The 71,713-nt window shown below is 44.8% G+C and overlaps 2 protein-coding genes across 7 annotated transcripts; one reads left to right on the forward strand and one right to left on the reverse strand.

Moving 5' to 3' along the window:
• Nucleotides 1–2,182: 2,182 nt before the first annotated feature.
• ZXDC (ZXD family zinc finger C) lies at nt 2,183–24,832 on the forward strand. Its single transcript, XM_037903672.2, is given in 12 exon segments — nt 2,183–2,512; nt 2,514–2,570; nt 2,573–3,335; nt 4,963–5,115; nt 6,329–6,407; nt 6,620–6,750; nt 8,011–8,181; nt 9,370–10,055; nt 10,823–10,907; nt 12,682–12,854; nt 20,984–21,085; nt 22,666–24,832. Coding segments are annotated over 12 exon segments (2,802 nt in total). The 5' UTR covers nt 2,183–2,197; the 3' UTR covers nt 22,753–24,832.
• On the reverse strand, nt 24,204–51,773 carry CFAP100 (cilia and flagella associated protein 100). 6 transcript variants are annotated; one of them, XM_043550853.1, is made up of 17 exons: nt 51,632–51,761; nt 49,690–49,789; nt 49,428–49,577; nt 47,011–47,097; nt 46,264–46,361; nt 44,947–45,139; nt 43,717–43,784; nt 42,817–42,980; nt 41,458–41,538; nt 36,831–37,012; nt 36,555–36,747; nt 35,112–35,184; nt 31,099–31,250; nt 29,906–30,041; nt 28,206–28,408; nt 26,705–26,798; nt 24,826–25,583 (listed from the first exon to the last, which is right to left on the reverse strand). In XM_043550853.1, the coding sequence occupies exons 3-17, from the start codon at nt 49,492–49,494 to the stop codon at nt 25,470–25,472; spliced, it is 1,905 nt and encodes a 634-aa protein (XP_043406788.1). In that variant the 5' UTR covers nt 49,495–49,577; nt 49,690–49,789; nt 51,632–51,761; the 3' UTR covers nt 24,826–25,469. The 6 variants fall into 6 exon arrangements, with proteins under 6 accessions (XP_007060022.2, XP_043406788.1, XP_043406786.1 ...); XM_043550851.1 differs by having other exon boundaries at nt 51,594–51,736; XM_043550852.1 differs by having other exon boundaries at nt 51,615–51,724.
• Between the last annotated feature and the right edge of the window lie 19,940 nt (nt 51,774–71,713).

Below are 71,713 nucleotides of genomic sequence, written 5' to 3' on the forward strand. Positions count from 1 at the left end.
GACTTGTGGCACCTTAGAGACTAACCAATTTATTTGAGCATGAGCTTTCGTGAGCTACAGCTCACTTCATCGGATGCATACTGTGGAAATTGCAGAAGACATTATATATACAGACACCATGAAACAATACCTCCTCCCACCCCACTCTGAGGTATTGTTTCATGGTGTCTGTGTATATAATGTCTTCTGCAATTTCCACAGTATGCATCCGATGAAGTGAGCTGTAGCTCACGAAAGCTCATGCTCAAATAAATTGGTTAGTCTCTAAGGTGCCACAAGTCCTCCTTTTCTTTTTGCGAATACAGACTAACACGGCTGTTACTCTGAAACCTAACTAAACTCACTTATTCAACTGACTTCGGCATCTCTCAGTGGGAGAATTTGCTTTCCTTTAGGAATCTATTTGTTTCTCCTCCTTCCTCAACCTCCTTTCTGTTTCTTTCCCTCTTTCTTGTCTTTCCTCATTCCTTTGTTCTGCTTTTCCCACCACCCATGGGGTTCATACTGACCCAGTTCCCCATGAACTGATCAGCAATGAAAGTTTATGATATGTCCATCATCAAAATTAGGCTTTTTAGAGTGACATCCTTATGCTTTGAACCAAGGACTGGTGCGGTCACATCTCTCAGTCCTGGTCTACACACAGTTTTTGTACTGATTTAACTATTTTGATTAGGGTCTGCGTAATAAATTACTAAATAGTTAAAGCTGTACAACCCCGAGTGGAGACATAGTTATACTATATAGAGAGATGCCTTATACTGGTTGATAGCTTATTCCCATAAGCATAAGGAGCATAAAGTAATACCAGAATAATCACCTTTGATATACATATGTTTTCAAATGGATATATAGTTAAAAGCAATACAAAAATTGAGTTAAGTATTGTTTCTGGCTGTTTACAAAGTTAGGCAGACAACACAGCATTAATTACACGGGGTTCACATTTGGATTGGCAGGATCACTTCACAACCATGAGAGCTAGAAGAAACATATTTTTCAGAATTGCTCACACTCATGATTTTATTGTGAGCCTTGTGATATTTTCTGTGTTTTAACCTTGTGAACTACAGGTTTCTCGTGAATTTTTGCACTTGTTCCAAAGGGTTGCCATCTTCCATCAGTTTCAACAGGACAGAAGCAACAGGCAAGATAGCCAATGTTTTCCTACAGATTTTGCATGAGGAAGTGTGGCTACCCCCAATAAAGATGGCTATTGTTTTCAATGGAACGAAAGTTAAGATACTGTACGAAATTGTGAAAAGGAGCGGGAGGGAGCCTGGGAGGGGAAGATGGAAATATGGGGATTCAGAACAGAGAGAAGAGGATGTGCAGGGGATGGAGGGGGCTCCAGGAGGTTATCAGAGGGGGAACTGGGGAATATGAAGAAATAGCAGGGTCAGAGGGGTTCTGCGGGGCAGGAGGAAGACTGAGGTGTGTGCTGGGGAATGTGGAGGAAAGGTGGCAATTAAAGGGGGGATTGGGGAGCTTGGGGTGCGGGAGGAGACAGGAGACTGTGGGTGCAGAAGGGGAGCTGAGAGGAGCAAGGGAGAAGGAGTGGGAATTGGAGGGGGCAGGCAGGGCCAATCAGAGCGGGGGCCAGGAGGGTCATTTGGCCTGGGCCTCAAGCTCAAAGGGGGCCTCAGATTTAGACACTGGTTAATTTTTTGGCATTTGAGAAGTTTCACAACTTGTTTTTATGCGCATCCCTATCAGACCAAAATGTGACACACTCTCTCAGCTTAGAGCTGCCAATGTAAGCAAGTAAGAGATGTGATTTGGTAAAAGACATAATAGGAAGGGGAGTGCTGGGGGGGGGGGGGGGGGGGGGGGGGAGGGTACATGCCAGGCAGAGTTTAAATCTCACAGACCAACCCATGCAAGTTATTTCTAGATCCCCAGGAGCTGTAAACCAAGCTCAGGATTTGGGATTGGTGACGGGGCGCGGGTGGCAATAGGGACTCTGCGCTCTATACCTGCTTTGGTTCTCCCCCGGCCCGCGCTCCGCTCCAGCCCCAGCGCTCCAGGGAGCCCCTTCCTCCCTTCCGTAACACCACCGTGATCCAGGTGCCGGGTTTTCCCCCACGCCCCGCCCGGCTCCGCTCTGGAGTTTCTGTTCCGGGTTTCCCCCGCCTCCCGCCCGGCCCGGCCCCGCCCCGCGGCTCCGGTTTCAGCCGCTGCTACAGGGACCCCCAAGATGGAAACGCAGGGGCTGCCCGCGGTGGAGGCGGCCCAGGCCCGGCCCGACACCCAACATGGCGGCGGTGCCGCGGCACCGAGCGCCCCGCCCGCCGGCCGCCTGCCCCAGCGGGAGCCGGAGCCGCCGCCGCCCGAGTGGGACCCGGCCGCCGCCGCCGCCTCGGGCCTGTACATGAGCTTCCCGGTGATGCTGCTGGAGGAGAAGCAGGAGCCGGGCCCCAGCGCCGCCGCCCCCGGACCCCCCCCGGCGCCCGGCCCCGACAGCGACGGGCTCCTGCTCGTCTTCAACCTGGTGCGGGGCGCGGCGGAGCCGGGGGCCGGGCCGGGCGGCGGGGAGAGCGGCCGCACCGAGCCTCCCCGCGGGGAGCAGGAGGAGGCTCCCGGGCCGGCCCCGCCGCCGCCGCCGCCGCTGCTGCCCCCGCCGCCGGGCCCCGGCGCGTCTGCTGCGCCGCTCCGGCGGGGAGCGGAGGCGGCGGAGGGCGCGGGCCCCGGCGCCTTCTCCGGCACCATCACCATCAACAACCAGAGCCTGCTGGTGCGGATCGAGAACGGGGTCCTGACCCTGGGGCCGGGCGCCGCCGAGCCGGGGCCGCCTGCTCCCGCCGGGGCCGCGCCGGAGCCGGCCGCTCCCCACGTCCCATCGCCGCGGCCCAGCCGGGCCGAGCTCCCCGGCTCTGAGGGGGAGGTCGCGGCCCCGGCCTCGGGGGGCTCCCGGGCGCTGCTGGTCTATCACTGCCCCGAGCCCCGCTGCACCGAGACCTTCTCCCGCAAGCAGCAGGTGCGGCTGCACCGGCAGGCGGCTCATGGGGGGCCCGGGGCGGGCGGCGGCGGGCGGGCGGCGCGGCCCTTCGGCTGCCCGGTGCCCGGCTGCGCCTGGTCCTTCGCCACCGCCTACAAGCTGCGGCGCCACCTGCACTCGCACGACAAGCTGCGGCCCTTCGCCTGCGCCGCGCCCGGCTGCACCAAGCGCTTCACCACGGTCTACAACCTGCGGGCGCACGGGCGGGCGCACGAGCAGGAGGCGGCGCACAAGTGCGAGGCCTGCGGGCAGCGCTTCCCCAGCGCCGCCCGCCTCGGCGCGCACCAGCGGCGGAGCCACCTGGAGCCCGACCGGCCCTACCGCTGCGAGTTCCCCGGTAATCGCCTTCTCCGGCTGGCCTCGGGGCCTCGCCCTTCCTCTCGGGCCTTACTGGGGATGGGGGTGCGCTTCCTGCCTAGGCACTGGCACAGCCCCAGGCCCCGAGAGACCTACACCCGGCCGGCGACCCTCCCGGGTGAAACTGGTCTGTGTACGCCCCAGCCCCACCTATGATCCTGGCACTTGTGAGAGCTATGCCAGGGGCCTGCCTGAGAGAAATGGGGCGGGGACTGAATTACAGCATTGGTGGGACCACTGGGGGTCACCTGCCTCTTTGGAACAGGGAGGAGAGCTGGTTTGTGTGGGGAGACTTCATAGAGCAGCTGCCTGGCTGGCGGCAGGGGTGTCACAGTTCTGACCCAAGAGGCAGACATCCCTTTTAGACACACCTAGAATTGTTCATGAATCAGTCCTGTTGGGCAGCTCCCTGATTAAACATCAAGCAATGCTGATCTTGTTCAGACCCATTAAGGGGTGTATCCTATGCAATATTCTACATAACTTAAAATAATATATGAATGTGTCTCATCCATTGGTGATTGAGGGAGATTCTGTTTCTAGCCCTGTCATGAACAAATCAATATCTTCACAGCCTGCCAAGCAATCTTTTCAAATAATCTATATCATGGATATTTTTGATTAAATGTAGGTGAGGTACTTACTTGAGCACTACCATACTGCAGTGTTTCTTTGGGATCAGCTGGTATATTTATATGCAAGGATGGCTAACTTGGAGTCCCTTCTTTAGACTGTCTTGTAGGTTTGATACCATGCTTATCCTGCCTGATGGTCGTCTCTAGCTTGCGTAATGACAGGTTTCAGAGTAACAGCCGTGTTAGTCTGTATTCACATCCGATGAAGTGAGCTGTAGCTCACGAAAGCTTATGCTCAAATAAATTGGTTAGTCTCTAAGGTGCCACAAGTACTCCTTTTCTTCTAGCTTGCTTGTGCTGCCACCTTTGTTTTACCCTGATGTCTGGGATGGACAGTTGGAATCTTTTGACCTCCATCTTCTGTCCCTTGTCGGAGAGAGAGATCTCAGAGTTTTCTGATTGAATAACAGCAGAAAGGAAAAGGATATCACTCAACATATCCACATTAGACTTGCATAGTGCATTGATCAATGTACAACAATAGTAGAACAATTTTTTAATCTGTGAGCGCTTTCCTCCCTGTTGTCTTCTAATCTGTTGATGTGCATGAGTCCACCAGGTTTTCTAAATGACTACATCTTTTTTGAGCAGTGTATCTTAAATTATACTGGTTCTGCTTTTCTCTGTGCCCAAAACATACCGTGTCTAGGTGGATATTGAATTCCAGCCCATAGTTGCAAACCCTGAAGTATGGTTTAGAGCAGGGGTTCTCAAACTGGGGGTTGTGAGTGAGCCCTCAGGGGGTCGCAATCCATCAGCATCCACACCTAAGCCCCACTTCGCCTCCAGCATTTACAATAGTGTTAAATGTAAAAAAAGTGCCCTTAATTTATAAGGGGGGCGGTCACGCTCAGAGGCTTGCTGTGTGAAAGGGAGTCACCAATCGAAAAGTTTGAGAACCACTGGTATAGAGTTTTTTTTCCTATTTTGTGTGTCACACTGAGCTAAGATGTTGTTCCCCTCTTTCCATAGGTTGTGAGAGAACCTTTATCACAGTGAGTGCATTATTTTCTCATAATCGAGCCCACTTCAGAGAGCAAGAACAGTTCTCCTGCTCTTTCCCTGGTTGTAGCAAGCAATATGATAAAGCCTGCCGACTGAAAATCCACATGAGAAGTCACACAGGTATTCATCAGGATAGTTCATAAATTGGGACGGCTGAATGCATAAAGAAATAGTGGGTCAAATGCAGACTCAAGCTTTAGCCATTTATAAAAGCAGTCTTTACAAACCTAACGCCAATAAGAATTTTTTAAAAATGTCAATAGAAACACCCCTGAAATGTTTGTGACCAAGAGTTGGAAGAGTGAGAACCTGAAAATGACTCTAAACAACTGTCCGTGACTTATAAGTGACAGTCAGCTTCATCTTGTCAAGTTAAAAAAGAAACTTAAGTTAAAAGTAGTTCTATACCTTTCCCTCTGTGTTCTGCCATTTTTTGTGGCTTTACAATCACAATTCCTTGTCTCTTAACAGTCTTTTTCTCCGTTGTTACTGTGTGAAAGATTATGGAAACAGGAGGAAATTGACTATAGACCACGTGCTATCACTTGCATAGAGCAAACTGCAAGAGTAGAGAAATATTTTACTAATTTTAAGTGTTTACAACAATAGTTGGTAAAAACCTCTTCAAGGAGAAGTGGATTTTATTGACTTTTTAAGTGGACTGCGTTTTAGTTTGGACAACAAAACATAACTGAGAGAAATGGGTGAAAAACAAACCCACACAAACTGCTACATAAACAGTGAGAAGCAAATTGGGTTTTAAAAAATCTGGTTGTCCAAATTAATATAGGGCCGTCTCCTGCAGTTGGATCTATGTAGGTGGATCCATGCACCCACATGGAGTGCCTTCGGGTTCCATGGGAGCTTAGGGGTCTGCCCATGCAGATCCAATTGCAGGACATGGCCAGTAGATAAGGAAACTTGTTTGATAACTGTAAAATGATATTTTAGTTTCTTTAACTTTTTAAAGTAACTGAGGATATGTCAACATGGGGGAAAAAAGACATTGCAGTGAGTCTCAGAGCCTAAGTCAACTGACTTGGGCTTGCGCTACAGAGCTAAAAATAGCCACGTGGACATTCCTGCTTGGCAGTGAAACCCGAGGAGGGTTTCCGAGCCCAGGCTCCAGGCAGAGCGGGAACGTCTGCACTGCTATTTTTAGCCCCTACAGTATGAGCCTGAGTCCGGGGACCCAGGCTTGGAGACTCATTGTTGCGGGGGGGAGGGGAGGATTGGGTTGCAGTGTAGATATCCCTTAAACTTCTCTGAGACTTCACAATATCAGCATGTATTTTTGTTACTATATGATTAAATGTGACTTTTTTTTTTTTAGGTGAAAGGCCTTTTATCTGTGATTCTGAAGGTTGTGGCTGGTCTTTCACCAGCATGTCCAAGCTACTAAGACATAAAAGGTAAACAAACAAAAAGTAGTTATGCTTAAAAACAAAACCACACCAAAACCCAACACATGGCTTACTTGTCAGATCTTCGCATTGGCTAAACATGTTTTAGTGCAGATAATTGTTTTAAGAGTGAATTTTAAAATCAGAGTGGTTGTAATTGATGCTAGAAATGAGAACGTAGTGAACTTAAGTTTGGGAATAGTAATCTCCCTTTTTTGTAGGAAACATGAAGATGACAGGAGGTTTACATGTCCAATAGAAGGCTGTGGGAAATCCTTCACAAGAGCAGAACACTTGAAAGGCCACAGTATAACTCACCTAGGCACAAAACCATTTGAATGTCCAGTGGAAGGTACGGTTTGTTTGTGGTCCTATGTGCTGTTACTAGAGCACATGAGGCTTTGGTAGGTGCAGGGTCCTGCCCAGTTAAGGCTCAGTGAAGGAGTGGAACCTTGGGTATTTCAAGTCATATTATACTTTTTTTTAAACCTCTTTGTAGCTTATTTTTTAAAGAACATCTAATTGAATAAATCACATTGTCCCAGACGTGAAGGAGGCAGGGGAAATGGCTAGCAGATCATTGTCACTTGATTTTTCTTATCAGTTAGTGACTAAAGGAAATCGACTTTAGATTTAAGACTGTGATACTGTCCAGACACTATATTTATCTTTTCAGCTAACTAATTGTACCCTAGGGATAAACTGCTTGTGAAAAATTATTTTGATGTGTGGCTGCAGGAGGGAAGAATCACAAGCAAAGTTAAAATGAAGATGTCTGCTCAGCATCTGATTGCTGTTCAGATAATCTAATAGGCTGGCTGGCCATATTTAACATGGATAGAAAGTCATGCAGAAGAGTTATAATGGCCTTTTTCTATAACTCTGTAGTACATTTGCCCTCCAGTACTTCTGGTCACCTTGGGTTGCCTCTTCCAGCAAAAAGGTCTCTGCAGAACTACAAATATCCATTAAGGGATAATTAAGTGGCTAAAGGTATGTGGGGAGCTTACAGATAAGACCCATGGTTTTAAAATGAATACAAGCAAAAGATTTGTGGATCCATCTGCTGCAGGAAATCATTGAGGCACAATTTCTAGTGGGATTTTTAAAAGGGTTTAGATTATAAGTGTGCTATAAATAGACCCAAGACCATGTACCCAACTTCCTGGCTGAACAAGGAACGTTGATACTTACACTTCATGGCATAAAACAAGGTGGTTTTTGCCCTGTGGTTGTCAGGAAGCATTTCCTCCTCATGGTTTCACCGGTGGCCATTATCAAATGCTTCTATTTAAGGTGCCTTTGTGGCACTTTTCACTAAATCATTTGGGTTTTTTGCTGCTCTTGGAAGCAGGATGCTGCACTAGATGCATCAGCGGTCTGCTCTGGTATGGCATTTCTTTTGCTCCTTTGAAACTCTGTGCTTCTTTGCTTTGTGCTGCTTTCTTCAACTTCCTGTATTTATGTATGGCACCAGTGCTCAAGTACTGCAAGTTAACTAACTAGAACATTTTATTTATGTGACTTTGAGCTGTTTACTAGAGAATGCTAAATACTAATTTTAAGTTAAAACTAAGAAAGATTCTGTAATATGCTGCGTGTCATGTTGCAGGTTGTTGTGCAAAATTCTCTGCACGCAGCAGTTTGTATATTCACTCCAAGAAACATCTTCAAGATGTGGATTCATCGAAGACCCGTTGCCCAGTGTCCAGTTGTAATAAATTGTTCACTTCCAAGCATAGTATGAAGACTCATATGGTCAAACAGCACAACTTCAGTCCAGGTATAATATTTTAGCCTCAAAATATGGCTGGGGCAAAGGGAAGCCTAAACACTATGTATATCAGGCAAAAACTGTGGGTAAAATCCTGGCCTCATTGAAGTCGACAGCAAGGCTCTGACTTCCGTGGGGCCAGGATTTTTTCTCTCTATGTACATAATATAAAATCTATAGTGGGAGCTGCGACTAGGGTTTGGCTGGTGGTTTTCAGAAGTCAGTAACATCTTGAATTAATTAGATCTTTCTCTTGAAGGTTTTTCAAAATATTCTTTCTAGAACCTGATGAGGACTTAAAACCAAAATACTCTTAAGTCCTAATTTGTAGCATGGACCGTTTTGAGGGTATTATGGAGAGTATAAGTGTATGTAGAAATTCCTGTGCTGAAAGCAGCTATGTTGTCCAGCAGTATGAACAAATAATGTTACTGTATAATTGTTTGCTGGATATGAGATTTTTCATCACAGTGGAACATTAGTAAACGTTGTTAAAGTAATTTTGTCTTTCAGTGATGTGGCAAACTTAAAAATTCATCCTACTTTTATCTAGACAACTAACTGACACGCACGAAGACAGAGCTCAAAGTCCCACCTTGGTAGCATAGTGAATAGGAAAGAGAGTGAAAATTTTTTCAATGTTCTAAATATATATACACAGATGAGACACTTCTGTACAATATTTTTGGATTTTTGATAAGGCTGGGAGGAGGATACATTACAAAGGAAACTAATACTTGATTAAAACAATTTTTCTTCTGATTGGGAAATCTTAACATTTACCATAAAGGTGAATTTGTTTTCCTTTGTAATTCTGGTTTAGAAAAGAGGGGTTTATTTAGGAAATATTTTTAGCCTATAATTTTCAGGATACTCTGTCTTCAGACATTTGCATGCAGTGTGTTTTCTTCCCTATTAAATTCTCATGTGTCTGGTACAAGTGTGTTGCTTCTAAACACCACAGTTTCTGAGGTCAGTAATGTTGCTTCATTTATTTGTAGTGCATGTAAACTTAAGAGTGCATCTTACCTGTTCTGGAAAAAGTATCAGTATGTTCTATTAGTAATTAGGGCTTCTGTGTATTCCCACTTTTGAGTGTTGCACCCCTTCAGCCACAGGTAGTGGCACACAACCTCCTTTTGTTTATCATTCGTCTGTTGCATTTTCAACAAGTTTAATACATGTATTGTATTTCAGATCTCTTAACCCAGCTTGAAGCAACCAGTTCCCTCACACCTAGTAGTGAACTCACCAGTCCAGGACAAAGTGACCTCAGCAACATAGACCTTGTGTCCCTTTTCTCCAATGTGTCTGGTAACAATTCTGGGATTGCAACAGATATGGCTTTAGTAAACTCTGGAATTGTCACCATAGACGTTGCTTCAGTAGGTTCTACTCTTGGTGGAAACCTTTCTATCAGTAGCAATTCCCTAGGTCAAACAGTTGACCCTTTGATATTGGTGACAAGTAGTGATATTCCACATAGCCTGGACAGTTCTCTCTTGATGGGAACCACTGCTACAGTTTTACAGCAAAGTACTTCAAATCTGGATGATGTACAGACTGTAAATGCAGAAGCCTTAGGTTCGCTAGCATCTTTATCAGTGAAGAATTCCAGTCAAGACCTGCATGGTTTGACATCCAGCAATAATCTAACGATAGACACTACCACTTTGACCCCTTCCAGCAGCCTTGGTGGAAGCAATGGACCTGAGTTACTGACACCAACTAAAGCTGAACGAAACTTGCTTCCTAGCTCGGATGTTGTTGGTCAACAGGAAGGCAGTAAAGTGGTGACACAGTTTGTGTTCTCCAACCCTCCAGGAAGCTACAGTGCTCAGAAAGAAATGGATCTTAGCACAGTGACTTGCAGCTCATTTTTGGTATGCAGTAACTATATTCAATTGTCCCCAGATGACTGAAGCATCTTAACTTTGAGGATACTCCAGTGCTGCTTGCAACTTATGAGCAGACCTTTCATACTGATTTACCCAATTACATGGGGTTTTTTCATGAAGGATGTAGAACTCTGTATTGACTAAATATGTTGTTAGACATGGATTCAACATGGTGAAAATTTCTTTTAAAAGGCCTGAATTGTGAGGGTGGGGGAGGGAGGACCGTGCTCAAAGTTTAAAAAAATAAAAAAAAATTCAAAATTAACCCCCCAAGGGTGAAGTGGGACTAACAAGAAAGCATAAGGAGGGGACTATACGGTATGTCCTGTTTGTATTAGTTTCAGGGAAGGGTTTGGGCATGGAAAGTAACTGAAATTGTTAGTCTCAGTCTTCGTTCCCATAACTCTATCTTTAATACTGCTTCCGGAAAACCATTCCCTTCCCCTTTCCAGTACTGTGTAAAGATAAATATATGTTTTCCGTATAAAATGTTTCCTTTTATCACAGCATGACCTTCCTGAAAATGCAGATAAATGTGGAAGTGTATTTAACCTTAGATGACAGATACGTGCAGGGACCCATCAGAATTTTGATTGCTACTGTTTGAGAAACTTACTAATTTTAAATCCTAACCAAAGATGAATATACAGGATAACATAAAAGATTATGAGCAACCAGCAATTTGTTAGTCGGCTTCGTTAGCTTAATTGGTTGTTTCAAACATGTATAAAACATATCTCTTGTTTGATTAGGAGAGTGGTGGATCTGCAAGGACAGACTACAGAGCCATTCAGCTAGCCAAGAAAAGAAAACAGAAAGGGAATGGGAGCAGCACAGGTGAGGAGGCATTTTCCTTGCGGAATCTAGTAACATGCAATGAAATGGGAGCATATCTCTTTCAAATAGATAAACTTATTTTAATCAGCAACAAAGTCAGAGTGAGGTGTGCTTTTTTTTGAGGATAGTTAAGATGGTCTTCTTGCATGGAGTTTCAAATTCACTGAGAGTTTAAAAAACCCACACTTTAGTTTTCCCTTTCTGTTAAAGGGACCCTGGTAGGTTAAAGTTATATTTAAACTCCCCCTTCCCTCGCCCTCAATATCATTTACTTAATCTACTCGTAGGATTATCCTTAATGTATTAAAACCAAAATAATTTAAAAAATCTAATTTGCTATTTGTGCTTTTTGTCCACTCTTGGCATTTCATTTTACTCAGCATGGACAATGAATGAAAACAGATTAGTCAGTTTCACTTCTAGGTCCCGCACTAGCACAGTGCTGCAGTGTTAATTTGCAAGCGCTGTAGGGGAATTTGACTTTTTTTTTTTTTTTCTTTTTTAATTGAAACCTTTCTGTTAACCTTGAGTCTGATGTAGCAGATTTTTATAAAACACAAAGATTGGGCCATAGTTTACATAACTAGCCCATTTGTTTTTCTCCCCTTAAACTACAGTGGAACTCATAGCTGTCTGTTGATGTGCACTAAACTTTGCTTTGTTAGGTCAAATGTGTTCCATGGCTTGCTAAACTTGCCTAGAAAAAATAAAGAAACAAGAGACAGCTATTTGAGTTGCAGCTGCCCCCAAGGGGAGAGGAACATTGCACTAAACAATTTTTTTCCTTACGTTTCTTGTTGCCTCCTATCTCCGAAAATCAAGGTGACAGTTGTTTTTAGTTATGTCTTGAGATAAGCAAAGGATTACACTTCCAAATTAAACATTATCATATCTCTTGCTTTATAGCACTATGCATGTATGCACTTCTTTTTAAAAATTCTTTCTTGTCTAGGAAATAGAGGACTATCCTTCTTTTTGTCTGTTTATGAAGTGATCTGTAATTGTGGCAGCTTGTCCAAAATGCATGCTTGGTGATATCCTAGATTGAAAGGACACTTGATTGAATTTACCCCTGTTCTATAAAACAGAGCTAGAAAATTCCCAGTTTCCTTCTTAAACAAGATTCCTTGTATCATGTCTAATGTGTCACATACCAGTAACTTAGTGACAGCCATTTACTTTCAGAGCCAATTAATCCGCTCTTCTTTTTGCTGGTATAGAGTAATAAAAACTTCTATATAGTATTTCAAACGAGTCTTGCATTTTAAAATGCATGAACAGAATTTAAATTGACACTCAAAAGTTGAAAGTCCTAGTTTAAAAATATTTACCTGTAACATTTGAAGTAAAAAACAAAAAAACACTTGATAATTGAAAAGATCTAATGTGTATTATCAAATTATGCTTTTTAATTTTCTTTTGGCATCTTATTCAACATGAACAATGAAGATATTAGTGTTGCTTTTAATCATCGTATTTTCTTGTTCTCCTGGGTAATATATGATGTCTATATTGAGAAATATGGAGGGAAATATTTAAATCCAATTTAAATTTAAACAGAAAAAAATGAAAATATAGACTACATAAAAGTTTATAATCTCTACCTGCGGCCCTATCTACTTTAATGGCCTTAGCTGGTTAATAGTAAAAGGAGACAAAGTAACTAGAGGCAAGGGAGAAAAGATGTTTTCAGATTAAATTTGACAAATCCAAAGGAGAAACTTACCAAAGAATCAAACATTCCAACATAATTAATAAAATAACTTTATTTCAGCAGCATCAAATTCTGGCCAGAGGAAAAGCAAAGGTGGTAAAGTGAGTCCTACCAGCTTCTCATCTACCGGTCATGGCAATCGATTGTGTGGCAACATTATTTTGCCAAATGGAGGCCTAACAATAAGGGATCCAGCCACTGGCGCACAGTATGTGCAAATTCAGCTACTTCAAGTAAGAATACATGAATAAAACATACGATCTACCCAGTTCTCTAATGATTTGCCAGTTCACGTAGAAGAATCTGACTGTCCTTTCAAATCCGATATAGTCTTCTCCTATATTAATATTGTGATTGTTGCATGATACCAAGGTACTTGGTGAGTAATGTATTGCGGATCTGTTTTTAAGGCTGTTTCCCAAAAGGAGCATTTTTCTCTCCTCAGGGTGAGAGTCCCTTCACACACTTATCGCCAATAATAGAAATGTTTTTCCAAGCATCTTAAAAATAATTACAAAAGTAACTGGAGTGAAGAAGGCTGGTTCAAATGGTTTCCTTAGAGAGCCACTTTATGGGGGGACCTTATACCCCACCCTTAGCTGATAATGAAAAATGAATGCTATAGTATAAACTAAAACCCTTCTGTAAATATTCCCCTTATTCATGCACATGTCGGGGGGGTGGGGAGGAGGTTTAGACACTGCTAAGGTGATGGGGAGACTGAGAGTTGTGAAGGGGCATGGTGGAAGCCTTGGGGGCAGCACTGAAAAGCCACAGGAGTAGCTGCACTGGAGAGGGGCCTTGAGGAAACACTGTTCAGGAATGAGAACAGCCCCAGGAGTGCGAGCTAGAAAGGAAAGATCCTGCCCTGTCCTATATGCCGTAATAACACACACAAATTACATTATTCTTCGAGTGCTTGCTCATATTGACGGCAGTGAACGTATGACCCTGCCGACCCGGCGCCTCCTCAGTTCCTTCTTACTGCCATGGACGGTCGTTGGAACTGCAGTGGCTTGCTATTGCAAGTGCTCCTCGTTTCTTCTAGTAGTTTAGTTCGGTAGCATTAATAGTTGTTAGTTTATAGTAGTTAGTGTAGGAGTGGGGGTTCTCCCCAGCCCAACTTTCCTGTTCCGCTTGGGGCATGCCTCAATCCCAGGGTTTTAAACCCTGCAGATCCTGCCATAAGCCCCCACAACTCTTAAGTGTCTGTGGGAGGTGCACCAAACTGACGGGGTGCAAGAACTTTCAGGGGTTTTGTCCCAGGATGAAAAAGGAGTGAGACTTTCGCCTGAAACAGCTGCTGATGGGGGCAACCCTTCGTCCCCAGCCAGCTTTGTCACAACAGGATCCGGAGCCGAGCTCCTCCATGCGGTGCACTCTGGGCTCCGTATGGGAAGCGGTGCCAAGGAAGGACGCTAGGCATAGAGACCCGAGGCCGGCAGAAGGTGGTGCGGCACTGCTCCCATTCCCCAGTACCACAGAAGTGGTACTGCAGGCAGGACAGGGGTTGATTTCTGGCGCTGAGGACAGCCACCTTGGAAAGCGCCACTGGTGTGCGTCCTGGGTAGGAGCACCCGGCACCAACAGCCCAGGAGATGACACCATTGACTTCAGCCCCGCAAGGGGGGCAATCGAGTCTGGTGCTTGTGGACTCTGGGCCAGGTGGTGGAGGACATTGAGTTGCCGGGCACCTTCGAGGCCGCAAGGGACTTAAGTGCCATGATGGCGCCACAGTCCTTGGCTGGTCGGGAGAAGCCTCTGGTACTGCAACGCGTGGCATCGTCTCAAGGCAAGCCCACGATGTTGATGCAATCAGCTGCATCTCCGCGGCACCGCTCTGACTTGCAGCACCGGTCCCCAGAGTGGCACCCTTGTCCTCGCACCACTTGACCTCTCGCCGGCACTCCACCTCGTGGCACCACTCTCCAGATTCCTGGGACCAGTCACAGGTACAGCTCTGATCAGCACCACCCTGGCCTTCATATTCCAGGTCTTTGTCTTCTGAGGTGGAGTCCAGGCATACCAGACACAAATCGGACTGTAGGCATCGGGATGTGGGTGCAGGGCCATAGCAAATGCAGTGACAAGTGCCTGCACAGTGGCCATTCTGGACCCTGTGGGCATACCACCGGGCCCAGGGCACACTCCCCTAGGGGTTCTGAGGTGACACTGGTGCAGACCACCCCGCCACTCCCGGAGCCTGCTCCCACCACCAGCACGGACCCTGGGGCGGTCAGTGTGGAAGGAGAGGCTGTGCAGGGTGTCCCCACAGCCCCAGAGTCCCATGGGGGCCCTGTACCCTCACTGGCGTCATCGTCATTGTTCCCATATGAAGTGGTTGCAGGGACCTCTGGCTAAGGACCGCCCCCTGTAGACATTCGGTCCCACTAGGACCTGCCACATAGGGTAGCGTGCAACGTGGGCCTGCAGGCTAAGGAGGTGGTGGAGACGGAGGACCGGAGGGTGGATATCCTGGCCCTGGAAGGTCCATCGAGGGTGGCTCTGCCCCTTATCAAAACTATACAGGCCAACACAAAGACCCTGTGGCAGACCCTTGCCTCCATTCCTCCGACTGCAAAGGGAGTCAAGAGGAGGTATATTGTCCCTGCTAAGGGATATGAATATCTTGACATACACCCGCAGCCCTGCTCATTGGTGGTGGCCGCAGTAAACAAGCGTGAGAAACTGGCAGCAGGGTCCTACCCCTAAATCCAAGGACTAAGTGGCTGGACCTGTTCGGCCAAAAGGTCTACTCGACTGGGGGACTCCAACTCAGGATTGCCAACCAACAGGCAATCCTAAGCAGATACAACTTCAATTCCTGGAAGTCCATGTTAAAGTTCAAAGAACTAGTGCTGCGGAGTCCAGGGAGGAGTTTGGGACAATTGTTGAAGAGGGCAAGGTAGTGGCACGGACTTCTTTACATGCTTCACTGGCGCTGCATACTCAGCGATGCGTACCTTGTCCTCCAGGATTGCCATGAAGGCGAAGCACCCGAGGTGCAACATACCCTGCAGGACCTGTCATTTGATGGGGCAGGCCTGTTTGCAGAGCAAACTGACTCCAGGCTGCATAGCCTTAAAGATTCCAGGGCTACGCTGAAATCGCTGGGGGTGCATACCCTGACCACCCAGAGAAAGCACTTTAAGCCGCAGCCTGTACAGCATCCCTGTCCTCCATGTCCTAGGGAGGACGTCTCTAGGAAGCATGGCAGGAACGGCGGGCATAAGCCTTCCCAGCCCCCATCCAACCAGGGCCAGCCATGTGCTTCTTCAGGCTCTAAGCAGGCCTTTTGAAAGTGCGCCTGGGGGCAACATACCAGCTAACAGACCAGGTCCGCAGCCCTGTTTCCTGCCCCTTCTATCCCACTTCTACCATGCTTGGTCACAAATAACATCAGATCACTGGGTCCTTCACACGGTAGAAGTGAGATATTCTGCCTGCCCCCACCCCCTTCCCCGTCCCTCTTCAGGGACCCTTCTCACAAGCATCTCCTCAGTCAGGAGGTCCAAACTCTCCTCACCACAGGGGCAGTGGAGGAGGTTCTTCGGAGCTATGGGGCAAGGCATTCTACTCCCGTTATTTCCTAACCCCCAAAGCAAAGGGGGTCTCAGACCCATCCTTGATCTGCAAGGCCTCAGTTGCTTCATGAAAAAGCTGAAGTTTCGCATGGTCTCCCTGAACACAATTAGCCCTTCTCTGAATCTGGGAGGCTGGTATGCTGCCCTTGACCTCAAGGATGTGTACTTCCACATATTGATACGACCCGCCCACAGACGCTTCCTCAGGTTTGTGGTCTGTCACAAACATTACCAATTTACAGCCCTCCCATTTGACCTGTCCACAGCCCCCCGAGTGTTCACCAACTGCATGTCAGTCATGGCCACCTTCCTCCGTTGGAGGCAGCTACAAGTGTATCCTTACCTTGACGACTGGCTGCTCTGGGGGACGCTCCAGGGACCAGGTGGATGCACAGGTCCGTTTCGTGAGATCCACCTTCGACAGGATGGGGCGTCTCCTCTAAGAGAGCAAGTCAACCCTGGTCAACTCAAGTCAACTCAAAGGATAGAGTTTATCATGGAGTGCAGGCCTTGAACTGGGCCAGGGCGTTCCCGCCGGAGGCTTGCTTCTAAGCAATGACTGACATCATACAAAGCCTCAGACAGTACCCCACCACCACAACAAGGGGCTGCCTGAAGTTACTTGGTCACATGGCGTCTTGCACATGCATGGTACAGCATGCCAGGATGTGACCCAGACCTCTGCGGGCTTGGCTCGCATCAGCCGAATGCCTGGGGCACGACAGTCTGGATTCTGGTCACTGTCCCGGTGCAGGACCTCGAGTCCCTACGCTGGTGTCTCAACCCGCAGACAGTGTGTGAGGGAGTCCCCTTCCACAAACCTCAACCCTCTCCGTCCCTGGTAACGGACGTGTCAGCACTGGGTTGGGGCACGCACCTGGGAAACCTTTAGACGCACGGCCTATGGTCCCAAGACGAACTCTCCACATCAACCTCAAGGAGCTGAGAGCGGTCCAATGAGCATGCCAAACCTTCCAAGCTCATCTACAGGGACAGTGTGTGGGAGTCATGACAGACAACAAAACTGAGATGTTTTACATAAACAAACAGAGTGGAGCCCATTCCTCTCCACTGTGTCAGGAAGCCCTCCCAACTATGGGAGTTCTGCATAGCCCACTCCATTCACCTGGAAGCAACTTACCTCCCAGGTTCCCAGAATGAGCTGGAGGAGTACCTCAGCATATCTTTCTACAACCATGAGTGGTCTGTCCGGCCAGACGTGATGCACAGTATTTTCGGGAGCTCCTCACCTCTGGAAATCGACCTCCTTGCCACATGAAGCAACAGAAAGTGCCTGCAATTCTGCTCTTTCCAGAACCACAGCCCAGGCTCTCTGACACATTTCTCCTCCCCTGGACGGAACACTTTGCTCTGAGTTTCCTCCGTTCCCACTCATGCACAAGGTCCTGCTCAAAGTCCGCAGAGACAAGGCAGCGGTCATACTGGTGGCACCAGTGTAGCCTTGTCAACGCTCGTACAGCTGGAGCTGTCAGTGGATGCCCTGATTGCATTGCCCCTGGTCCTGGACGTGGTTACCCAGGACCATGGTCACCTTTACCACCCTGACCTCCAGTCCCTTCACCTCATGGCTTAGAAGCTTCATGGCTAAACCCCATGGAACTCGTGCTCCAAGCAGGTTAGGGAGGTCTTGCTTGGTAGCAGGAAACCTTCCACCGGGGCCATCTACCTGGCCAAGTAGAAAAGGGTTGTAATCTCATTTGTTCAGAGCCGCACACCCCCACTGCAGGTGCCCAAACTGCTTATTCTGGAATACCTACTGCACTTGAAACAGCAGAGTCTGGCAGCAGCATCCATCAAGGTGCACCTGGCAGCTATCTCTGAATTCCATCTGGGAGCGGCTGGGCGCTCCATCTTTGCCAACCCCTTGGTTGGCTGTTTCCTCAATGTCCTGGAGTGATTGTACCTGCAGGTTAGACAGCAGATCCTGGCGTGGGATCTCAACCTGGTCCTTTCCAAGCTGATGGATCCCCTGCTTGAACTGCTGGCGACTTGTTCGCTCCTATACCTGTCATGGAAGGTTGCTTTCCTAGTCACCATTATTCGGCGAGGAGGGTTTCAGAGCTGAAGGCCCTCGCCTCCAACCCTCTCTACAGTTTTCTTCAGGACATGGTACAGCTTAGGCCTCACCTGGCCTTTTTTCCAAAGGTTGTGTCCCAATTTTACTCCAACCAGGACACTTTTCTACCTGTCTTTTACCCTAAGCCTCATGCGAGTAGCCAGGAACGGAAACTTCACACACTGGACGTTCAACGGGCGCTAGCCTTTTACATCGAGTGCACGAAGCTGTTTCATAAGTCGCACCAGCTGTTCGTGGCAGTGGCAGATCGGATGAAAGGGCTCCCGGTCTCATCTCAGAGGATTTTGTTGTGTATCCCATTCTGCATCTGGATGTGCTATGAGCTAGCTAAAGTCCCTGCTCTGGTGCTAATGGCGCATTCCACAAGGGCGCAGGCCTGGGTCCCTATACATGAAATCTGCAGGGCAGCAATGTGGTCCTTTGTTCACACCTTTGTTTCTCATTACACCATCACCCAGCATGCCAGAGATAATGCAGCATTCGGCAGAGCGGTGCTTCACTCAGCAATTCCATAACTCGGACCCCACCACCGAGGTAAGGGTTGGAAATCACCTAATTTGGAATCGATATGAGCAGGCACCCGAAGAAAAAAAGGTTACTTACCTTCTCGTAACTTGTTCTTCGAGATGTGTTGCTCATATCCATTCCAAACCCACCCACCTTTTCCTCAGTTGGAGTAGCTGGCAAGAAGGAACTGAGGAGGTGCCAGGTCGGCAGGGTCATCTATTCACCACCATGGAGGCGCCACTCAAGGGGGCTCCGCAGCTGACCTGACGAGTGCTGCTAGGGGAAAAACTTTCCAGCGACTGTGCATGCACCTAATTGGAGTGGATATGAGCAACACATCTCGAAGAACAACAGTTACGAGAAGGTAAGTAACCATTTTTGATAAGAATATTAAGGCTGCCTGTGAGAAAACTAATAATTCTGTCTTCGGAGCAGGGTTTGATTGATGTGCTGTAAGTGAGGCATTGGGCCATGCACTGAACCATGAGGAGAAAACAATATTGAATAGCTGCTCGCTAAGTGAGCACTGTCTTTTCTATTCACTGAATGAGGCTGGGGTTCTGTGGGGGAAAAATACTATTTGCTCATGGCACTGGGGGGTGGGGGTGGAGGAGGAGGTGTTTCAAAATAAGTTGCACAGGGGAACCTTAATCCTGGCAGTTTGTAATTTTTGAATGTCTGACTTTGCAGCCTTAATGTTCTTTTCATGTAACTTTTATGTGCAACTTCCCGGAGCTTTTTTTAAAAAAGCAGACTGAAAAACCAGATTCCATCATGTCATCCTAGTGACGCTGGTCATCAGCAGCACTGTTGGTACCTTTAGATCCATGCCACAGACCTCTACCACTTAAAATAACAGACTGATAGCAGTAGTAGATTGTAATCATCTTCATGGATCAGCACTGGGTGGGATGAGACACGTTGCCTGAGGGCTTCACAGATGTTTGCTAGCAGCAGACTAATGGTGAGACTTGGAAGTCTTGGATTCCATTCAAGGCTCTGGAGGGGAGTGTTCTCTAGTGAGCACAGAGCCTTCTGCTAGGTTCTCCCAAGCTTGACCTCTTCTTGCCTCTTCCTCTCTAAACTGTCTCTGTCCCAGTCCCATTCTTCTCACCTTAGGTGGCTTAGGTGGTTTTCTCCTCCATGCTGCTAGTGCATCAGCAGGGAGGACATGGAAAGCAGAGAAGAGACATGAATTCAGGCTACAGAAGCTAGAACTACAGTTGCAGGGAAGACCCCGTTCAGCACTTTGCAGGGCTGGAGCGTGCTTACTGTGGATGGAGTCCTCGCAGAATGAAAATGTGAATCTCTACTGAGCATTTGTGAATTGAGAGTCTTAAAAGGTCAAATTTAGACAGATTTTCATAGGAACAGCAAAAGTCACATGCCACATGCACAAGGCCCCTGCCTTACCTAACTTCAGGGACCTGCTCCTAAGCTCAGGGGGCACTGGAGCTCTTCAGAGCAAAGGTTGCCAACATTTTTTAACATGGGCAAAGCAAAGTATTTTTCCCTGGTCTCATTTTTGGAAACAGCCGAACCCTTTGGCTTTATTTTCTCCATCCGTCGTGCCGCCCGCCCGCCCCCCCCCCAAATATTCAGTATGGAAAATTTCTGCCCAAATGGTTAAAGTTTGGCAGTTATAAGCAGTTGAAAAGACAGGGTCTTCTAACAGGAAATGTCAGGCAAGCTTCCACCCTACATGCTGCTATCTCACTGGGGAGCAGTAAGCTGTTGGCCAGACCTGGAGGTGTTTGGTTTCCAGAGGCCGTTCAGCTCACCTACCCTTAGTATGGGGTGAGCCACGTGCAGAGCTTTTCCTCTTTTTCCCCCCCATCATGTGGGTTGCCCCAGGACCACCACTTTGGTAGCACAATGGCCTTGAAGTGAACACATAGCTTTTGTAGTAAAGTTCTTGAGAATCTGCAGTTCCCACATGTGACTGAGTACTAGGGGGGATTGGTTCACCTTCCATGAAACCACTGGAAACATTTCTTAGGCCTCATCAGCCTTCAAAGCTGGAGTCCCTTAGGACACTACCCTTTGTAAGGTCTTAGCCAGTAAGGCACTCTTCACCTTTCCTGATTTTTTTTGTAGTGGTGAGAGTGAAGCTTGCTATGTGATAGGAGATACTTGAAAATCTTATGTTTGCATTATGTTTTTCCCTTCACAGGATGATCCCCCAGGAGAGGGAGACTTGCCCTTTCAGCTCAGCTCTCAATCTTCCTCATCACATTCTCAACTTACAGTGGACTTACCTGTTCATATCCTTCAGGTACAGCACCTTAGAACTCTGATTTCGGTTGTCAAGTTAGATACAATGAAAACAATTTTGCACCGACGCTTTCACTGTCCTGCACTACAGAAGTACTCTACTTTCAGACCAAAGTCTAATTTCACAGACTCTAGCTCTGTGACCACAAGAAGTTTGCTATTTTTTTTCCCCAAGTGCCCCCATTTTTTGTTTTGCCCCAAAGGGTAACATCAAGAAATATGTTCCGTGACTGTTATGATAGGGGCCAAGAAGACAGGGGAAGACTGGGAGCCAGACTTTCAAAAGCGCTCTGCACTTACGGTTGTGGGGCTGGATTTTCAAAAAACCTCTGCTCAGATTTAGGCACCCTAAATATGATGTGACCAGATCTTCAAAAGTACTCTGTACCCAGCCGCTTCTGTTGGTAATAGCGGGGCTGTTGCTTGCCAACTGCTCCTGAAAACATGACCACTTAGTAGGTGCCTGAGTGGAAGCTCTGCTGGATGCTGAGTGTCAAATCCCCAAACAAGTACAGATTGAGCCCAAGTGATAGTTCCCAAAAGGAAAGTGAAGACATTTGTAGATCCTACTCTTCCATAGTGACTGGGATTCAAATCACTCCAGCAGCAACAGGGAGTGATATTTTTAAACAGACACAATCTAATGGCAACTACCAGAAACATAAAACCCCTTTAACAACTTGGGCTACTACCAGAGAAGTACCTTTAGTGGCAGCTGGGACATGGAAAATATCCCTGCATTAGTAAAAGTGTGCAAGAAAACCACTGAAGGGAAGGGAACTCTCTTCTACACTGCGCTCTGAAAATCACCTTTGGATAGCAGTGTGGGTCTAAATTCATTCATTTTTTGGAATATTTCTTACCACTGTACTGCAGTGAATTTCCACCAAATGCCACTTGCATCCCAAAAGCATCATGTGCAAAGACAGCTGAAAACTGTCTTGCTACCTATTCAAGACACTCCTAATATCTACTCTTCTAACAAGCTGTTTGTCTGTGAACATGGACAGCTCCATAACAGAGAACCAAGTGCTAACATCTTCGTGGAGAGAAATAGATCACTTTTTTTATGACTGCTATGGAGCTTTCCATTTGTCAAGTTAATTTCAACATAGTATTTGAGCCAAATATTAATGCCTTTTCCCGTAGGAAAAAAAAGTGGTTTATATACCTTCTTCCCAGAAGTATTCATGTCTTGAACAACCCTATAATAAATTGGCGGGTTCAGAAGGGGAGTTGGATTATTTCAAATTCTGAAGGGTTAACCTGAAGGGAAACAATATTTTTTAAATGGTCAATTATTTTGTTTCTTTTGTTAGCAATAGTCAGGATCCATCCCTACCCCATCAGCATTTTAATGAAATGCTGTTGGCAATCCAGCTAGATCAGTGTGCAACCCAAGAGTGGGACAACTTTAAATTTACTGTAAACAGTGCATTTGGTTTCTTTGCATAATCTTGAATTAAGTTTGAAGATAAAGAAATATTACAAAAAAGGGAATGTGTGTTACAAGCAATGAAAACATAATGGGGTGAAAGCTTTGTCTGAATTCCAAACTCTTTGTTTACTTTGTTTTGACAGGAACCACACAACTCCACAGAAGACGATGCAGGTTCTGATAACTCTCAGTTCACTGGAAGCACAATAAACTTACAGGACCTGGAATGATCGTTAGGAATATTAATTCGAAAACAGAATGGTGCAATCCTATCTTGACAAAGCAAATATAGCTGTATTCCAGTTTCTCAAAGAAAATATGAAAAGTAGGAGTACGTGACTATGATCACACACTTAGTGTCAGTTACATGAAAAAAGAATTAAAAAAGAAAAGAATCAGCAAATCCTACTTAACATGCCTGTGTAAGAGATTCTTTCTGTCTTGTGGTCAAAGATGCTGGGGGCAGACTTGCTGAAATCCCATTGTAGAAAAGTGCCATAGCTATTAAACTTCTAACCAGGGTAATAGTTTTCCTGTTTTCACAAGAAAGCAAATATTTCACAGCTAATGAACAAATACAAACTTAAAATCTTTCATGTGACTTTTAAACTTTTCCTCCATTAGGAAAGGTCTCCTACGTGCCATGGGTGATAAGGAATTAAAAAAAAAAAAATCCTGAAATATTTTTTTCCCAAACTTGTTTCAGCCATCTTATATGTTGACAGCAAGTTGCGATAAAATTATTTTACAAGGCAATGTAGGGAAGTAGTGTCCAGAAAGCAGGGAGAAGAAATGAATTAAGTCTCTTGGATAGCAAACTATAGATTAAATATTAACTGTGAATGAGTTTTGATCCCTATGTTGAGCTTCCCCCTCTCATTCATCCTGAATAATATTTAGCTGAATTCTTCCAGCAAGAATTGAAAAAAGAAAGCTTTGTTAGAGAACTATACTCTCCATTAGCAATTAGCTAATGTTCCAACAGCATTTGACAAGTTAGATCTGTCTTAACATTTCCTATTTTGGTGGAATGTTTGACAGCCACTTAATTCACAGCACCTTTATGTCTTTATAATACAAAAAGTGTTACCAGGTTACTCATAACTAGCCACTATCTTTTAGTCTAGATTTTAATGAACATCATTCTATCTAGTGACCATAGTGTCCAGCTGGCCTACTGATTATGCAGTTGTCAGAGTTTTTAGAGGGAGAGGAAAAGTATTGTTAACTAGGAAGAATTGCCTCATTTGAAAAATTGCAGTTTCTAGAAGAATAGGTGTATGTACTGTACTTAACTGAATTGCATAAGCCTGAATAAGCATAGGGTTGTGTAAATTCTCAGTGGAAAAAACAAAACACCTTTTGGTTATTAAATTTTAAGGTAGTAACTTAAATGTTTATGCTGATGTATTGAATGCCTATAAAATTATGTATAGGACTTTGATAAAGGGGTGTGTGTTTTTTTATTCTCAATGAGTTGTGTGTATGCACGTATGTGTATATATTTTTTACAGAATAAGATGTCATGCAGAAGAACATTGCGATCTTCCTAATATTGCACATATTTATTTATTTAGTTATACTGTTGTTGAATTCACCTGAGGTTGTTTAGAAATGTTTTTACTTCCTGTGCCTTTTGAACTATGTATATGTCCGGATAAATACTTTTTTGTTTCTGAGACTTGAAAGAACTATACAGGCTATTTTCACTTCAAACTCTGATTTGCAGGCAGTATTTTATCCTCTGGTTGAACTAATGTTGTTTTTCTGTCTGTGGTGGCTAAACAATTTGAGCATTGGATATTCCTATGCTCGTGCCCAAGGGATCTCTAGCCTGCCTTAAGTGAGGTCTCCAAGCCAGAGTGAGTCAGTGAGGAGATTTCACCCACTTGTTGTGGGGACTGCTGTTTTGTTTGATCATGGAGTTCAATGTGGAAAGGTTAAAGGGGCTTATGAGTCATCTGCAGGAGCACAGCACTGTTGAACAGACTACTGGGTCTTGCTTTAGAGCAGTCTCTAATGCTGTCCCTGGAAGCTGTCACCCTGAATGCCAAACTCCTCTGATCCTCATGGAACCATACCAGTTGTTCTTAAGAAAATGGCAAAGAAACATAATTTCTTTTTATGCGACTTAAAACTCCATCTGTTTCTACTTCTGAAAATGTACCTCACTTGGCTTTGTATATGAATGTAAATTGCTAACTGCTTGGGGCCGAGACTCAGGTTAATCGGCTCGAAGTCCATTGCTGGCAATGGACATCTGAAGAACTGCTGGTGCAAAAGGATTAATAAAGCTTTTTTTTATGGTCACTTTGGCATTGGGTTTGTTCTTGATGTGAGTAATCTTTTTGTTGTTGCAAAGGTATATGCTATTGGCTTTAAAACTAATGCTGAACAGCTTTTCATCTGCAGTGCTTGTGCTTTCATCTTGAATCTTGTATGTTCAATAGTCAGGGTGGAGCCTGTACTGAAACTCCAACTCCTAGAAGGGTGTTTCCTTTTGCGTAGGCTTGGGGTTTGTGACAAACATCTGTTTGGAACCTAGCTTTATCTTGCTGTAACTAAAGAGGTCATCCACCTGTGTAATGAACGTGATTTCCTAAGATTCCAGGGATATTACGACTGACTTCAATTCTATGAAGAACCTTGTTGCTGACAACTGGCCTAGAGGCAAAATGGGGGAGAGAGTTCCATTTATTTTTCTAAGTAAACAGTCATCTAAAGCAATGCCAAAATAGCTCTTGACTCACACAACAGGCTCCAGTGAAACGAACTACTCTCCTGGGGAGCAAGGGTTAGCAAGAGAAAATGGGAAATTTTGTTTAATTCATTGCAAAAATTGTATATAATTCTAAGAATCCCAAACTAAGACATTCCCCAGTCAGGTTAGTACAATGTCTTTGTATCTCATTGGTGCTGTCCTTAATTTACAGCCTTATTCGGGGTCTTAAGTAAAGTAATAGAGAGCTTCTTCGTTCTCTTGATCAATCAGTCCTTGATCCTCATCTTCTTTCTCTTTGATAGGCACTGGCTCGGAGCGGAACATCAGCTTTCTGCCAGTCTGCAATGAACCAAAATGCAATGGTGGTGAGAGAAGAATAGGTTGGGTGCAAATGCTGGTCACTAGCAATGTTTATATTGCAAGCTTGTGCTAATTTTTAGGATATGTTACGGTCCCTCTAGTGTTAAGTTTGTAGACAGAAGCTCCCATAAACCCCTCTGGAAAAACGAGAGTGGGTGTCTTAATTCTTTCAGTAAGACAGCTCCTGGTGGCCCAGGGCTGTCTGTGTATATGCTGTTGCTGATTATCTAATGGCTAGGTTTGTACCAAGGCACTGCACTGCAGCCTCCACATTCAAAATATCTAGTCTAACTGAAATAGCTATCCCATCAGGGTGATGCCATACTTCAAATGGTGAAAGAAATCGGTAGTGAGACATGTAGAGAATCTGTTTTCCACTGGTTGGACCACATTACTTGGACTCAGACTGCCTGTGGCTTATTCCCCACTCTGCCACTGATTTCCTGTTTGACCTTAGGCAAGTCACATTGGCACTCTGTAACAAGTTACTCATCTGTAACATGGATACAATCACTTGTTTGGTCTGCAGCTGCACTGAGAAGTTTATGGCTAGATTCTTCAGTGGTAACTCAAACTGAGGCCAGTGGAAGCTGTGGCTCCTTACCGCTTGTGAAGAGTGGGGGTAAGATTCTGTCCTATGCGTCTAAGGTGCAGCACAGAACTCAGCCCAGGAGGATAAGTGGGGCTAAGGTGCCTTTAGGCCACATTAGTGCCCCCTTGATCCTGGGCTACTCCAGGGATTAGAGTGGCTCCAGGTGTAACTAAATCCTGGGGGCCTACTTAAGATATGGCAGCCTCCCAGGGCTGCCCAGAATCCAGTGTTGCACACTGCAGCAGTGCAACCACATCCCTTCCAGTGCTTCTGAGGGGTCCTCAGAAGGGAGCCTGTGGCTGTCTCTTGTAGTTCTTGTACAGGGGCTCCCATATGAATACAGGGATACTAGGGTCCCTTTACGCTACTCTGGCCCACTTATCCATTGTGAGGGGCTGCAGCAGGGGTGAGGATCTTGCTCCAGATCCTTAATGTCTGAGTGCACTGAGATTTTCCATTAAACGGTGCAGTATAAGTGCCAAGTATTATCAGGAATTGCTTAGGTTACCTTTTTCTTTATATCCGCTTGTGCTCTTTCCAGTGCCCGTTGCAACCTCTCCTCCTGCAACTGCCTCTGTTGTCTTACTTTTTCTTCCCTCATCCTTTCAGAGCAATTGAGCAAAATGGGAATTAAAACGATGGACTCTGCCCAGCAGGGTATTTTTTTGACCCCGATTTTCAATAAGAAAGGACAAATCCACAAGAGGTGAATGTTTTGTGATACAGTGCCCGCTCCATTTAGTACAAGGGAATTCTACAGTGCAAGTGAGACAATTCTAAAGTGCAATTGATTTCTCCCCCAACAGTCTCTTCTTCCCCTCCCCCCTCCAAAAAGACCTGTTTCATTTCTCAGTGGAGACAAAGCAGCAGTGAACTGAACAGAGGAGATCATGCTTCTATTTTGGGATCTGTCACTGACTTTCTGTGTGCATCACCTTCAGCAAGTTACTTGCCCTCTGTAAAATAGGGCTAATGGCATTTGTAGGGTAACGATACTTACCTGACACCTTGGGGGGGGGGGGGGGGGATAACTGGTAATACAAAAATAATCTGCAATGACAGACTGTCCTGGCTGATTAAGTGCAGAGGGCTTCCTCTCTTGTATACCCACTACAACTGAGAAGCCAGTGTGATTTCTCCCCCCCTCCTTCTCAAAATACTGCTCTAATGTTAAACCCTTTCATTTAGGGTAACTTCATTTCCTGGCATTTTCCTTTTCTGCAATGGTGTGTGGCTTTTTTGTGGTGTGGTTTTTGTTTTTTGTTTTTGTGTGTGCTTTTAGTCTAAATAACGCTCACGAAGTGGCACAATGACCTTTTTTGAATTCTGAGGAATGAGATGGGGGTGGGGGGGAGTTCATATGTTTGTTACTGAACTCTTTCTGACACTTACAGTTTCTTCCTGCAGCTCTGACCCAGACAGTGATCACACAGTCTGATCGCTGGCTCACTTCTTGGGATGTAAACGATCATCTCTATTCAGCTTCTCAAGTCGTCAATGAGAGTACATCTAATCTTAAGATCATAGATGCGGTGGGGAGGAGTATGGTATTTTCTACTAATGTGGGTTAGCATTTTGAGGGTTTGCAGAGGCAAAAAATTTAATTTAAAACATGCCCGTGTTGTCAAATTTCCCAAATACGGTACTGGAGAATAAGTTAGGATTTTCACACATGCCCTCCTATCTTTTAGCATACTATCTTAGCAAGAATGATCAGTATGAAAACATAGATTTAACTACAGCAAGAAGTTTTTTCTGCCTGATCAGTTTATATTTTGCTACTACTGTATCTCCTAATTTCTTATTAGAAATTATGGATAGTAATTAAGTATTGATAATGTGGGCTTTTTAATATACCTGCTATTTCTTCCTGATTAACTGACACACGCAAGCAGTTCCACTGGGTTCTCTTTTTATCTTTTGGAGTTTGAGAAACATTAAACATTGAAATGCTGGCGTCATCTCCCTGAAACGGGTCGCACCACAGCCAGAGCAGAACTTCCTCTTACCTCATCCTCCGTTCTTTTTCTTTGGCTTTCTCCGCCTGCTCTATCTTTGCTTGCGGGACTCTCTCCAGACACTCCAATAAGTCATCTAGTTGGTGTTCTATGACTGTTAGCATCTGCAGGGTTCCCAGGTTGGCCTCATTTTCTCCAATGCAACGTCGATAGACCTCCGTCACCTTTTTGTTCAGACTCACCAACATTTTGTCCTGGAGACAAGGTAAGGGGATGGTCCTCAGCTGCTGTAAACTGTCACAGCTCCTGAGGACCTGCCCAGCATAATCTGCTTAAACCCAGCCCAAAAATTGAAATTAACATTTCAATTCCCTCAATAGAACTCAGTGCCTCATCTCACGTTTCGATACTTTCAGCATCTAGCTCCGTTACAGGTAGGTTTTTGTATAGGGAAAGGATGGGTGCTAAAACCTCACTGACATTCTGTACCTTGGGGGAGCACCCTCTAACCTCCATATTCCTCATTTATATACAATTGTGATCTTGCATATAAAGCATGCTGTGTGAGGTATCGGGGGAAAGGTTATGATCTGCTGAAAGTCACTTCATCTAAATATATATAATTAAGGCATATGAAGTTATGAGATTGTGTTGTATGGTTGTCACTAAAATATGCTGTGGGTTTGGGAAGCGCCCAGATACTAGCTCTCCAGAGGCAATGACAAGGGAGGTAACCAATGCCCAGGCGGGTGTCAAATAACCCATCAACAGCCATTGTCCAGCAAGGGAGCTACAATTCAATGACTCATCTACACAAGGCCACACCAGGGGAACTGCTCAACCTTGCCTGGGGACTCATTAATGCTCACCACACATGCCTGGACTTGTATCCTCCAAGCACATGGGACTGAGGGTATAAAATAGAACACAGTGGCCACATGCTGAGCCTTTCTCCTCCCCCCATATATGCTGCAAGCAACAAGGACACTCAGAAGACTAAAGACTCCAGCAGAGAAGACTGGCCCAGGTTTAAGGGACAAACTTGCATATTAAAGACTGCAATAGCCAGTGGGGTGAGAAAAACTGCTTAATCTAGATATTGCCCAGTTTAATAGGGTTGAGAGTTTAGACTGCGTGCTTATATTTTATTTTGGTAACTAACTGACTTTTTGCCTATCACTTAAAATCTATCTTTTGTCATCAATACATTTGTTTTACTGTTTATCAGTGAGTTTGCCTGAAGTGTTTGGTAAGGGTGCTTGCTCAGGCTTTGCAAAGGCTGGTGTATATCCACTTTCCATTGATGAAGTGGTGAACCAATTAATAAACTTGCACTGCTTGTCTTGAGAAGTGCAAGACTGTATTCCTGAGGTACAAGGCTGGGAGCAGGGGATTTGGCTGGTGCCTTTCTCTGTGTGATTCATGAATGGCTCTGGGAGCATTCATGCGATCTAGCTGGGTGTGGGGCTCCACGTGCAGTTGTGCTGAGTGATAACAGTCCCTGGAGGGGTTTGCTACTTGTCACTAGCAAAGTATTTTGAGAGTCAGCCCAGGCTGAAGAGTTAAGAGGGCACAGCGGTCCCACAGTCCCAGGCTGCACCCCAGGGATCCCATCACCTTCACCACTGGAAATCTGAAGTCCTCTGTTTGGTCACAGGCTAGAGTTATCATGAGAAGAAGCAGGACAGGCTACTCCTAGACATATCCCTGCCAATCTCTCACTTGCTGAGGGTCTTGCTCTCTGCACACACCTGCACATCTGCTTTATACTCTCCAAAGGAAAAGACTCGTGCCTTCAGTTCCAGGTCTGCTGCTGTCTCCTCTTCTTTGATGATGGAGGCTTTGAGTGTGGTTGCAAGCTGCTTCAGCTGTTTTATCTCACGGTCCCTAATCCAGTAGAAAAGGGAGGCATTTTTTAAAAGGATCTTTCTTAGACACAACTTTCTTCCAGTGTCTTTGCAAACAGTGGCTATAACTCCTCCAACCATCAGGTGGAGCCTGAATTTTGTGACATCACTTTTCTCTGTAAGGAGACTGGCTGGTAAATGCATTCAGTTGAAATTCTATTTCCAAGAGCTAGAGAGGACTCCAGGTCTCTGGAATAGTATTTTCTGTGCATTGGGGGTGGGAGTTAATTAAATGGTGAAAAGTTTCAATATGTCAAAATAGAAAGATTCCTACTTAAAAAAACCAAGAGGCTAATACACATCTAAACCATAGGATTATTATTAGTCATGTCTATTGCAGTAGTGTCTAAGGGCCAGCCGAAAGGGGCGCCCTATTTCACTTGGCACCGAATAAACGCAGAGTAGTAGAGAGTCCCTGCCCTGAAGAGCTTACAATCTAAATATACAAGACAGACATGGGTGGAGGAATAAAATGCCCGTGTGGCTTCCTGCAATTTAAAGGCTTTACACTTTACACTTAGATTGCCTGTTGACTTCCACTAGAGAGGATTCTCATTGGAATTATCATGGATAGTAGTTTATCCTGTAGCTGTAGTTTATTCCTGGCTGGAAGTCCTCTGTGCAATGCTGTACAGAACCTTTTGAGCCTTAAATAGTAGCAACACATGGCGAATGATCAGGAGTGAAACAAGGCTCACTTGTTCACCTTTCCTTTCCGGAGCCTACCTCACCAATTCCCTGGCCCCCTGTGAATAGGGGACCAAAAGACCAACTCAGAGCTAAAGTCAGCCCTCCTCTATGGCAGCACACAGACAGACCACTGCCCCAGTAGCACCCCCTCCAATCCCGTGGTGAAAAGGCAATGCGGTGAATGCAGTTCATCTGATTAACAAAGTGCAGGAGAGAGACTCCTCTTTCATCGTCTACGGCATGGCTTATACATTACTTTACCATGATCCTTAATGCTATGATCTGTGGCAGAGGAGACCCCAGGCATTCTAATGCTAGAATATATGCAGCCTCTTTCAGCCACTTACATTTTACTTCGCGTAGTGGTGAGAGTATGCCGGAGCTCATCCAAGGTTTCCTCAGTCTCCTGGGAATTCTGGATTAGGGACAGGTTCTGTTCTTCCAGCTCAGTGAAAATATGCAGCAGCTGCTGGGGATCAGTAAAATATAACTCCGGCTCCTGGGATGAGAAATACAGAATATGGGTGTGCATCCATCTCGCTTGATGACTCTAATTTAGCAGTTTATTATATGAGTGCTGAAGTTTGGTCTACACGTCATAATGTTAATATATAGTTATTACATAGCTTGTTACACGCAGATCAAGAAGTGTCGTCTGTCCTAAAGAACTTAAATTCTAAATGAACAAAAACAAGATATGGGTCCATTGCTCAGGAGAGAGTGGGTGTGCGGATTAGTCATGGTGGAAAGATGGGAGAAAGAGTCCCTCGGCATGTTGAATTTTACAGAGGGCCTTGAAGGAGAGTGGTCTAGTTGGACGTGTGTAAGGGAAGTGCTCCAGCAATAAGGTTCAGCATAATAGAAGGAAGGCACAAAGTTGGGAATGAGACCAGATGATGGAAGGAGGAATTAAGGATTGGGAAGAGCATAGGTGGAGATATATCAGCAGGAGCAGGGTTAATCTGAGGAGAGGGTTGAATATGAAGCTGTAAGGGACCCAGTGCCAAAGATGGGATTTGAGGAATGGGGGGCGAAGTTGTTACTACGTAGGAGGATTGTTTTAGCAGCAGTGTTGGACTGATAGAGGCATGCATTTTTGGACCTGGCTCCTTGCTGTTTTGTTTGTATTGCGTGGGTTGGGTTGTACTTCCTAATGCCTGTGAGCAGCATTGCTCTAGAATTGCCTGAACAGCCAGGCAGCTTACAGACACCCCCCCTCCCCAAGCCATCAGTGCCATAGGTCAGTCAGCAAGATTTCTTACTGCCTTTCTACATGGCTTACTCTCTATTCACCTCCTCACCCTAGGAGTTTACATGTCTCCTTCAGAGTCCCAAACAGACCCTAGTTCCTCAGTCTGATGGGGAATTAAGGGGGCTGTGGGCGCTACAGAGCTAGTGTTATAAGAAGGGAGTGTCTCTGACAAGACAGGGTCTCCTAGCATCTATATGCAGTTGGATTCTGATATCTGAAATCCCCTCACGGTTCTTCTCTCTGCTACAGGGCAGCCTGTTCCTTTAAGGGCAGGACCTGGCTCAGCCAGCCCAGTTCCAGGGCTCATCCCCTTTTAAGGTCCAGGAGTTGTAGTTCCCCAGCTGAATCACATGACTGGGAGGGGTCATGTGAGTGCAGGCTGAAAGTGGGACCTGCTATAAATGAGGCAGCCTTCAGCCTGGGCTCGTCTCCATCCATTGTTGCACTGGTTTAATGGGAGGTGTGATTTTTTAAAATAAGTTTTATTAAACCAGTGCCACAGGTTCTGTGGCCACTCTTACTGTGCTTTAGTGTAGTCGATTGGGAACAGGTTTACGTTGAAATAAGCCACTCTGAAACCAGACTAAAAGTCCATGCAAGGAGTAACTAAACCAATACACGTGTATGTATACAACCCCTCAGTAGGAGAGTGACCAAGCTGAGGCAAGACCTGAGCTGGTCCAAGGCAGTGGGTTGGAGAGACCTGGAAAGAGCAGCAGTTTGGCAGAGGAGGGAGAGGGCCTAGGAAGAGTGAAGCAGGATTGAGGGCAGATGCTGGAGGGTCCCAGGGATGGAACCCAGACTAGTGGAAGGGTCTGGGCTCCCCCACTGTGCCAGCTGGAGGTGATGTGGAAATGGCTGCAAACAGAGGATGGAAGCTGTGGCCCAGAGGAGGACCCCAGATAAGGTAAAATGTGTGCAGAGCACTAGGGAAGGCTTCTGACCCCATATGGAGACTGGGTGAAAGATTCTGGGTCTCTTCATTTTGTCTGGTCTTTGTTTACCCCATAAAGGAAGGACTTTTTGCTTTGGCTGGAAGATCCACCTACTTAAATCACCAAAATGTTAAAGCACCCAAGGGCCTGAAGAGATGGGGAAATGAGATACCAAGCTGAGGTGAATCTGAGGCATGCATAGTTTGACATTGGACCAGGTAAGAAGCCATTATGTCCCAGTAAGAACCCATTATATTCCTCTCTCAACATTCCCTGTCTTCACCTCCCTGCAGTGAGGGATTGGAAGGTCCTTTACTGCCCTTCACCCTCATAATTATTGCTCCTAATGTCCGCAGGCATGAAGGTTAGGAAAGTAAAAGATTAAAGACAGCTGCTACCAATAGGCTGTTTGAAACCAGCCATAACTGGCCCTAGACGATGACTGAAGCAGAGCAACAGTGAACATATTAACAATGCAGGGTTTCTTATACCAACGATAGCTGAAGTTGGAACAGATTGCTGCAAGAGCCCAGGCCCTCCCTTTGCTCTTGGTTCCTATCACCTCCTGGGACCATATATCCTGGGCAGCTCGCTGCCCTCAAATGAAAAGAAAACCTCACTTGATTTTCTCCTGGGAGAGAGAAGTGGGGGTGGGGAGTGAAAATCGCACATGACAAATGCCAGTCACATCATATAAAGCCTTCTGGATTGGCACTCAGATGCTGCGGTGAAGAGGGCAGTGAGAGAACCTGAACAGAAGTGAGCTGTAGCTCACGAAAGCTTATGCTCAAATAAATTTGTTAGTCTCTAAGGTGCCACAAGTCCTCCTTTTCTTTGAACAGAAGTAGTTGAATTTTAGATCAATTTTAGGATGAAGCTGGGCACGTTGTCAGCAAAAAGGTAAGTACAGGGTAGCTGCAGCCACCAACAAGCCCTCTGGGGCAAAATACTAAGGGGTTGATAGGATTTGGTATCCTACGTCTAAAAAGGCAGCTGTTAATGGTGCACATTTGGTCTGCTGCTGGCTCCCCAGGCACTTTAATGTCTTTACTTTCCACACAGCATTTCATTTTATTCTTAAAGAGGGAGGGAAACATCACACACGTCTCATGTAATCAGCTGAGGTTCATCTGGGCTCTGTGCAACCCGACTGCGGTGTAACATCCTTTAAGCAAAGGGAGTGATGTACTTCTCTGTACAGATGTACTGCTTGCAACAAGTCTGGGCAGCGAATATCATATTTGGCATCAAAACATAACAGTTTAAAAGTACCTCTTCATTCAGCAACCGTCAACATTTTTAGGACCTAAATTTCACGCAGACGCTGTGTTCTAAGTTAGAATGAATAGGTGATGGGACAGATTTTTTTTTTAAAGGTGGAGGCTTACATACACAGATACAAGTGTGCAATTGCACACCTGCTGTGGTGGGGCAGTTACTACAACTGCAGGCACAAATGGCCGTTTAGATGGCTGAATAGTCATTTGTGCAATACTCAATTCCCATATGTAACTGTGGCTATTGCAGCTTTGAATATGTTGGCTTTAAATAGACATTTAAAGCCAAGAGCAGGCTTTTGGTTTTTGATCCTTGCCTGTTTTAATGATGATGGGGATTATGAAAAGATGAGATTTTAAAAATCTAATATTCACCATTTATGCTGCAAATTTACTTTTCTGCATTTTACTCCGCTCTGTCATTGGTCTGTTTCATTTTTGTCTCCCATGAGCTAGCCTCCATGCAACCCCAAAAAAACCAGCTGCATTGTAAGTGGCCTGGGAGCAGATGTTGAAATTTAAGGAGACCAACCACCACCTCTATTTACAGTTGTTAAAAATGTCTCTTTACAAAACTTCAATTTTGGACTTAAAAAAAATCACTTTAGAATAACAAAAACCTTAAACACATAGTATGACTGGTGGCAAACTGAGTTGATCCTGGGTCTGCTAAAGGCAAAGGAAATAAATGATTCCCTTGGTTCAGGTATTTATATTACACTCATCACTATGGTATCCTAAAAGAAAATAAGCATCCAGCGTTGTAATCATTAGATACAGTAACTCCACAATTCAGCAACTAATGGTTGGAAGGTATGGGAAATCAGCAAAACAAGCCACAGATGGAATGAGAAGACAGGTATAATGTCTGAGTAGTTCAACACAAGGCTACTGACCTCATCCTCGTCCTCATTTTCAGAGAAGGTTGTACTCTCCTTCTCCTCCTCCATTGCTAGGGCTGCAATGCTCCTGAAAAGGTATTTCCAGTGACAGGCACTTACAGAATTGATTGCTTAAGCCATGTTAAAGGAGATCTTGTTAGCTAGCAGCCAGACTCCTAGTAAGTTAATAACAACTGCAAACCACCTCTGGTTGTAGCTGTAAATAGCTGGCAATTTACATTTCTTTTGCATGTTACCTATCTGATTTTAAATATTAACTCCCTGAATATTCGCAGGGCTAGGTTCTTTCTAGGCTATTTGTTTTATGGTATCCCCTAGGAACCCAAGACATGGACCAGGCCCCATTACACTAGCTGCTGTACAAACAGAACAAAAAGATGGTCCCTGCCCCAAAGAACTGCCAATCTCAGCCCTTCTGGGTTCTGTTCAGCTGTTGCAGAGCCATTTCCACTGGTATTGTAACAACAGATAGTCCTGAACCAAAACCACTAATTCCGAACACCCTCAACCTTTAGGGGAGTCTGGGATCCAGCTTTGGATCCGAATTTGACAGCTGAGCCCTGCTCTCTATAATGGGTTGAATCAAGGGCTTGATCCTGTGGTCCGTGGAGCAGTGGTATGGAGTGGGTCTGCATGTATGCTCCATACAGGGTTGCAGCAGTGCTCCTAGGCAGAGGGGTTTCCACACAGCTGGAGCCACCTGCAGAGTGTACATCCCTGTTCCCTATACCCTGCACACAGGAGACAAAGTGGGCAAGTTGAAGGCATGGCAGAGTAATATATTCCAAAGCAGGACCCCCGGGCCATTAATGAACAGTGCAGCAGTTTATTTCACTGCTCCAGCAAGGAATAAGCCCCAAGTACATGATGAAGAGCAATAGGGTGAGAGACATTGGACTGATGCCAGCAGCAGACCCTACTCATCAGCCCTTGCTGCTGCTGCTCCATACACTCTCTTCCATGTCCTCTTCATGCCACAATGGGGCAGCTCCAAACCCCCTCTGCCCCAGATCACTCCTTTTGGGGAATTTTACAAATGGATCCGGATCCAACAGATACCAACGGGTGCCACAGTATGCAATGGCAATTTGGTGAAGTGCCACACCTCTACCCAGAAGGAAGTTTTGTTGTGGGACAAGTGCCTTTTGCCCTAGAATACCACTGGGTGGCAGTCTGAGGAAACAAACACTTTAGCCAAGTGCTCAGCTGGTGTACATCTATTGAGATCAACGGGGCTATGCCAGTTTACAGCACTGAGAATCTGGCCCGCTGAGCACTTTGATTTGCTCTAATAAGAGAGCCAAACACATTAACTGGATGGTTTTCCTAAAAACACAGAAGGTAAATAATACTCACGCATACCTGTAGCTACTGTCATCTGATTGACCGCTCTCCTATATTTACATTGATCGCCTTCACCGGGTATCTCATACTTACTGTTGTCTTGTCGGCTGGAATTTAAAGCTTTGCTTTGAAGGGCTTTTGCTTGGCCTGAGGGATTCCCTTCTCTGCATGATTTGGCTTGGGGACCTCATATCAGGCCCTCCTGAAGAGAAATCAACAGTCTGACATCCTGTATAGCCGAGATAAGGCAACTTGCCACGTCTGGTCCGGGGTGTTGGATCCTGGCCTGAACGCAAGAGGAACAAATCCTTAGAAGGGGAGGCTGCTCGCAGTGAGGAATGGCAAGAAACTCTTCCTGGGAGAACTTACCCTTGGGCGTGATGGGAGAATGGGAGATTTTTTCTTCTTTCATTTCAGAGGGCATTTTCATCGCCTTTGTCTTCATCTGCTTTTTTTCATGCTCTTCCCGCCACTCCTTTGGAGAGAGCTGGTAGAGGAAGTTCTTGTACATCTTGTACTCCTTCAAAGTGTCTTCAAACCTGGATATCTCACTAGGACAGAGGAGCAAACGGGTTGCACTACATTTAATAACAGTTAAAAGCATCATTCTGAAGAAATTCTATCCTGAAAGGCAGCTCTACTCTGACAGCGACTATGTCAAAATGGCACCGTCTCGCTCCTCAGACCCGCTGCCCATGTGCATTCAAAGTCTGAGCCACAGACTCAAGGCCAACAAGTTTTTAACTGCTGTTAGACCTGCACAGCTAAGAGGGAGTGAGCTAGCATCCATGTATTTCTTCTTGTGTATCCTCAACATAATGGGTCACTCTGTTCTGACCCATTACCCCTGCACAGGGGGTCAGAGTACATTGATACAGGAGGGGGAGCTCCAGAGGTGCAAGTAAGCCAGTACGGCGTACTGGGAAGAGCCGGTGCGAAATACCAGGACCGGCTTTCCCAGACAGCAATTTAAAGCCCTGGAGTAGTGGCGGCAGGGCTCCGGCGGGGATTTAAAGGGCCGGGGCGGTAGCGGCTGCCAGAGCCCCGAGCCCTTTAAATCCCCACCTAAGCCCTGCTGCCCAAGCCCCGGGGTAGCGGCGAGCCCTGGGGTAGTGGCAGCGGGGCTCTGGAGGGGATTTAAAGGGCCGGGGCGGTAGCGGCAGCTGGAGCCCTGGGGCCCTTTAAATCCCAGATAGAGCCCGGCTGCCGCTACCCCAGGGCTCGCCGCTACCCCAGGGCTCGCTACCACAGCAGAGCGCCAGGCCCTTTAAAGCTCTGCCAGAGCCCCGGGGTAGCGGTGGCAGCCGGAAGTCCCCAGGGCTCCTCAGTGATTTAAAGGGCCCCGGGCTCCGCTGCAGTAGCAGCAGCTGGAGCCCTGGGCCCTTTAAATTGCCCCCAAACCCCGGGGCTCCCAGCCGCCTCTGCAGCTGGTAGCTCGGGGGTGATTTAAAAGGCCCCGGGCTCCCAGCCTCCACTACTGCAGCTAGGGCCCAGGCATTTAAGGCCCTGCCTCTTTCGGTTGAGGCCACACCCCCTGCTCAGGACTCCGGTGTACCAGTAAGTCCTTTAACTTACTTTCATCCCTGGGGAGCTTTCAACACTAGCCAAGGAGGAGGAGCTATGGAGAAGCCCTGCCTCTTGAAACTAATGAGAAGAGGGGAGCTCTCCTCTGCTTTTAGTAGAAGAGCGGGTCTTCACTCCCCCAGTCCCACCTCACCCCTACTTTAACCACTGCTCCTGTGAGAGTCAGTGAAGGCATCTGTAATACACAGGTGTCCTCAAGGGCCTAATTTGGCCTGTGGCATCTTTAGCTGTAGTGGAGATGATGGATGAGATCGAAAGAACCCAGCTTGACTCTGAGAACCCAGCCTGGTTTGCAGGGCTGGCTTTGGCAAGTCGAGCAGATGTCATTCAAAAACCAGAGACAAAGCATGGAACCCCACAATGCCTTTTTTACAGAGCAGAAGCACACCTTCATGGCTTGCAGGAATCACGAGTAGACTATTTGAAATCCTGTAGCCAAAAAAAAAAATTAGATTGGCACAGCACATGGTGAGGGAGACCGCCTGTGTCACTTCTTCCCCTGAATCAGTTCTGAAGCCACCACTCCAATTAGGCCCCTGTAAAGGCTCCCAGAGGAGATTGAGGGACACAATATAGAGCTGTCAGCTGAGAATCAATGCCAGCCCCCTACAATACAGAGCTTACTGGAGGATGAGGGCTGAAACGTCTTTCAGTTAGGAAAGATTTCCTGTTGCAGGCTTCCAGGAGAGGGGTTATAAACAAGATCAGGACTGGCTCAGTGGGCCAGTAAGAGTGCTGCCACATGAGAGAGCGGAAGATCTAATTCACATTCTGAGGTGTCAGGGTAGCTGGGCTGGGAGTGCCAAGGTAGCAAGCGTAGTCATGCAGGTTTGGGGGAAGGGAACCTTTATGGCCGAAAGATGGAGCAGTGTATTAATGAGCTGCATCCTGTCGTCCTTTGCTGGGCGTGAGATCTCTGAAGATGGAGAGAGTAATGAGTGGAGTGAGAAATTTGGTGTTTGGAGACGCCCTAATCTCTACCTCAATGAGGAAACCAATAGCTTCATTCAAGTTCGAGATAGAGAAGACTTATTTCAGAGTAACAGCCGTGTTAGTCTGTATTTGCAAAAAGAAAAGGAGGACTTGTGGCACATTAGAGACTAACCAATTTATTTGAGCATAAGCTTTCGTGAGCTACAGCTCACTTCATCGGATGACTTATTGGATCATTTTCCCTGTGCCAAGGTCAGGTTGTTCCGTACAGTGTATATTCCGTGAAAAATACCATAATAATATCTTTTAAACCTCAGATCTAAGTGAGTCAATGCTAGAGATGGGGACAGACCAAAACCTAGATATGGTCAGACCAATCTTTTGGAAGTTTAAAATCCATTTCAAATGTCATTGCTCATACTCTGTCTAGCTATAACCTTTTCTAGCTATTATATCAAATCTATCTAGTTTCACAGACAGTGCAAGGCGTTCATCTACTATCCATCTACTCCAAGATTATGCAACAAGTAATGTAAATGGGAGAGCAGATTTTCCTTCTGTCTCTGGAGACGAAGGCTAAGTTTTCTGATGATGAATGTACACAAAATTTGTACTGTATATATGATTACATGTATGTTGGGTAATGGGATGTCAATGGCCAATTCAGCAAATGCGTGATCATTTGTTTAAAAATACACAATTTGCAGACATAACTGAAGTAATTGGGCATGCACATTAGCCATGATAGTGTGCACATTTTGGGGTGTGCATTCACACTTGGCCTGTTTTTAAAAAAAATCAAGCTCCAAGAGTCTCCCAGGAGTTCCAATCAACTGTGCAGGGCTTTGTGCAAGGTTCTAACTCTGAGAATGGTCAGACAACGCCCTCCATAGAAGAACCTGCAATAAACAAAATCTCAGCTTGTGGTAGATCTAATATGGGGAAATCCCTTTTATATTCCTGACTTGGCCAGGTTCTGCTCTCAGCAATGCTGGGGTAAACCTGAAGTAGTGCTATTGAAACAGCATCATGATAATTGAGCAACTGCCATGCAAACGTCTTGACACGCCAGTGAAGTCAAAAGAGTTACTCCAGATTTAAGCCAGCATCAATGAGCACAGTCCCAGTATTTTAAGGTAAAGCCAGTGCCCACAGAGACAATCCCAAGTCTTCTCTAAAAAGATGTTAGGGGGCTTATTCCTTCACCCACTTACTTCCCTGGTCCTTCTCGCATGAACAGAGAGCAACAATACCCAAAGTCCAAAGGTGCAAACAATTCGATGTTTATTGGGATGAACTTCCAGCAAGCATGATTCCAGTTTCCTTCCTTAGTATCCTCCTTCCCAGCTCTGACACCACAGAGCCTTACACCTGTGTCCCTGTTCCCATTCCTGCCCTTAGCAAAACATGATTCCAATTTCCCCACCCCCATTCCCTGGTCCCATTTCCCCCTTTAGCAAAACATGATTCCAATTTCCCTACCCCATTCCCATCTCCCCCACCCACACACCCACCAAAGCAACAATCTGATCCCCCAGAGCCACCCCAAGGCTCAGTGCTCCCATCATTCCTCCCCTTTTCCTTTTCTTTTACCGTGCACACACACAAAATTCTCTTTTGCCTAACATCCCTTGCACTGTGATTACTCTTTTTACACAACCATACCCCGATTACACTTCCATCTTGTACAGCTAGACACAACCAGGGGCAGCCAAGTTAAGTTCCAATAGAAACCCCTTCCATCCTTTAGCGATTTTGATTACATTACCCAAAAGTCAAATAATTTTGATCAGATTCTCTCTCTGCCTGCTGCCTGCAGCAGTCCCTTATAGACCATTTCTGTGGGAAAAGGGCCCATTTTCCCTCAGAATAGCTGTAAAGGCTTCTGGGGACAGAAGCGTAGTGGTGGTAGTAGCCACTCGACCTCCCCCTAACACTCTGTCCATGTTATGAGAGGGCACTATCGAAGTTTAATAAAAAAGCTTGATGACCAAGCTTTAGTGCTGTAATTTGAGAAGCTCAACCTTTCCTTTCTGTGTGTCATATTCCAAGGCTACAGAGTGAAATTCAACAGTGCCATAAACTGGTACATCAGTGGGGATGGCACCCACTTACACCAGGACTGAATTTGGCCCAGTTTTGATAATTCTCCCTGAGATTATGAGAACAACCTGACTGAGCACATGGATGGGGTAACCTGCCATCCACACAAACATTTAAGGCCCCGAAAGTTTTTTTATTTTTAGCCTGAGGAAGGGTGGCGCAATCGGCTCAATGTTATCGGATTGCATTACAATGTGATGACATTGCAACATGAAGTTGCATTGTTCCATTACACAGCTATTGTCTCATGACAGTTTGGCTTCAGATGACACTGACAGCACAAACTTTTAAAGGCGGCAGCCCTGAGGATGCAGCTCCATAAGGTCTGTTAAAGGTTCAAGCTATTCAGTGACACTGTTCGCTGGGTGATCATTACCTTTGAATGCTCATCATTTGTGCAGTAAGCTCCCGGATCTCGATTATTTTCTCTATCTTTGCTTTGGTTTCTTTTTCAGCACTAGGGAAGAATGCATAAAAATAAGATTGCAAATGTGCATAGAACCACAGTTGTAGTGGGGTGGGAGAGAAGTGTACAGAATAGAGGAAACAGATGGAGCAGCAGGAAATCTTTATTATATCTGAAAATGTACTCTTCCGACTCTCTGTTGTGACAACTGCTTTTGTGATACTCCTGGTCTACTGGATTGACATCAAACTCATTTCACCCAGCTCATTGGCAATATGAACAAACCAAGTCACCTTTGAGCCAAGACCAGAGCCGGGGTTGGGGGTGGGGGGCGAGTGAATGGGGTTAAAAGAATTTCAGATCAAAAGGAATGTTCAAGTTTGCGATGAAGAGAGATGGCAAAAAAACCATCTCCTTCCCCCATTTCCCATTGTAATTTTAAACTTTTTTTTAAAAAAAAATTCTACTATTTACTCACGTCTGAAACAAGGGGATTAGAACCAAGTGTTCCACCCAGACTTTGAGTTGCCAGTGACACTATGGTAGATCCATGTAAGTAATGATTATGTTGCAATACTGGACTCAGAAAACAGAGGATAACAGTAGTTGTTGAGACATGGAGGTACGGGCTAGCAACCAGAGCACATACCCAGGTATCCTGGCATGCTTGTATTCTTCTTACTAGCCAGTCCTGAAGGCCTGTGCTGCCACATCTATACTACCCTTGTCACTTGTGCTAGCTAGATTAAAGCTACCACGGGTAGGCCTACCTGTGCTACAATCACACCTTCACTTACAGATTCCCTTAGAGGTCCCTGAGGGCGGGACCTTTGCCTGGGGATTAGACTATAGTGACACTGCTGCACTACAACCCTTATCAATGGGCAGGGTGGCTGCCCCATGGACTAAAGCAGCAAAAAAAGGGGCCCAGTCAGCAGCTGTTTGAGGAATCTCCCAACAGCCCCACTGCAGGTGTCCACCCCCAGCAGTAGAAACAACCTTCACAGGGTGGTGAATCCCCCCTTGGACTCAAACTTGGCATAAGCCAATGATGTCGCTTGACTGGGCAGTGAGCCTGCATGCTAATCAATCTTAGAGCTCTGAGGGAGAAGTCTGGATTCAGAGGGTCTGTGTGTAACCTCTAGCGTGGGTACCCGAACAGATGTGCCCAGACACAGGGGCATGAACCTGCCGCCTTGCCACATGCAGAACTCCCAGTGATGCTCCTGGGAGCACTGTGTGTGCAGCAGAGACCCTGGCTGGGGACCCCCTTCATGTCCAGACATCCATGCCAAAGCGTCTACACGTTGCCCCCACCACTTGCGTTACGTTTTCAGCGCCTGAGCAGAGTTTTTATCGTTCTCCTTCAGGAACTCGTCAAACATGGCGGCGTCCTTCTCCAGGTACTGTTCAGCCTTTTCCAGTTTTGCTTCCTCTTCTGCTGCTAAATTTTCCAGCTTCTGAATTTCATCTCTCTTTATTGCCACAGCGTACTGAAATCAACCCAAAAGGGCAACACGGTGACTCATGCTAGCTCCTCACTCCGCTTGTTCCTTCGAATTCTGGTTTAGCCTGGTTCTTTTCTGGCTGCTGCAAACATTGTTACATCAGCCACAAACATACACACGGCTTCACAGTGCGCCTTCGCCCGGAGGATCTCAAAGCACTTTGATCCCCATGTGCTGATGGGCGGGCTGAGGCAGGGAGATGCTTAATGATTCACAGAGCGAGTCAGTGCTAAAGCTAAAAATAGAACTCAGGAGTCCTATAACCCCCTTCCCTGCTCTAACCACTAGATAATACCATTGATTTCAACTGAGTTATATTGGCATAAGATGGGAGTTGTATTTGTGAATCAGGTCCAATCTGTCCACACACTTACACTGTCATCATCACCGAAGTGTCCAAGCACATCACAGTCATTAATGACTTTATCCTCATAACAGCCTTGTGCAGGGGGGAAGTATTATCCTCATTTTACAGATGAGGAACTGAGGCAAAGGGACATTAAGCGATTTACATAAGATCACATAGTAAATCTGTGATAGAGCCAGATATCCTGAGTCCCTCTCCAGTGCCTTAACCACAATACCAACACACTCAGCTAATGAGGCCTGATTAGCACCTCCCTTCTCTAACCAATAGACATGCTGCATATGAAACAACACACAAGGAAAGAGCTTAAAATAGGTTTTACATAAATCACATTCGTAAACCAAAGCCAAATACCTGCAGCAGAAACATCTGTCGCTTCTTGTCTATGTATTCATGGAGCATCTCTTTTTCCATTTGCTGGTCTGAAAGCATGAGACAAAGTCGTGCAAGCTGGAGGTAGAACCAAGTAGTCAAGTGACCAAACAAAAGGAGGCGTATATGCAAAATCGCATTTACTAGCGAGAGCTCATTGGAATGGGCATGGGCGTCTGCACTTGAGGCCTAAACGAGCAGGTACAGAATTAAGCCAGCTCACGCTGGGTGTCTTTGTCTGCTGGAGGGGGGAAAAACAGGAAGTTGAATGGTAACAGAAAGTGAATTAACTTTGTCCTTGATTAGGAAAAGGAGAAAAAACTCAGGAGGCTTCTGGCACTTGGATGGAGTCACAGGGTTGAATCAGGATAATCTCTGAAGCTGGGAGAACTAGATAATTCATTGCTTTAAAGAGCAAAGCGCTGAACCTTTGTGGTTTTCAGTCTTTGTTATTCAGGTTTGTGCTCATCACTGCAGTTAGTGCCAAAGCGGAAAAAAATGGCTTGCAAAGCACGCAAAAACAAAGCAGAATTTTACTTGCAGAGGTAAAACCTTGTGCATGTATTTAGCAACAAGAAAGTACTAAGGATGCTGAGGTGGAGTTCCTGGACTGGTTCTCCGATCTGTTACACTGGTTTTATACTGATTTGAATGGAGTTACACCTGCATGAAACTGGTATAACAGAATGGAGTGTCAGGCCCCCATAAGGGCCACATCTAAGTCACATTGCATTAATGGCAAAACTCCTATTGACTTTCATGGGATCAGGATTTGGCCCTAAATGCAGACAAATATAACCTGCTGGATCATGGTGCAATGGAAATATCTCCATGACCCACAGCCTAACCTTGAGCCTTGGGAGCCCCAGACCAAGCTCTGTAATGACTCGCACCCCATGCAACACTACTGATGACAACTTTTTGCACAGGGTGTAAGATAAGGCAGAATTTGGTCCACTCTTTTGTAATAAATTTCTCTGTGTGCCACATATAAGTCCTTATGTACATACCTATGGTAGAGACCAGGTGCATGGATATTGGCCAGGTATGATAGACGACTGTGGTGCCTGCATGCTAGAGGAACTCAACTTAGTTATCTACGAGCTGCTTCTGAAGAGAACAAGAATATTTGCAACTCTCAACCCTTCTTTGCTTCTTTATTACAGTCCCACAGAGAACCTGATGGGATGTTAAGTCTAGCAAGTTCTCTACCTTTGGTGACCGCTATCTTCCAAGAGATACTTTCTTGGAGAGCTTTCAGTCGCTTTGCTTCTGCTGCCAGTGCTCTGTCCTCTGCGTCCTCCTCCTTCTGGAGCTCCTTCTTGAACCCCGACTGCTTGGCATTCATCATAGTGGAATAGGTCATCTTCTCATGGACTTTCAGGGTCTTCTTTCGCTCACGGTCCTAGGGGGAGACTTCAGTTATGTAGACAAGTTCTCCTAGTCAAGTAGTTTGTCCAGTACACTCTTCAAATGACTCAAGAGATTATTTTACAATCTAACGGATCTCCCCATTAGTAAGCTTTTCTGATATTTAAATATGCTCAATTTCATCCCATTACTCCTAGCGATACTGCCTTGGAGCCACCAAAACAATTGGTCTCATTCCTTGAAGCTTATACCCAGCAGTGTGCACACTGTTGCTACATCTCCTCCCCCGCTAGATTTTAAATGTATGTATTGAGTGCCTCGTGTTTCCCTTTGTGGGTTATTTCTGAGGGGGGAGGGGGTGGGAACTGGCAGAGTCTCCTATTCATTCTTCTATTACAGGGCTACCATTTGTCCCCCTACTCAGCAGAAGAGACTGATTTCGGGGAACGTCTCAAATGTAAGGGACATGCATACAGAGGACTCTTGCCTCCACAGTGCTGCCTGCCTCCTGCAGCCTCTTGAAAGCACAGACCCTACAAGGGTTGTACTACCATGGACTCCCCTGTATCCTTCCCCATTTGTGGATCTGGAGCCCTGAGGAAACCCCTCCAGGTCTGTGGGGAAGAAGGAAGCATACCACAGAGCCAGCTCTCCCCAACTTCCAGGTCTCACTAGTCTGGTCTCGGGGTTCCAATTCCCCTCCTCTTATGGACAGAAGCCTGCAGCCCTAAATTAATCTGTCAACCTTAGCATTCATTTAGCTTGTGGTCCAGCACAAAACCAGCATTAGTATATGGGCTCTCCAAGTCAAGGGATGAGTCTGATTAATTGTAAATCAGGAGATCCGTAAAACCCAAGGCTGCTACAGAAATAAGTAATCCCAGTAGCCTCAGGAGCCTCCCACAGGAATGGGAAATCCACCATTATATAGAAGGAAAGAAGCAAAAGAGCAATAAAAATAATCTTCAAATACCTGCCCAGATTCTCAGCTGCTGTTAATCAACCTGGCTCCATTGACTTCAATGGAGCTACTCTGATTTACACCAGCTGAGGATCTGGCCTGTAATGTTCTTTCATACAAGAAGTTTTGTTAAGGCTGCCATCCCCTTTCGAATGCACTGCAAACATCTTAGCTTTTGCCTTAGTTGTTATACATACCGCCTTAGCCCTTTCTCTTTCCTTGTCTCTCAGTAAGAAGATATCCATATCCGAAGGGATTTTAAATGGGTTTTTCCTCATCTGAAACGCCTCATTATCTATGCACACAGCAAGAAACAGAACTCGATTAGCAGAGCCTCAGTGTGGTGAGAGCTAAAAAGGCCAATTTCAAAATATAAAATTCCTGGGCAATGTTTTAATCTGAGTTACCGCAGCACTATCCAACATATTTTAAAGGGACGCCGTCAATGTATAGCCTGGTCCTTTTGCTAGGGGAGACAGGCATTTTAAGAGTAAACTGTTCCTGAAGTGGCAAATTCACAATGGGCCAAATACTGTGTTTTGTCCTGAGGTTTTACTGTCCTTACTGATTGTTTACAACGGACATTTTGCCTTGAGTAAGGGCCTCAGGATTTGGCTGTATTAAAGGAACTTCACTCTATCAGAGATCGCTATTGATGGGCCCTACTGGGTATAGTTTTGGGAATTAGCACATTTGCAGCAGTTGATCTTTTGGGGAGGCTGTGTTGACAGAGCAGAGATTTTACTGTTTAGCTACAACCACCTCGCTCTCTCATCCAGTTCCATTGTTTTATTCCATCCTTACCCAATGTTTTACTCAGCTAAAGCTCCCACTGATGACATTAGAACCTGCCAGACTAAAGGTTGTACAGCAACCTGAATAAGCACCTGTAGATCTGGCATGTGGCTAACAATTAAAAGCTGAAAAGAGTATCAGGACCTTACCTGAAAGTGAAGACTTTGTTTCCACTCCAGAGTTGGTAGAGGGAACCCCAGAGGTTGGCACTGTTTGCCGAGAAAATGTCCTAGCCTCTGGTTCAATACAAATCAATATTCAGCCATCAATAAATCAATAGTAATAAGCAACACTGGCAAGAAGGCAGGGCAATACTTGAATCCATAGACTTAATCCCCAAGTCTTGGCATTTCCTTGCTTTTACAGACATCAGAAAGGGGGCTTTTGTTGCCTTTTAATTTCTCATAGAAAGATGCAACAGTAAAGCTTCTTCCTATCTTCTGCAGGATGCTTGGGTTGAGCATGTTTTTCAAACATTGATAGTAGGGCTTTTCCAAAGGGAAATTAACACAATACCCTGTTGTCAAATCAAGGCCACTTTCTGATCAGAGAGGGGCTATTTCTCACATCTTGTCCTGAATCTTGGAGTAACTTTGTAATGTGAATGAAGATTGATTACAGAGCTCAGCCATTAACTCCTTTCACTAGATTTTAATGAAATTATAACCCAGGCCTTCGGACAGAGTGATGGTACCATATCTGCCTGTCTTAAGGAACCAGTACATCCATAATCTAGGGTTCCTTTCTGTAATATAATAATATGTGCAGTGCACATATAGGGCCTGAGCTGAACCCCTTTTAAGTCAATAGGAGTGTTTCCATGGACTTCTATGGGGTTTGGACAAGGCCCACAGGTGCAAATTTTGCCATCAGCAATACAAATCTAAATAACTCCATTGACAACAGTGCAGTTATTTTGGATTTACACAAGTAACTCAGAGTGGAATTTGGTATACAATGTTTTAAATGCCCCATAGTAGTACTTCCAATTACATTACTATGTAGGATGGGAAATGCCTGTTGGCCTATACCAGAATGCTTAATAGGAAGTTGAACAGGTTGGTTTTGGTGTTGTGTTTCCTACATCCAAAGAGCAAAACATTCACGTACAGTCTAGATTAGTTTTATTTTAGATGAAAGAATATAGCAAAGAAAGAACAAATATCAAGTCTCCATAAGAAAGGAAAAAGAAAGCATCTCTAACTCTGTAATATCTTCTTTTTCAAACCCCTCACTGTCCCACTCCCAGCAGATGGTTGGGCAGACTTTTTACATTGAAAAGGTGGAGAAACATGATCCAATGGGTGAGTCCTTGATAGTGGGAAGTGAACCCTGTGGCCGCTAGAGCTAAAAGCTTGCACCAATACCGCCTAAACTAGCAAACTCAGCTCTCTTAGCCAGCACCTGTAGAAAACTCAAACTTCTATGTGATCCAGCCACAAGAGGGGGACAGAGAGCCACACTCAGAAAGTGTGGGTTACACACAGAAAATAGAGTCCAAGGCCTGGTCTACACTACATGGTTAGGTTGATGTTTTCTGCCTTGCAGCAACCTAGCTGTGAAAAGAACAAAGAGTCCTTGTGGCACCTTAGAGACTAACAAATTTATTTGGGCATAAGCTTTCATGGGCTGAAACCCACTTCATCAGATGCATGCAGTGGAAAATACAGTAGGAAGATATATATATACACAGAGAACATGAAAAAATGGGGGTTGCCGTACCAACTCTAACAAGACTAATCAATTAAGGTGATAATAATAGCCCACCTTAATTGATTAGTCTCATTAGAGTTGGTATGGCAACCCTAATTTTTTCATGTTCTCTGTATATCTATATATCTATCTTCCTACTGTATTTTTCACTGCATGCATCTGATGAAGTGGGTTTTAGCCCACAAAAGCTTACGTTCAAATAAATTTTTTAGTCTCTAAGGTGCCACAAGGACTCCTCGTTCTTTTTGCTGATACAGACTAACACGGCTACTGCTCTGAAACCTAGCTGTGGAAGAGTCTCCACTTAAATTTTTCCTGCTGACGTAAGTGATGTAGTAACCATTGTAGTAACACCACCTCCCCAAGTGGCATAGAACCATGGTCAATGTAATTAGGTCGATCCAGTGTCAATGTAGACACTGCGTTGCTTACATCAACTGTTCCTCGCTTTCAGGAGCTGTCCAACAGTGCCCCACACTAACAATACAATTGATACAAGTACTCCTGGTGAGAAGCTGCACTGCTGACACGGGGAGCCAAATGTGCATAGTCCCAAGCAATTTAACAGCTGCACTGGTTGTATGCCGATGTAAGTTAGGCTGACATAATTTTGTAGTGTAGACATGGCTTTAACTACGTATACAACTTTAGTATACAACTTTTGGGAAAGGAGGGACAAAATAAAACATAGGGGGGTTGTTAGTAATAAGCCTTGTGGTCTCTGTCTTTCCTTAAAGACATGAACATTCCCACGCATGCCATACACCACACTTCTAAGTGCTTCAGCCAACACCCACATTTCATCATTAGATTTATGCTTTGCAAGCAACAAGTTACGAATTAAAATTCTTACTGGAAATGGCTCCAGAGCTGGATGTTTCCTGGGACACAGTCAAATGCGAATAGGACACCACAGACATGCTGTACGAATTCCGTTCTGATGACTTCTCGGGAAAGGTTTAGATGGGCAGTTGGCTGAGTTTTATATTTTCTGCGATAGAACCTAGGGGGAAAGCATAATGATCACAATACAATTATCTATAATGTACAGACAGAAGAATGATTGTAGTTTATCATCAAAATTCACCCACAATCAACAGACACAATTGCCATGCCTCCTTCATTTGGAAGGTGACTCCTTAGGACAAGTTCAGATGGGAATCAGTTGCACTGGTGTAATTCCACTAGAGTCAGTAGGATCACTCCAGACGTGCACTGGCATAAAGGAGAGGAGAAAATATCGACTGCCATTTGCACTGGTTTTAAGGCTATATTTTAAGCAGTTTCATTTGCATTGCCACCTATGCTTAGAACAACCTCCCACTTCCTGTACAAAAAGTGGTCTCCACCTTCCCTTTCCAACCCTGCCCCTTAAAACCCCAGACTCCTTTAAAGAAGCTTCCTCCATCACAGAACTGGCTTTCACTCTCCTTCTGCATTAGGTCCAAACCACGAGTGTCACTGGGTTAGCACCAGCTCAAAAAGAAGAAAGTTCCCTACAAAATCACCCTTCCTGCTGTATCTGGGGTTTCTGTAGGGCTAACCCTGTTTATCTTGTGAGCCCTAAGCAGATCCCAACTTGGGTGCTAGCTGTGTAATCCAACTTCTGCTGCATGGTGTAAGAAATATCTTGGTCATGCAGGGCAACTGGGCAAACACAGCAAACCCCTAAAAGTGCAAACCCCTCAATGCTCACTTGGCTATCTATAATCCAGAGCTGTGCTACTCCAGAATGCAAAGTGCCGTTTGCCCGTTGCTGAGCACTTTCAATTCCCATTGAAATGAATGAGAGTGGAGAGCACACAGCATCTTGCAGGGCTATATATGTGTGCACTAACCATTTATCTGTGACATTCTTTGAGATAAAAGGTGCTTCATAGGATAGTGTTACACTGAGAAAGACTGAGGAGTGCAAGGATCATAAGTCTATTTGAGAGTGGGTGTGAACGCACCCTTCACTTGAGATAGTTGTAAGAAGCACTTCAGGACCCACACCTAAAAAAAGAGCTAACAGAATCTGCCCAGAAACTAACAACATGGTGACGAGGGGTCCACTGGGTATTGTGACCAGGTATGAGAGAGAGAGGGAAGGCAGAACACAGAGACAGACAGAAGGAGCAGCTGAAAGCGCGGTATCTGACCCTGGAAGAAACCTTGGGTCATGGGTGCAGGCTGAAAAGAATGGTCTTGGTGCTGTGAGAAGAAGCTGCTTCCTACTGTTTGATTCCGTCTGCATTCAGAGAGACAGGAGGACTTTGTAAATAAACAAAGCTGCATCAAAGCAATGCCTCTCACCGATTTCTGTTCCCAACGGGAACATCTCCAAGGCTACAAACTTCCACTAGCTGCTCGGGCCAAAAAAGGGGCAACAATAATAAGCGTCCTTCTTTAACCCTGTTCCTAAGGTGTGGATACATTTTTTTTCTTTTATAAATCTTATTATAGATTGTTTGCACAGCACTTTGTAAATTATCTAAAATGTTACCTAAGTGCTAATAGGGTTAGTTATTAACATCCATAATGAAAAAATGGTATTAAAATCATGTGGTGTCTCTTTCACAACCTTTGACATTTTAATGGTTCCACAGGTCTATACCGTCACTCACTGGTGCCAAAGTCAATTGATAGGGAATAACCATTTTTAGTTTACTGATAAATTTACATGCCACATTTCCCTAGCATTAAGGTGCAGTGCACAGAAATGCTGAATGAAACATACACAATCAGTCTAGAAATAGAATTAATAAGATAAAATGTAGGTTAGTTTCCAAGTTCCCAGAGCATTGGATGGGCTCAAGTCTTGAGCCAGCAGCAGGTAATTGAGAAGCAGACGGGTTAGGTTTCCCTGGCTTCCAACAAAACACACACACATGCATACACACTCACCCACCCGCAGGTAAATCATCAGTGCATGGAATTTCCTAGTGAAACATACTAATGCCTGCAACTTTCCGTCTCAGTGAAAAGCTGTATTTGCTGTTAAAAACCGTAGGAGGGGAAACCTCCATAAAAATTATACCTCCCTTCTTTGGCTTCTCACCCCAATGACTACCCTACCCGCTCTGATAGCAGCGTGGGTCAACTGCAGCCGGGCAGAGCCATGCACCTGGAAGAGTGGCACAGAACCGTGCAGACTTTGGTTCGCTCCCCGGCTTCGTTTGTTCTCCACTCTTGTTTATGTTGTCAAGGAAACCTTCTCTCCTGTTGCCCGGCAACTGTCTACGTCATAAAGGAAAGAAGAGCTGCGTCACTTTGGTGCGCTATTCCAGGATGATGGGGAAGGCAGGCAAACTCGCTAACCGGCTGCACTTGCAGGAGGGTGGGTGGTAGCAGTTCTAGGCTTCGCAAAACAAGCGAGTAAACCGGCGGCAGGGGCAATTTAGTTGCAATTAAAGAGATTGTGCATGACTATGAAGTTGATCAACATAAATCGGCGACAAGTTTCAAGAAAAATCCATTGTAGCTGCTTTTGCAGGTCTCTTGAGCACGAAATTGAGCGGCAACTGCGGGTCTCTTGCACATAAACCAACCAAGGGGCTGCACATGACGTGCCACTGTGTTTGGTAGGTGTTTGGCAGGATTCATTGCAGGTTTCTTTCTACTGATTGTGCAGAGGTTCTTCTTTCCCTGGATAATAACAGCCTAGAGACCATTTTCAGAGGCAAAGAGGGATATTGCTAATCATGCATTTCTACTTTTTATTTTTAGTGGAAAGAATTTAACCCTATCTCTACAAATCTTATACATAGGGAGACAGTATATCTAAGAGGTTAGAGCAGGGCCTTCATCCAGGCTTCTAAACCTGACTGCAATTTTCTGGCTGTGTGACTGTGAGCAAGTCACTTGACCTCTTTGGAGCTCAGTTTACCCTTTCCCCAGCTGTAAAATATGGATAATTAAATTTAGTCACCTCAGAAGGGTGTTGTTTGGCTTACTAAACTAACAGCTGTAAAGGACTCATCAGATGAAAGGTGCTGCAAAATATTATTATATCATACATTTATAAAGGTGTATTGGAAAAATATGATTTTGGGGAATGGGGGGCAGGGAAGGTATCAAAAACCCCTTATTTTCTCTTTGTTGTGCCCAAAGGGAAAAATATCGGTTCCAAATATATCAATGTGCTTCTTCTAGGGATTAGCAGTTGAGCTTTCTAAAACAGCAATTTCTGTGTTACAATAGATTTCTAGATGGCTTTACCCACCTGAATAAATCATACAACATGACAAATAACAGGATTTGTTTTTAAAAAGAGCAAACTCCTATTTAATGTGTTATTTTCCATTATGGTGGATTGCTAAAATATGGGACTCACTGAGCTGTAAAGTCTCTCTCAATAATTCAAGCAAGAGGAGGATGTTGCTTATAGAAGAGGAAACTTCTGTTTACCCCAAACAAATACTTCAGCATTTGGCAAAAAAATACAGGGTAATCTTATGTTTCTGTAAAGGAATCTTTTAGTTGAAAATTTCCCAGTTGTAGTAGAAAATTTGAATCAGGAGAGAAATTGAAAAATCATTTTGCGTATTAAAAAAAATCCAAGGAACAAATTGTACTGCAAATGCAATTCTCTAAATGTAAATAGTCTTTGGAAGTAAGGATTTATAATGGAACTGCAGATACAGAGCTGTAGTGGTATGAATAGACATCACTGGAGTACATAATATAGGAACCTAGGAGATTAGGACAGCTATAGCTCTAATATATGGAGTCATTTCTCATAGTGAATGATACAAATTCTATAGCTATGTTTCCCTTCCATGCAACCTTGCTAAACGTTTATTACTTAATATTAGAACACACATGATTTAAAAAACTGATCATTACATTATCAAATTGAGAGAAAGTAGGTAGCTTTTCATGAAATTTTTTTGGCTCATCACTCACTTCCTGTAAACTCTACAGGTGTTTATGTTATGCTTTTCTTTGAGGGCCCATAGATTCATGATTTTTAAGGCCAGAAGGATACTAGGGGGTCTGTTGTAAGCAGCTATTAACTCTGTTAATGAATGTAATAAATTACATGTGCACATCATGGGGAAAACCTGCTTTATAAAGTGGTCTGTGCAACTGACTGGTGGTGTAGCTTGTTAGTTACTTTCACATAGTTTCAAGGTTCCATAGTGTGACATCGGGATACCATGTCTACGAGTTTGTTAAATGTTTGACATAAGGGTTATCAATACTGTTTCCTCATTCTGTGTTTGGTGAGAGCAGAAGCCCAGGTGTCAGTGAGGTAAGATTCACTTTTAGTAAGATGCCCTTATTCATCTAATAGATGTGATAGCGGGAGAATTGTTACAGCACAATAGTTCTTAAGGCATGGCTAGAACATGGGATTGGAATGGAAGGATTTGGAGTTCTAGTTCTGTCTTTGTTGTTGGCTTGTTATTGATCTTGGACAAGTCACTTGATTTCTCTGTGCCTCCGTTTCCTCATCTATAAAATGGAGCAATTAATACTTATCATCATCATCATCACTGGGGTGGTGTGAGAGTTAGTTAGTTGGTACTGGCAAAATGTTTTTAAATTGCTGGCTGAGAAATACTATAAGAGATGGGAGCCATATAAGCATCTACACAGACAGAAAGATACGACTGCAAAGTAATATATATTTATACCAGGAAGCTGGCATGCATCAAGTACACTGTTCAGCTCAGGGTTCATTAGTCTCCACCATTCCTTTTAACTCTCTCAAGGGTCTCCATTATTCATTTATTTTACTTTAGATATTATAAAATGTAACTAAATGTGCACTAGACAAACAGGAAACAACTAAAATACAAGCCAAATGACAAGCAGAGAATGGCACAGAAATACTTCAAGGCAGTTTGAGTATTTTCTCTCTGAGCCGTTCAGCTTTATATTCTTTGCTGGATTTAGTGCTGTAGAACCTGAAACAGCCAAAGAGGGAAATCAAGACCCGATATTACTAAGGTTAAAAAAAATTAAGGAAGGAGAAATCCTACCAGCTGATATTCTGTGCTGCACTTCCAGGACTCTCTGAATTCCTTCAGGGGCCTGAGCAGCCTCTAATATACAGTAGAGTAATAGGTGCTGTTCAAATTTATTGTAGCCTCCCAAGGACTGACTATGGGCAGAACCCACACAGTGCTCTGCATTCTGGGCTATGTCCCATGTAGAAGGACTTACAGAGGGGCCAGGATAAAGCTGGCTAGAGTGGTCCTATGCTGTGCCTGTGCCAGAATACACACTCGCCCCATTCCTTGGGGGGCAGGGGGAAGGAGGCTGTTTTTGGCTCCTATATCATGTTACTATTGCATAGAGGGACTAGAGTAGGGAACAGAATCCCTCCCATTTTTTTTTTTTTGAACAAAGCTTTATTCACAGTACACAATCATATGAGCCTTTAAATGAGTAATGGTTGCCAACATATCCTGTCTGGCTGATCAAATGCTTCTTAGTAGTTCAAGTTTCTTGCATATGGGTGACAGAACATAAGGCACCAAGAGCCTGACCCACAGCCACAAGACTCTCTTTGACTGCGATGGGCTTTGGGTCAAGCTCCCCAAAAGGTATGCTGCTTGAAATACAGGATGGGTGGGTCATCTTCACAGCACAAAAGAATCCTCTTGCTCTCCAGAAAAGCCCTGTGGTGAAGGAAGGTTGGGATGTCTCGTGTTTACAGCAGGACTGCCGTTTCTAGAATCCTGATGCGATTCTTTGATCGTGTTGGGCCCCCACATCTACCACCAATTGCTGTTTACCATCTCACCGCTCCCAGCTGAGCATCCTCTTACTGCAGGGAACCTGCATCAGTTTCAAAGGGGGAGGCTGATTTCAGGGGACCTTGGAACAACCGCACTGCCAGAGCCTACCACAGGATGTCATCAAAAGTTGCTTTTCAGCCGCTGGAGAGAGATGGATTTGGTTGAAGGACCCACATTTCTCACTCGTGGTTTCTCTTTGCACATGTGCTTGAATTTCACCTTGTATGTTATGAATGAGGGTTAAACACAATCAGCACAAAGAAAATCCTGTTCCATCCCCTGGATGTTAGTGGTTAAATTTCCCAAGTGATAAATTCTGTAAGCAGTTTTGAAGAGGCCATCAAGATTCTGTGAGCAGAGTTTTAATTCCTGCTAGCAGGGTGATTCAATAGAAGAACCTTGATTTAGTATGCAGAATTGTAGATCCTACCCTCCAGGATGCTATTAGCCTAAAACCAAAATGGGACTCTTTTGACATTGCTTCCCACCAGGATGGTCCCCCATAAGTAGGGCCCTACCAAATTCAAGGTCCATTTTGGTCATTTTCATGGTCACAGGATTTTTAAAATCGTAAATTTCACAATTTCAGCTATTTTAATCTGAAATTTCACAGTGGTGTAATTGTAGGGGCCCTGACCCAAAAAGGAGTTGGAAGAGGGGGGTTGTAAGGTTATTATGGGGGGGTGGTGGTTCCTCTACCCTGACTTCTGCGCTGCTGCTGGCGGTGGTGCTGCCTTCAGAGCTGGGCAGCTGGAGAGCGGCAACTGCTGGCCGGGAGCCCAGCTCTGAGAGCACGGTACGGTATTGCCACCCTTACTTCTGCGCTGCTTCCTGCAGAGCTGGGCCCTCAGTCAGCAGCCGCCACTCTCCAGCCACCCAGCTTCAAAGGCAGCAGTGCAGAAGTAAGGAAGCCATGGTATGGTATTGCCACCCTTAATTCTGCACTGCTGCTGGTGGGGTGCTGCCTTAAGAGCTGGGCTCCTGGCAAACAGCTGCCACTCTCAGCCACCCAGCTCTGAAGGCAGCACAGAAATAAGGGTGGCAATACTGCAACCCCCCTAAAATAACCTTGTGACTTCCCCTCCAACTCCCTTTTGGGTCAGGACCCCCAATTTGAGAAACCCTAGTCTCTCTTGTGAAATCTGTATAGTATAGGGTAAAAGCACACAAAAGAACAGAAAGAAAAGGAGTACTTGTGGCACCTTAGAGACTAACCAGTTTATTTGAGCATGAGCTTTGTGAGCTGTAGCTACAGCTCACAAAGCTCATGCTCAAATAAATTGGTTAGTCTCTAAGGTGCCACAAGTACTCCTTTTCTTTTTGCGAATACAGACTAACACGGCTGTTACTCTGAAACAAAAGAACAGATTTCACGGCGGGGGGGACACCAGATTTCATGATCTATGACATTTTTTTCATGGCCGTGAATTTGGTAGGGCCCTACCCATAAGGGGATTTCATTTTATTTTTGCAACTGATTGATTAAACTGGAAACTGTCACCTGCCAAAACTCCAGCAGGGAATCTGACAAACTCGTGGCTTTTCTATGGTGGTGTTTGTGAGCACTGGCTGTAGTTACGCTGATAAGAGTGGTATGTGCTGAGCTATTGGGTTTTTTTCCCTGGCCATAATCAAATCAGTTGCACTCCCTTTCTCACTAAAAGGCGTAAATTCTCAACATCTTGTGAGTCCAGATGGCAACAATGTGGAAGTGGGTCAATGGTTTTTCAAACATAATGCTTATTGTAGCGTCCCTTGTGGAAGAAAAGACTCCACAGTAATGAATATAAACTGTATTCTTTGTTGAGGCTGTTGGACACGGACAAACTCTGTGGTTCTCTCTAGCTCTTGACTAATTGACTAACACAGTCTGTGCTGTCTAGTGTCAATACATAGGGCCTCCTTAACTCTGGGCCTGGATTAATCAGTAACAGATTGGACTACCGACTACAGCACGCTTATCAGCAGTGTATAGGGCCTGATCCAAAGCCCACTGTAGACAATGGAATGATTCCCATAGAGTTGAATGGGAATGTTCACTGTTAGATTGTTTTTTATAAATTACATTGTTCAATTGCAATGCCATTTTTGAGTTTCTGGCAACACCTGGGCCCCAAACACAATTTAGATCCAAATCCACATTTCCCTAAAAGTTCGGGTGTGTTTGGAATCAGGGTTTTGGTTTGGCCCATTCTAGAGATAGCCACAAAGATGAGGCCCATGAGACTACTCTAGTCCTGTCTGTTATTCCAGTTCATTTTCAGGGAATAATTATTTTCCTCAGGACCTGCAGAATCTGTCCTAAAAGGATTTTTGTTCTGATAAAGGTCCCACTCTTCCAGGCTTCCCCCTTGGAATTCCCATGAATCTCAATGGGAGTGACACACATGTAGAATGTAGCCAATGGGAAATAACTGTTTACAGCAGCCAGTGGGGTGCAGTAGCCAACGTGCCCCCATACACATCCATGCAGTTTGCACTGGGTATCCCATCCCAATGGCATGAATACATTTGACCTATCTATCTATCTAATTTAAATGGCTCCTATTACTGTAATATCCGAACACCTCACTATTTCATCCTACAACACCCCTATGACTTATCCCAGTACAGTTATCTCCATTTGACACTGATGGGGAAACCGAGGTGCAGAGAGGTCAAGTGACTTGCCCATTGAAATCTATACTGTGGAGCAGGGTCTTGTATGCAGGTTTCCCACCAACTTCAGTAGCTATTTAGTTGCAATGGAATCCCACTTACTAGGAAATGCACTGCTAGGAAATGCACTGACACTGCTAACTCACTTCAGATGGGCCACCCAACAGGTGTCAAATGGTACGAGCTTTCATTCATTACCTGTTCATTACCCCCAACTAGGGACTGCTCAAAAAGCTTCACATCCCATGCCTAATCCCTTAATCTATCCAGGCCAACATCTGCTTGAATACACGTAATTCTATGTACCAAGATGTCAGCAGATCTTGTAGCTTGTTTTCCAGTGAAATGTCTCCTCTTAGGTAAATATTACATTTAAGGTTGCTTTCCCTGTGGTTTTCCTACCTGCGGTTTGCGCAGTGGGTCAATGCCCTGCTCAGAGATAAGAGGAATAATTGCTACAAGAGCTGTTTGCTGCTTTCCCCTAAACGGTTAGGTGGCTCATATACCTGTAATTACAAGACTTGAATGCTGCTTAATATCTGGGGAAATTTTCCGTAAGTGGGGAATTTAAGGCAGGGGTTGAGACTTGGCAGACTGGAAGGGCTTATTTATTCACATTTCAGTGGTTCATAAATTGTAAATCTGTATGTAATTTAAACATCCAGCTATCAAAAGGTCTTGTGAGGAGGGTATTGGTGAGGGGGATGACAAATAGACTCTCAGATAATTAAAGGAATGCCAGTTGCAGGTCAGCAAGAAAACTCTTCCACTATTATTTTTCTTTTAATAGAGAACCTAGATTTAAGATGGCTGCTGCCACCTCTTGGGTAAGATACGTGTGGGCTGTGTGCACAGCCACAGCAAATAACAATACACAACAATGTTTCACTTCTTTTAAACAAAGGAAACGTTTCCAAGGAGCGACAGAAATCAGAATAGCAATCTAAGCAATTCTGTCTCCAGACAAAACCAGACTCAGAATAATTAAAAAGAACAGGTGCAAGCTAGAACATTCGTTGGAATAACATGTCATCTTTTGTCTGTTTTCAGGCACTTTTTGCTAAAAATCTGTGTTCTGGCTAACTCATGTAATCGTTTCACAGGGAGCGTAAACTGTTTAGATGTTTCATTAATATATTATGCAAATTATATATTTGAAAGAGCATCGTAAGACCTCTATGAATAGAGCTTTGGACCTTTTTTCAAGGTCCTGTTTAGAATTCTCTGGCTAATAAGTCAGGCCCTTTAAAAAACAGCATTTTCAAACCTTCCTTCTCACATTGTTGTTAGTAAAGTGATCTGCTTGGCTTTCAGAGAGCTTGTGAGAAGGTCTGGGCAGAGGGCCAGCTGCTGTCCTTAACCAGATGTATTGAATTAAGAAGACACCGCTTCTATAACCTGTGCTAATTCATTCCCCTCAGCCAGAGTATGTTCTTGTGTTCTTGATGTACAATCTATAGAAACAATTTCGCTGACATCAGATATGCTTATAAATAGAATGTCTGCCCCACTACAGTTCTGTAGCTATACCAACAGGAACAAAACACCCATAAGTGTTGTACTGTGCCTGGAACTGGGATGCCAACAAAGATTTTCCCCTAAAGCATCCAAATTCAACCACTCCTGGAGGCAAGGTACTGGACTAGAGGCACATAGGACTTGCCAAACTGGAAGAGATCAATGTCTCTACCTAGCTGTAGACTCCTTTCTCCTGTCCCCTTGCTTGGGGTGTGTGTGACAGGTTTGATTTGGATGCTTCATCTAAGTCTTCCATGGTTTTCTTCTCTCCTCTGCTTCTTCTCCATGTTCTGTCCTCTTCTTCCTTCCATCGCAACCAGAACCTTCCCCATATCTCTCTTGTCTCAATACAATTCCAGGCTCTGCGCCTTTCTGACCCTTCAAGTATGAGTAACCCTGATCCTCCTGGCCTGGACCCAGTGGCTCCCATTCCTGACATGTATTACACATCATATAGTACATTATTAACTATAATGAAACCCAAAGCAATTATTAACTCATCCACTCTATCAGCTCTCCAGACTTCTTGCTTAAATTCCAGAGGTCTAGTTTTCAAATCCATTTTCCCCAAAATTTGAGGAGTGCACTTCTCCCTTTTGCAACTAACTAGGTGGTTCACTTTTGGACCCCTATTCCCCAGCGTTTGTAGCATGTCTGGTTTAATAGCTGTTCTGTTGGAGCCAGTGTCCACGGTTCCCATGCATTTCACAGGTCCTGTTGCACACTTAATAGGCAGACTCCCATTATTGTTTTTTAACTGTCTAGACCTTAAAGAAAAGAAAAGAAAAAGTGGGGCTAATCCTTGTACCTCCAAGCTGTACCCCTTCATCTGGTGCCCCATCCCCATTTTCCCAAACTGGGAGAGGGGCTTTCACTAGACACTGTGATGCTCTGTCCTGGCCTGCCTTAAATTTATAACAGTCTTTTTATGGCCATTTTTTTTTCAAAACATCAGCATTTAACTGAACTGCTTCCTTAATTTTTGTATTATTGCCAATTTCCCTTGTTTTATAAACCAAATTTAACACTTTTTCTAATCATTCAAAAATGTCACAAACCAGATTCGAACCCCCCTCTTATCATACGTATTAGACACAGTGCTGTGCTTGGAGGGCTCATGACAATCAACTTCAATTTTCCTTGCTGCAGCTGCTTCCTCTTCTGGTGCTCTGCTGCAAGGAAAGATTCAAGCTCTGTGGCAGTTTCCATAGCCCCTCACAGTATCTTTGGCCTCCTTTTGCTGATCTGCAAGTCTGAGTCCAGCTGAGTGTCTATAAATTGGTCCATTCTCAAGGCATTTGAATTATTATTATTTGTATTACCGTAGTGCCTAGGAGCCCTAGTGATGGACCAGTATTCCATTGCACTAGGCACTGTACACACACACACAACAAAAAGATGGTCCCTGCCTCAAAGAGGTTACACAGCTGGTCCTCTTCCTGGCTCCAGCAAACTGTCTTCCCTGGGGCAAGTGGGGACTTTGTCCCTGCACCCCAAGAGTGCGCCTTCCATTTACATCTAAGGATGACCACAAAGTTCTCCATTTACTGCAGGTGTTAAAAAGTTCTTAATTCAAGAGAGTCTTTGGCACAGTGTCTTGGTTTTGGCTTTATTTGCTGTCTTAAGCTCAAATATTTCTATTCATTAAAGGGCTGAGCGGGCAAGGTGCTGAGCACCTCCAGACGGGTTCTGGAGTGCCTTTACCTCTTGCTGAAGTCAATGGACATTGTAGATGCTCATCATTTTGCAGGACTGGGCCCTTAATCTGTATTACTATTTATTTTTTTTTTTTGGTAAAGCACTTGGGTTAGCTTTGACAAGGCAGACACTATGTACATATGAATTATTAATATTTTATTTTTTTCATGGTGCAAATGGTCAAAGTCACACCTGTCCTCTCCAGCTAGTGAGAGTCAATATATTAGCGGATGTGGTGGCCAGGTATGTCTCCAACTGTGTAAGAGATGCCACCAGACATTGTCCAGGTTCTCCCTGAACCTGCTTCTCCAGTGAACTTTCTTTTAACATCCCCTCTTGGCACAATATCTCAGCTCTCCAGGGCACTGTGTGCAATCCCCGATTTGGACAAACGGCTGAGCTTGATCCTGCCAGAATGATGTCAAAGCTTGCAACAATGTACATCATTTCAACACTGGCAGAGCTAAGGTCTCTGGGCCGGATGGTGGCTGCTGCTGCTGCACAACAGAAATCGGCCCATGACAGTTTGATCCAGCCAGCACAATTAATAGGTTACCAAATGGCAGCGGGGTTAGCTCATGTTGCTTTGTGAGTGGAAGGATATCTGCTTACACGATTGGCCATCTCCTGCAAATTCCAGCTGCTCCAGAGGTCATGAAACCTGTGATTGAAAGTGGATGGGAAATTGCTCTTTAAAAGGAACATAATCTGGCTGCAGCCTGGACAGCTGCGGCTGGGGCAGCAGCTGATATAAAAATCCAGAGATATTACCGCCTTTTCTGGGGTTGGGGTTGAGACTGTGCCCCGGGTTACTGTGACGACCATGGAAGGGCAGCAAATGGCTTGAGTGATGGTGAGCCGTAAATCACCAGGGTTAGTACCCCCCTGGAGATAGACTCTAGACTCATCTCCTTGTGAGCAGTATGAGGAGAAAAATTCTATTGTCACCTAATGACCAGCTCAAAACAGTCACTGCTGGTTAAACTCTGCTGAGGTTCATAGTGACAAAGAAAGAGGATAAGGTTACAAGCAATGGTTGTGAAAAGTTTTGATAAAAATGAGGCAACAGTCAAAAGTCTCTGTTTCCTAGAGGGAAGATTCATCCCTGGTGGCACAGGGAAGAAAGGGACACCTTCTGACATCAGTGGAGAGACATCTCCTGACCAAGCAGAGGAGAGCTGGTGTTTCTGTCACCACCCTCCTGGAGAAATGGTGCCAGGGCAGGAGCTGTAGCTAACCAGGAGCCCGGCCAATATGTGATGCTAAGTGGATGCAATGAATCAGTGCATCAGTGGACCACATTAGCCCTACCAGCACCTCAAACAGTGCCATCCCCTGCTGGCCTTTCACAGCCATACCATCCCCTGCTTTACACCTGCCAAACCCAGGTATAAAGCAGGGCTGATTCTAGCCCTCTACCAATAATAATACTGCTTCTGATTCTGTCCCACAGACAGTTGCATATTTGTCTACTCTAGTCCACGCTGCATTTTGACAGGTCTGGATATAGAAACAGAAGCTTGGTGTTTCTCATTTGCATATTGGCACCCAGAATGCCCAACTGTTTCACAACTACTTCTTACAAGGACACTGACAGGTCAAATCTGGGTCTCAAATTTAGAAACTGTAAAAACCAGCCTTTACAAATCCTCCAACCAATCAGAAAGTTTCTAAGAGCTAAACTTTCTATGGAAAGCTTATTTTTCTTTAAACAGATATAAACATTCCCAAGCAGTCCGTGCACTCTGAACATGGCAGCACTGTGGTAGTGCATAAGAATCAGAAGGATAAATTGACTAGAAGTTGATTAGAAACAAAAATGAAAATGTTTAGTCTGTTTTCATTGTCCAAGGTAAGAGAAGTGCAAAAAGGGCACCCACAGAAGAGCAGAAAGCAAATCTACTAATGTTTTGTGTGTTTTAAAGAATCAGTTTTAATAGTTTAGTGTTAAAACAGGTAAAAAACACAGGTAAAAAAATATGTAACTGGAAACAGAACTGAGCCAAATCCTCAAAACTGACCATTGTGAACACGGGAAATTTGGACTGAGATCCAGACTTTGCATCTGTCCCTTATATCCCTATAATGGGCACCATGCTGAGACTGCTAGGAAGATTGCTGATTAGTACCAATTGTGTTGGTATTTCTGTGGGCTTGTCTACACATGAAAATGTATCCAGAATAAGGTACGGTGTGAATTTAAAACAGATTACCGGTAACTATTCCTGATTAGCTCTGTGTGGAAGCGCCTATTCTGGAATAAGAATACTTTATTCCAAATTAGTTTATAACCAGTTTACAGATGGGGGAAACTGAGGCGTGGAGAAGTGAAGTGGCTTGGCCAAGATTACACAATAAATTAAAACAGAAATAGGGGGAACGGAATCTGGGAATGGAAATGATAATGCTTCACTCCCAGCCACATTCTCTGATCCCTGGACCATAGCCACTCCCTCTCTAGTAATGTCTCCTAGAGAATTCAGCTCTCAGTTACATCTGTGGAGTCCCACTGACTACAGAGGCGCTACAAGAATGCCATCAAAGGTAGAATTTTCGCCCATGGGGTCAGTACAGCAAAGAAAATTGCTTATTCATGGTTCATGACGTTCATCATAAATCAGAACCTGTCCCAAAACAACCTCTCTGATCAGAACACCCTCAAATTCTGAGTTGAACCAATAACTATCTGAACCTCGAACTCCATGGTAAATCTAATAATGGACTTGAAAACACTGGATGTGAACACCACTGACCTTTGGGCAAGAATGGATCCAGATGGTCTGACTCTGTACCTTGTGGATTGACTCAGTTGCTACTAAAGGCTAGTAAGGGTGGTGCTCGGGGGGATGGAGGGGAGAATACAAGATTACATCACAATGTATTTTTGAATAAAAATATCTCCTGGGATTTTTTAAAAAATATTCTACTGAGAATATACACTCTGTGACCGTCAATCACCTCTCAATAGCAGCTCAATAAAAGACTATCCAAAATGAAGAAAATTGGGCAGAAACTCCAGCCAGTGGTGCTGCTCTGAAACAAGGTATTATTTTGCAAGCTAGTCTGGAAGAATTGGTCTTGCCAAATACTAAAACTGGGCTTCAGAATGACTGCTGAGTGCATAATTAATCCCCAGGAGCACGGAGTCTGGACAGATGTAAAACAGAGCAGAAAAAATATATATGAAGAATTAACTTTAAGAAACAAGCAAGGGCATTAGTCTCATTAAAGTTATAGCTCATCATTCATTTAATTTTATTTCTGTGATGAGCAGAAACATTTTTTTAACCCCAGCAATGAAGCAGGATTCTTCTTTCTTTTTCAAAGGCAGCTGGAAATTGCTGTGTATAATGTTGTTGCTTTGATAAGATGTTTGATCAGAAGTTATCCAGTCCATTACTCACATGAACATGAATCCACAAAGAACTGCCAGCCAGAAAAGCAGTTCTTGCTTTCTGGAGAAATTCATGAAGGAAGGGGTTGGCCATCATTGGCATATGCACAACGTGCCCAACTGTTTAATGGCATCATCATCAGCCAGGTGGAGAGCCGGTAGCTTGCCGTCAAAATAAGTCAGTGGGCATGCAACAGTGAAATGCGATATAGTCTGAAATTGGTTGCGTGACTTTTGACTTTCAAGGGGTTGGTGAGAAACAGGGATAGAGCTGTCCCCCAAATCCTGACCCCTGCACAAAGCTTCGTAAATAGGGTTTGTGCAGAGCTTGGAGTAGCAAAGGACCACTCCTCTGAAGTTGGGGAGAACCAATGGCTCCTGTGGTTTTCCTGGAGAGAACCAGTGTCCGTGGCTCCTGCCCTACCCTTCTGTCCATGGCAGGGAGGTTGGCCAGTGAATCTGCATAGTTGGTGTTCTACCGGCTATGCTTTCTATCTCCCTCCAAGTGCTATGTCTTCACACAATGTTGAGGAGAGAATCATGATAGAGTACTTGCCCACTGCCCATCCACAAGGTGAAGGATTTGGCTCTTGCTTGTCTTTGGTACTGAACAACATATCCATTACTAGACCGACTTCTATTGGTGAAAGAGAGAAACTTTTGAGCTTACACAGAAGTTGGTCCAATAAAAGACATTGCCTCACCCACCTCGTCTCTAATATCCTGGGACCAACATGGCTACAACCACACTGCATACAACATTTCAGTTACTGCTCTAGTCACTCAAATGGATTTTCCAGAGACCCACTAATAGGCAGACTAAGGGACTGTGGTCTTTTGCTCCCATTACCATGTTAGCAGCAGTTTACTATAACACTATTCACAGAGCAGTGCTAGTGTCACTTTGCATGCTTGGTGCTCAAAAAAGTAATGATGAAATAAACCACATTAATTCTAAGAGGAATTGCAGTAATAATAATGATAAATTAATCCAATAAAGTATGAAATCAGTCCCCCTGAGTTATTCAGTTGTTTTCAGTGAATTGATTGCCCTGTGGGTTGAAAGTCCTGAAGACCAAAGTTCTCTGTCTGTTAGAGGAGGCTCTGAAGCCAGAGCCTCAGATCTGAACATCCTGAATTCTGGGGAAGTTCAAGACTTTGCAATTCAGGCCTATTCCTCCTATTTAGGTGACCCTCCTAAGAGATTCAGCACAGCTTCCAATTCTGCTTCACCCTTTAGCTTCAACCCTGGCCAGGAGAGGTCAGATCTCCAGGTGAGAGAGGAGTTCAATTTCCTTGTCCATCCAGTGTTTGGCCTCTCCACAGAGACTGGGGCTAATTAGTGTCAGTTGCAATGCTGTTTTTTGACCTGATGTGGCCATGTAAACTGGACCAACGTTTTTTGCATCTTGGGCTGGAATTGCATTGGTGTGAGGCAAGACACCCTGCACCCCATTTGCCAACCTCTGGAGTTATCCTTACCGTTCCTCACTTTAATGTGAATCCACAAAGAACAGCCACGCAGGCAGCTCTTTCTTGGGAAGTCCAGCCAGGAAAATCAGTTTCCTAGTTAATACCAAGCCGGTGCTGGCAATGCAGGATGGACGCACGGCAGTCATGGCTGCTCAGTCCAGTAAACTTTGTTTCCAAATCCACTGGCCTCTTCCCAGTTTGCAAAGAGGATCAATTCCCCCAACTGCCCCCAAGGGATGCTAAACACATGCGACTAGATCTGACATATTCTATCCAGGAGAGGGCAGGGAAGCACAGCTTATTACAGACTCACTACTGAACAGGAGTCAGCTGTCTCAGTGAGATTGTTCCTTCACATCTTCCAGTCTACTCGGCTTTCCTCAACCCAATACAGTTGATGCAGGCATTGTATAAATGTCCCCCTAAAGTGGTTGCAAATGAGTTTGCAACTCTTACATCTGCTCCTGAGCTCATTTTCACAAGGGATAGTTCTGACCAGGGCTGGCCTATTGACTGTTAGTTTTGCTTTTGCTCCCTCTTGCATTGGGCCTGACCAGTTACATGGAGAAATGGGTTCGAGTGCTGCTTGGGAACCAAAGAGCTCAGACTCAGTTTGACATCACTTCAAGTTCAACTCAACAGCGCCAGTGTCAGAACATTCCCGCCATTGCTTTAGAAATGGATCCATGTCATTGAGAAGAGCAAAAGGATCCACTGCCCATTCATAATTTTATGGATACACCTGGGGAACTTGCATTGAAGCAAAGGAGGGTTTTGTGCATGCAAATATGGGGGGAAGAACTGTGCCTAATGCACACCCAGGAAAAAATGGCATCTAGACATTTTGCTCAAATTGTCTCGCTCAGCATCTGACTAAACAAAGAATTTGGAAAACAAAGACCCTTTGCCCAGATCCGAAGCCTCTTTGAATTTCCAGAGGGCCCCAATATAACAATCTGAAATGGGCTTCTTCCTTCGTGTCTCCCTCTGGGCCTGTGACTCAGACTCCAAGAGGCAACATCATTTCCAACCCAGCAAAATAAAATAAAATAATAAAATGCTGTCTCTGCAGCATAGGTGCCCTTGTGAGGCCAAAGAAATTTGGCCCTGCGGTTACTGTTGCTGTTTCCACCTTGTCCTGCAATACTGCAGCAGAGAATAAACATGTTCTTTGTGTCAATACTACTGTAGCACTAACAGGACTTGCACTTCTTATCTGCTAATGTTCAAGGACTGCAAATTAATGTGATCACCGCACCACTGCTGGGCTGGAGGGCTTAACAGTTTTCCATTATTAATCCACTTTATAGATAGGTTCCAGGATTGAAAACATATCTGTCTTGGTGCTGAAAAATGAGAGCCACAAGATCTCAGCTGGGGAGAACTATTTATTTTGCAGAACATAGAAAGTATTGATTTGGGAACTTTTCAGTCATAAAAGTCCCAAATAAAATCTGAACATTTTTTAGCCTGATTGTTTTGTGCTTCTGTCATGGAAAAAGCGGCTGTGATTCATAAATCACATATAAATGTGTGGGTAATTGATCCAGCATGAGGACCCTTTGTTTTGCTAAATGGCCATTTGCTTCAATTGCTTTTTAGGAGTTTGCTGCATTGGCAAGTGGGAAGCAGCTGGGGCTGTGAGTATGGCAGAAGCAAAATGCGTAACCTTTAGAATTTGTCTACGCTACAGAGCGTTGGCTGTCAAAGCCTCCTAGTTTAGACTCAGAGTAAGCCTGCAGAATGGCTATACTATCTCCCCAAAATACATTATCTACAGAAGCTCTTGTGTCAGTATAGTTGCATCTATACCAGGGATTTACCGGCGTAGCTTTGTCGGCTAGGGGATGTGGGTTTTGTTCACGGCCCGAGCCGACATAGCTATGCTAGCAAAACTTGGCTGTGTAGACCAGGACCAGGAAAACAAGGAAACTACCTTGCTCAACAGTGACCTCTCTGGTTGACCATTGTTTGAGTTCAAAGACCGTCTTCTCCAGTCCCCCCAAAACTGGAAAGTTGGTGATGGTAACGCAATACTTCGAGAATACTCCCAGCTCACACACATGCATGGTAAACCTGGAAAGAAGGAAAAAAAGCAGTCCACGTACAAACTGGCATGTTCAGCAATACGCAGACACAGCCAAAAAATTCACACTGCAAGGACAACTCCTGACTGCAGGCAGTGCTTAACTTATGCCAGGGCTTAGCTGGGCCCGGTACCTCTAGGCTTGGCAGTTCATAGCCCCAGCACCTCTGGGCTTGCTGCATCAGTTATGAACGTAAAAAAAATTGCTTGAGCCCCAACCTAACTGCTTGAGGCAAGCCCTGGCACCTCTTTCATTACAAAGTAAGCACTGATTGCAGGGAAGGGACCAGAAAACCTCACCGGTCCTTTCAAAAAAAGGTCCAGTCACTACTTCCAATGATTCTGTGATACATTAGCACTGAGGAAATTTAGACCACAGATTAACTTTTAGAACATGTGATCTTATCATCTGTGTGTCTGTCTATATCAGGGGGGGCCAACCTGTGGCTCCAGAGCCGCATGCGGCTCTTCAGAGGTTAATATGCAGCTCCTTACCTAGGCATGGATTCCGGGGCTGGAGCTATAGATGCTAACTTCCAATGTGCCGGTGGGTGCTCACTGCTCAACCCCCTGCCCTGAGCCCTACCCCCACTCCACCCCTTCCCCCAAGGCCCCTACCCCTTCCTCTGAGCCTGCCATGCCCTCGCTCCTCCCCCACCCCCACAGAGCCTCCTGCGCACGTGAAACAGCTGATTGCAATGGGCGGGGGAGGGAGGAATAGGCGCCGATTGGCGGGGGCTGCCGGCAAGCAGGAGGCGCTGGGGAGCTGATGGGGGGCTGCTGACATATTACTGTGGCTCTTTGGCAATGTACATTGGTAAATTCAGGCTCCTTCTCAGGCTCAGGTTGGCCACCCCTGGTCTATATGCTTGTCTAGGCATTTATGCCAAACTGATCACCAAAGATTGTGACGCTCCAGGGAGGAAGGGGGTGAAATGAGGAAATTTGCCAGATAAAATCTACATTTAAAAAAGAGGTGAGAGAATGGCAGAACCAATACTCTTTTCAATCAAAGATAATCCGACACCAAGTCCCAGGTGCAGTGATCGTGATGGTTACCTGTATTCTTATCATTCCCCATTGTGCTATGGAGGTGCTGAGGGAAACATAACTGATCCGTGATGTTGGCGTAGTGAAACAGCTATTGCATGAATACAGAAACATCACACCTGTCTTTTTACTTCACATTGGATTTAACTTCAGGCTAGTCACACATTTCTGTGCACAAGGAATGGGCACGGTTCTGTGTTGGTTTCTGCCATTTGGCTAAAATCACATGCTCTCATTCAGCCCAAGTCACTGTGAACTTCAGTGGAGTTGCACAGGTTTACTGCAGTGGTGGATTTGTCTCTTTATCGTCAAGACAAACTAAAGGTCCAATCTGAGTCACTACTCAGGCAAAATTCCTATTGACTTCAGTGGGAGTTTTATTTAAAGAAGAACAGAAGGTTCCAGGGCTAAGTTAAAACAAGCATGAAATTGACACCTGCACAGAGAGCAAGCACAAGACTTATGAACCACTTAAATTCCACTTAGGTGGAAGTCTGGCTGTCTACACAGTGGTGAATTTCACCCAATGTCAGCAAATATTTATAAAAAGTGTGCAATTATTAATAGTATTATAGTATTTATATGCAATTAAATGTGCTTTGGAGGATGGGATTAAAATTCAGAATGATCTGGACAAACTGGAGAAATGCTCTGAAGTAAACAGGATGAAATTCAAAAAGGACAAATGCAAAGTACTCCATTTAGGAAGGAAGGATCAGCTACACACATACAAAATGGGAAATGACTGCCTCGGAAGGAGTACTGCAGAAAGGGATCTGGGTGTCATAGTAGATCACAAACTAAATATGAGTCAACAACGTGACACTGTTGCAAAAAAACAAACATCATTCTGGGATGTATTAGCAGGAGTGTTGTAAGCAGGACACAAGAAGTAATTCTTCCCCTCTACTCCGCACTGATAAGGCTTCAGCTGCAGTATTGTGTCCAGTTGTGGGAGCCACATTTCAGAAAACATGTGGACTCATTGGAGAAAGTCCAGAGAAGAGCAACAAAAGTGATTAAAGGTCTAGAAAACATGACGTGTGAAGGAAAATGGAAAAATTGGGTTTGTTTAGTCTGGAGAAGAAAAGACTGAGGCGGGACATTGTAACAGTTTTCAAGATATAAAAGGTTGTTACGAGGAGAAGGGTGAAAAATGGTTCTCTTTAACCTCTGAAAAGCAATGGGCTTAAACTGAGCTTTAGGTTGAACATTAGGAAAAACTTCCTAACTGTTAGTGTAGTTAAGTACAGGATCCAGTTGCTTAGGGAGGTTGTGGAAACTCCGTCACTGCAAAAACACCTGTCAGGAATGGTCTAGTTATTACGTAGTCCTACTTTGTGTGCAGGCGACTGGACTAGATGACCTCTCGAGGTCCCTTCCAGTCCTACCATTCTATGATTCTATAAAGGACTCAAACTCCATATGATCCCTTGTATAAAGAAACCTATAGGCCAAAATCAACATATAACCACACTTTCATGAAAGCAACAATAGAAACTTGGGATAGCTTATTTAGAAAGCCAAGCCCATACCCATCATCTCTAATACCCATAGTAGATAATATAAAATGTAACCCCACTAAAAGCCTGGGAAATTTTGACATTTGAGAACTTATAGGTATATCAAAATTCAGCCAACTGTTTAGAGACAAAACATTTAGATTACTTGATGAAATACAACTTGCAAAAGACACCAAAATTCCACTATATCGATGCCTTCAACAGACACTTTTCAACCTCCCTGCACCAGTGCAAACCAAAGTAGAAAATTGATGGAATTTGAAAAATCACTCACTCTACCGATTCTGCATACGGGCTTGCTTTCTGTTCTATACAAAGTAATCTCTAGCTGTTACTTAGAGGAAATAACTACGTTCATGAAAAGTTGGAAGGTTGATGTAACATAGACACCAAAACTGAGGAATGGGAGAACAAATGGAGCTATAGTCCCTACACCTCAACAAACACATTAATCAAAAATTATCATTAAAATTGTTTATCAGTGATACTTAACTCCCCATAAAATTAAATGAATTTATAGTACAGGGACAGGCAAATTCTGGAGAGCATGTAATGAAATGGGGGGATTTCTCCATGTATGTAAGAGGGGCCAACAAATTAAGACATTTTGGAAAGCCATAAAAGAGAACTGGGTGTTAGCTGTCAGAAAACCCCTTAGTATTTTTATTAAATTGTCCTGAAAACCCTGCATCTTATAAAAGTCATAGAATCATAGACTCATAGAATATCAGGGTTGGAAGGGACCTCAGGAGGCCATCTAGTCCAACCCCCTGCTCAAAGCAGGACCGATCCCCAATTAAATCATCCCAGCCAGGGCTTTGTCAAGCCTGACCTTAAAAACTTCTAAGGAAGGAGATTCCACCACCTCCCTAGGTAACGCATTCCAGTGTTTCACCACCCTCCTAGTGAAAAAGTTTTTCCTAATATCCAACCTAAATCTCCCCCACTGCAACTTGAGACCATTACTCCTTGTTCTGTCATCTGCTACCACTGAGAACAGTCTAGAGC

This window comes from Chelonia mydas, chromosome 7 (genome assembly GCF_015237465.2).
Source record: "Chelonia mydas isolate rCheMyd1 chromosome 7, rCheMyd1.pri.v2, whole genome shotgun sequence".
In the NCBI taxonomy this organism is placed as follows: Eukaryota; Metazoa; Chordata; order Testudines; family Cheloniidae; genus Chelonia; species Chelonia mydas.

Bases quoted from the DNA above. Each gene is read 5' to 3' on its own strand.
- CFAP100 (XM_007059960.3), bottom strand. From the start codon at position 49,494: ATGTCTGTGGTGTCCTATTCGCATTTGACTGTGTCCCAGGAAACATCC. The intron at 46,362-47,010 runs GTAAGGTCCTGA...CTGTGTGCATAG, and splicing joins AACAAAGTCTTCACTTTCAG to ATAATGAGGCGTTTCAGATG. The intron at 35,185-36,554 runs GTAAGTATGAGA...ATACCTTTTCAG, and splicing joins TTCCAGCCGACAAGACAACA to GAGCATTGCAGCCCTAGCAA.